The 72089-nt window shown below is 43.8% G+C and overlaps 1 protein-coding gene across 3 annotated transcripts; it reads left to right on the top strand.

Moving 5' to 3' along the window:
* Positions 1 to 30563: 30563 nt before the first annotated feature.
* Positions 30564 to 62499, top strand: LOC147604675 (polyadenylate-binding protein 2-like). Of its 3 annotated transcripts, XM_086794805.1 has the most exons (10): positions 30564 to 30678; positions 30871 to 31013; positions 59974 to 60076; positions 60170 to 60240; positions 60646 to 60749; positions 60861 to 60948; positions 61033 to 61154; positions 61305 to 61864; positions 62048 to 62099; positions 62238 to 62499. In XM_086794805.1, the coding sequence occupies exons 2-8, from the start codon at positions 30894 to 30896 to the stop codon at positions 61351 to 61353; spliced, it is 657 nt and encodes a 218-aa protein (XP_086650931.1). In that variant the 5' UTR covers positions 30564 to 30678; positions 30871 to 30893; the 3' UTR covers positions 61354 to 61864; positions 62048 to 62099; positions 62238 to 62499. The 3 variants fall into 3 exon arrangements, with proteins under 3 accessions (XP_086650931.1, XP_086650930.1, XP_086650932.1); XM_086794804.1 differs by having other exon boundaries at positions 62048 to 62499; XM_086794806.1 differs by lacking the exon at positions 30564 to 30678 and having other exon boundaries at positions 30743 to 31013; positions 62048 to 62499.
* The last annotated feature ends 9590 nt before the right edge of the window (positions 62500 to 72089 follow it).

The following is a 72089-nucleotide window of genomic DNA, read 5'->3' as shown; positions in this document are numbered from 1 at the left end:
ACAACTTTGAGACCTTTGGGATGCAAGGATTGTTAACCTAAACATACTACCTTGCACAAGAGAGGGAGAGAAGAAGAGAAAGGAACCATACAAGGGTTGATTCGGAGAATAGCACTTAGCCAACCCTAATGAGGGTTAACCTCCCTATGTGAGGCTGCTAGGGGCTCACTCCACCACCACTTGTGTCACCCAAGTGGAGATTCACAAGCTAGGTGAAGAGCAAAGAAGAAGGGAGCTCTACCTTCACTCCATGCCAAAATGCATGCAAGAGGGATCTTGATAGAAAGACAAGAGAAGGGAGACGAGACGAGAAGCTAGATTAATACTATCCCTTCCATGCATACACAACAATCAAGCAAGCAAGCATCTATAATAAAAGCATGCAACCATAAGAGAGAGAGAGAGAGAGAGAGAGAGAGAGAGAGAGAGAGAGAGAGCACGACTCAATTGAGATAAATGGGATTGTCCTTTTTAATATTCCATAAAATGTCTTATTTACATGAGCTCATTTTACAATGATCGGCCACCCATTTACAATTGGAGGCCCAAAATTGGCTTTCTAACTCTATGTACATCTAGCTCATTCCTACGACCGGCATTACATAAGCCATAAGCTCGGTCATCCCATATCTCTTTTATCAATAAGCCCTTTGTGCGGTTACAAAAGAATAAGAAGCGTGACCATGCTTGAAAAATGATGTTAATTGGAGTGGTTAACATACCCCCTCCCTAATTCAGGTCCATCAATTGGAGCTAGCAAAGGATCTAACAACAGTAGATCGAGTACAAAGTCACGTTGCAAGAGGTAGGATGTGGGGGGGCTCGATGGAAGATGCGATAACTTGTCCAGAAGATTGTCTCCATCATATCCTCGAAGGTTTGGAGGTGCCAGGTAGGCATCCACTTGATGCACTCATAGAATAGCCAAATAGTTGCTTCATTGTTGGCCCCTTGTTGATGTCGAAGGCCAAGCTTTGAGTGCCACCATAGTAATGGCTCCAATCTAGGAAGGTCTCCAATCTAGGAAGGTCTCCAATAGTATGATGATGATCAGATTGAAGAATCTGATTGTAGTGAGACCATAGCGGGATATGTCACTTGCTCATATCTCTGCTAATGAACTCATGTAGGTGCTTGAGCATGCTAGCTTCGGTGCATGGGTTCTATGGCGTCGGAGGAGCAAACCATAGAAAATTGTAGAGAAGTTTTGGGTTCTTGGCCTGCTCCTCATGGAAAATATTCCATGCTCGGTGGGCGGATTGATAGATACTCGGGGTTGATCCTGAGTTGGTGCGATGCCTTACAGTATTGGTTCTAGGACACCACCAGATTGGTTGTTCACCCATGAGATCGAGTGTGATGGGATGAGAAGCGGCGGGTGGTCTGTGGTAGCTGCTACATTGTCGAGGTGGGTGCTCGCACTTCCGCCGATGATGCTTGGCATTGAGGTAGGGTTGCAGATGTGGAGGTCCATGCAATCCGTGACTTTGGTGATGGGCACTGCTTGGAGTTGTTAACCGAGTAGGATTTGTATGGCCTGCTCAAACTTCGTGTAATCGAGTGGATCACGTTAATTGAGGGGGTTTAGTGGAGGGTCAATCTCCTCCTGCTCTCATGGTAGTGGCGGTAGGATTTCTCCTTCTTCCAAGGGTGGGGGGGAGGGGATTTTGGGGGGTTGGGAACTTGGTGCTCCTTTGCCATCGTCGCTGTTGTCGTTTGTCATCCTCATCATCCTCATCTGACAAGTAATTAGGGCCTTTGGAGTGGAAGAATGCCTGGCCTTCATGACTTCTTCTTCGAGGGTGAACTCCATGGGGAATGCCACATGTGAGTCATCGAATTGCATGATGCCGGTGGCTTGTATAACCTCCATCTGTAGATGGCATCCTTGGTAGAGTATGAGGAGGCCTGCTTGTTGAGTACAGTGGGAGCTCATCGCACCGAAGGGATAGGCAGCACATACAATCTCCCAACCTGTGCGGTGGAGGTAGCGGAGAGTGTCGGCTAGTCGATGGGAGGGCTAGAGGTAAGGGCATATCCCATCCGGGGGGCGGAGAGGTCGATTGTGTCATTTTGATTAGTGGGCTTCCCAAAGCGCAGGAGATGGGACCAGTTGATGAGGTTAGCTTGGAGGGGGTGGGAAGGGAAGTTGAAGAAGTTGGTGGGGTGGGTGAATGAAATTTGGTCTTGAAATAAGAAGGATGCCAGGAGAGTGATGCTATGAAGTGGGAGCTTGGTTAGGATATACAAGTAGGTGGTTCGGGAGGGGGGTTTGTCGAGAAATATATCATGTTGGAGTAAATTGAGGCCAAACAGTTTGGAAATGAAGCTCGAGGAGTTGGTATGGGCTCTGGGGAGGAATGGCAAGGAGAGGGAGCTCCGTGTGGCGGTGTCAGTGCGTTGACCTTTTTCTCGATCGCCATGGAGACAGGGCCAGCAGATGTGTGGGTGGTGGTTGGGTGGCTCATGCTTCATTGACCTCCAGTTGCGCTGCTTTGTGATGGACAACCTCCTCTGCGACCTCATGGTAGCACTAGAAGTCGAGGGTGGTTTGGGTGAGTGCTTCTTCAACTGTTTTGCTGCTCTTTGTTTGGAAGTCATGTGCAGTGGCTTGGGCAAGGGAGAGCTCATGGAGGGCCCGCTACTCTACCTCCTGTGCTACCTGTAGAGCTGGCTTTGGAGCTCAAAAAGGGAGGCCAAGTTGCCAGTAGTTTCTCTTTGTCATCCAGGGCCTATTGGACTTGGATATCATTGAGGGTGGCCATATAAAGATCTTTCGCATTTTGCCTTTCCTGTGCCTTGCAAAGCAACATCTATTGCTGCGCCACTGTAGCTATCTTCCTACTGCCTATAGATGCAGTCCGTCATCTGAGTGATGAGTTCATGGGCCATGTGTTAGAAGCCCTAGGCAAAGTTTGGCACTTCCCCATATGATGCGCAGACACTCTCAGAGTAGGCTTCACGTGATCTGAAACTTCTAATGCATGCCTCTAGGCGGAGGGTTTCCACAATATTTCTGTGTGAAGAGGCAGGAGATGAGGGCCAGCTTCTAAGTGATGAGGAGGGTATCGAGAGGAGCCTGCAAGGGTGGGGTTTCGTAGAGGTTTTGATCATAAAAGTCTTGGCGCTATGCCTCCTCCTCAGCAACCTTGCATTGGGCTTCATCGACTTCTAGCTCCTCTTCTAGCTCCTCTATGGTTGGGGCCCTAGCTAGATTTGGGTGGAAGTTGCTCTTGTTGCTTGGGTTCCGGGTGATGGCACTTTGGGGGTGGAGAGTGGGGAGAATTGGGGCGGAGGGAGAGATATTGGCACGGCATCGGGCCATGTTAGCTATATTTCCCTTGGGAGCTCCTCCCATCCAACCGTGTGGTAGAGTACCTTGGTGAGGAGGGATGCTGCTACGAGCTTTCCTTGGGGTTAGCACATATACTGAGTGCAGCTCCTTATGTAGGTACTCGATCCAGTTTAACGGGCATGCTTTGGTGGACCTTGGCCAATGTTGAGAGGCTGCACTTGCTAAATCAATCTGTCCACTTGGTTGTGAGCAAAAAGGAGAGAGCGCTGACATCACAAGCTCCTCCTATGTGATATTTGCCCACTCCACCCTATCTTTGGTAGTGCTACCTTTGGAAGGTGCTACCTTTGGAAGGTGCCACGAGTCAAACGTGGGGCATTGGTGAGGTGTACGTAAGGTTGTTCCGTTCTTGGGAGGTGGAGGGTTTCTCGAACCAGGTCGACACTCAGATGGACAGTGTGGACCTAGCCGTCATTATCTAGCACCTGACTTCCTTAGAATAGCTAATATTAGTTTAACTTATGTTAGTTAAACTAATTATTAGTTTAACTTATGTTAGCTAAACTAATTAGAGGTCTGAGCCACCCTAAGGTTCCAAGGTTGGCAGCCCGCCAAGCCCAAGCTACTCCAGGCGGGCTACTATGGTTGGATCTGCAACAACAGGTCGGGTAGCAAGGCCCGATGTAGTATAGGAGCTTGTGCTTCACCTTATGATTGTTCTCCATAAGGGAGAGGACAGGGTGTATGCTGACCTACATCATTAGGTTCTCTCTGAGATGTGACAACTGGCTGAGATGGCGGCCATACTCCTCAAAGCGTCCACCTCTGCTGGGTGCTTCTTTCGTTGGGGTGGTGTGCTTGTGGACCTCTAAGGAGGAGTCAGAAGTCTCTGCCATGGGGTGAAGTTGTGGGGGGACAGGAAGTGAGAGCTCAATAAAAGTTTTTGTAAGAGTTTGGGTAGGCTAAAAGCAAAAAGTGAGGAAATGGGATTGGTGGGCCTATATTTATAGCCTTCAGAAGGACACGGCCATGGCAGAAGTTGGTACGGGCATGGTAACTCTAGGGTACGGGTGTACGCTTTGATTGGCATGGGCGTACGCTTTGAATGGTACGATCGTGGTGGCAGTTGAGGTTGAGGTTAGTACAGTCGTGGCTTTGAGTTGGGATGGCCGTGTCTTCTCTAAGGAATGGGTATACCCTTCGGTGGGTACGACCGTGGCAAGTTGGATGAGAATGGTACGATTGTGGCAAAGTTAGATGAGAATGGTATGGCTGTGGCTCTTCCTTTTTTTGGGGGGGGGCACCCTGCAAACATGTTTTGTACCCCTCTGCTATTTAGCCAGCACCCCATTTGCGGGTTTTGTATTGACATCGTGCCCAATTTGCCAAATGGAGGAGGCAGTGCCGATTGGGTGATGGCAAGGTTGGTAAGATGTTAAGGGTTGAGTGGGAGTACTCCGAGGTAGACTGGTAATGATGGTTAGGTTGGTATCATTGTTATTGACCATGGGGTTCTGTTGAGGGGGCAAGGGGTCATTGTGAAGTTTTTGTTTCCATTTCTCCTGTGCAGTATTAGAGCGGTGGTGGCAGAGGCCACTTTGGGCTTCCATATTGGAGGGTTGGTAATTGCGAAATGCCAAGAGAGTAGGGAGTTTGTACCTTGGTGATTTGGGGACCCAAATTTGGCGACTGCCCTCATACTAATGTTGAGCCTAAAGAAGAGGTTTTTGGATCCACTGGTAATTTGTTGTTGTTGGGGGAAAGGCTTAGGGTGTGGGAGAGGATGGTGTGGCCTTGGGGAGCATTTGGGCCATTGATTGTCCTATACTCTGTGGGCTTGGGGTCGTCGAATTGGTTCCCTACAAGAGGGATGAGGAGCTGGTGTTGTAGGTATATGAGTATGGGAAGTGGATCGTCGGGGGATCCACAGAGTGGAAATACCTTGATAATACCCTTGCTGTGTGAGAAGCCTTTTAGGTAACGAGAGTGCTTGCCCTGTGTGCATTTGTTAGAGTTGTTAGTTTTGTTTTTTGGGGGGGGGGGTCAACAGCGGTGGTGGCTTTTGAAAGTTCAGATTGGGGGTTGCGGCCAAGTGGGGTAGTTGGGAGGATACGCGAGGCAGTGGGGTGTCTAGAGTGGGGAGCGGCTTCTTTTTGAGTTGTATGGATTGGTGTTGACTGTAGGCTAGAATGATAGTGGGTGAGGGGAGGAGTATCATCTTGTAGGTTAGAATGGTAGTGTGGTGAGGGCATGAGGGAGCATTGGGCAGCACGGGTTCTTCGTCCGCCATTTCCTAGGACTGTAACTTGGCTTGACGCTAGTTGTAGGATGGTTATCCTTGCATCCCAGTTGTAGGACTGTAACTTGGCTTGATGCTAGTTGTAGGATGGTTATCCTTGCATCCCAGTTGTAGGACTCTAACTTTGCTTGAGGCCAGTTGTAGGATGGTTGTCCTTGCATTCCAGTCGATGTTGCACCGGTGTGTCCTATCCAACCTCTTCTGAGAAGAATCTCTTCGCGCATGGTCCTTGCAAGCATCACATGAAACTTCCCTTCCAAGGGATTATTTCCAATGTGGAGAAAGATTGTGATTGTGCCTAAACAGTGAACTTCTTGAGAGGCCATTGTTGTGACGCTGTGGCAGGAGTCTCTTTCAATGGGGGTTCCTCAAGGGAAAGCCAGGTGCCATAAGACATTAAGTTGTAATCAGCCCCTGTATCTACAAGAGTTAATTTTGGGTGAAGCTCGTCGAGGTGGTCATTCCTAACCAGAACCAAGCAAGCTTCACCTCCCAATCTTCTTCTTCGAGGTCTACAACTTGGGCCATGTTGATGACCACAATGTTTTTCCCACGTGTTATGGGCTACCACACCTCCAAGAGGGAACTCAATGCATTCACCTAAGGGAAGAGCAATAGAACACAGCTGTCATAGGGCACTTACCAATGCTTTGAACTTGAGTCCTTGAGGCCTCAAGTTCACCTAAGGGAAGAGCAATAGAACACAGCTGTCATAGGGCACTTACCAATGCTTTGAACTTGAGTCCTTGAGGCCTCCAAGCTCACTTGTTAAGCTCCAAACCTTCAAGCTCCACCTCCACACTGTCACTGTAGAGTTGCTCGCACCATCGCATGAGGCAATCACTCTCTCTCACTCTCCAATACAAGCATGCAACATACAAGCATAGAAGAGGCACAAGTCCTAGAATACTCTCTCTCAATCTCTCTCAAGACACAAAGAAGAGCTCTCAATATCACAAAGGAGGATTGTGTCTATTCATTATGAGAAAATGCCTTATATACATTTGGCCCTTATTCACACTTGGGCACCCAAAACTTACTTAACTAAGGCCTTGGATGGCCAATATCTGATAATGTATAACTTTTATAGTGCCTTTGCATGACACTTATTAATGTCCTCAATTGGAGGAGCGTACTTGTTAATCCAAAATGGGATTAATATCCTCCCTTACTTGATGTAGGTTATGTCCTTATTAGAATCTATTACTGAGGTCGAAAGACCTGGTTGCCGAAATGGGATGGTAGAAGTTTTGGCATAATTGAAGCTTTTTGTGTGTTCTTTTAAATGCTGAGTGTGATCTCTAGAACCCGGTGTCGACCATGTCCTCGAATGTGACATGCATGTAGGCATGAAGACACCTTAGGCGATGATAGTACAGCATCATCCCTCTGTCATATGGACCTTGATTCATGTCAAATTGTAGTTACTCAACCTCATACCCATCATATTGTTCCTTGGGTTGATCGATCAGGACCATGAGCAATTTTAAGAATCTAACACTAGCCACTATTGCTGGGTCCACGATACGACGCCATGCCTATATCCAATTTAGCATCTATTTTCTTTGTCCCTTATGTTTGTAAATGTAGCTGGCATGAAGATTGGGAAGTTATAACAGACATGCGAATCTTGCTGCTTGGCCTCTTGAAATTCCAGAGGTGTCCATCTCCTCTTTAGTGGCATGTACAAGGGATCAACTTGTTGAGTTGGTGGCGCACACATATACACATGGCTATATTATGGAATTGTTAGGAATTCCTTTCTCTAGCCTGGCTGGATGCCAAAATCTTCCAACTTGGGGTGTGCATCATATGTGATAATTGTTGCATATCCCCCTCTTGTGTGGACTAGGGGGTGAGCTTTCCGCCACCTGCTCTGCGGAAGAAATAACTGATCATAAATGTTACCACTCTGATTTCCAACAGGTCAGCCAATTGTGGATTGGCTAACTTGGTGTGCTGTGCCATGTTAGACCACAAGGTGCCCTCTCCAACCAAAGGCAGCAGTTCTTCTAATTTTGGGCGAGGTGCTCGGAGAGGGTACAGTACATAATGTTGCTTTGTTGGTGTGACATGGGAGTAGGCCTGTGGTAGAATCCTTCGAGTTCGCTCAAATGGTGTTATTTGATTAACACCTTGAACATTAGTTTTGGCTTTAGTAGTGGATTGCCAGCTTGTATGAAGCCTTTATACTCTACACCAGACAAGTACTCCAAAATAGTATCATCAGTAAAAGCTTCAATATTGTCTTGGGGGAGAGTATGTCGTACATCTTGAGTTTGCCGTGGTGGGGGAGATGGGTGAGGTGCCGGTATCTCCTTGGGGGCGAGAGGGTTAGTGGGAAATTCTATATGTTGAGAAGAGAGAGTAGAAAAAATACAGTCTGCTTGAAACTTGTCAGTAGTAGGCAGAGGATTAGGATACAGATTAAGTAATTTGCTGGCTACATTAGGATACACAGGGTAAGTAGGGTTAGATAATGTACTAGATGTCTCTTCTTGTCCATGACTTGAGCTAGGGGGTGGGTGGCTAGGCTTGTGGAGTTTCATAAAATCTTGGAGCTCAGTGATGTCCTCAGAACTTATGTTAGGATATTCGATATGTGTCTTATCAAAAGTGTAGAGGACATTGGTTAACATGGATTCCAAATGTTTGTAGATATTATGGTATAGTTTTAGAATACCAAAAGGGTGATATAAGGAAGATTCACATAAGTTTAAGTGCTGGTGAGTATTGTAGATTTCTAGCCACCCATGGCTTATAATCCATTGATAACTTTGTGCTACGACCTCATAGTTGGCCAGTGTTTCGAGAATATCATCTGGAACAAACAGGTCTAATTTTTCGACACTGTTGTCTAGATTTCAGAGTTTTGGAGCACCCGAGACCAACTATGAAGGTTTAGCACAATAGGGTGCAATGGATAAAAGTAAATATCATGTGGATTAGTTAATACTACATCCCCCCGCAAAATTCCCATAGGGGAAAATTTAAAAGATTTACATTTGAAATGACATTGACCCTAGATTTTTCTTAAATAAAAATCCACAAATTTATCCCCTAAATCATATTTGGTTGTCTAGGGCCCTACCGTAGGGTAATTTTAAATTTTCAATGTTGCAAAACCTTATTTTGGGGCATTTATAAATATAAATTTTATAGATTTATATAAGGTGATCATGGATAAAGTACACTAAAAGTGGACTTATATACTTGTAAAGCCTTAATCAAGTATACATAATCATCTTCAAAGTACTCTAATGTATCCTAAAAGTGTACCTATATACTTGTATACCCCTAATCAAGTATATATAATCATCTTCAAAATTTTCCTCTACATAAATGAAAAAATTTGAGCAAAAATGCTTATTTATGTTTAATATGTGATGTCTTAGTTTTTAAAAAATGCAAGGATCACCTCACTAGTCTATCATGTCTATAAAATGTGATTTGAAAAAAAAGACACTATCTTTTCGACATAGTCTCAAGGAATTTCTAGTATTTTAGTCACTTGGTGATATCTTCAAGTTCATACTCCCCTTATTAGTGGACCTAGGACTAACCATCCTAGGTGTGTAGCCACTAGTGTCAGCAAAATCTCCAAGGATTGATGGGAGACCTGTGGTGGAAGCCCACCACTCGTAGTAATGGGCACAAGACTCATGGGGTTAAGCTTCCCAATGCGAACATAGCTAAACCATCATGCATCCTACAAGATGCGAAGATTAAGACATTGGGACTAAGTTTCCACCACTCGTTTTTGTATGGATTTCCAAAGAAGATCATACACCATGATCCTCGGAAGGCCTTATGTGAGAGACGAGACACAAGACTTGTTCTTTAATCACACTTACATATGTAAAGGCAACTAGTCCTTGAAAATAAATTTGAAAATAGGGAAGACTCATCGCATAGGTCAAGGCATTCTTGCCACTCTAACACAACTATTACTATCACCGTCTGTGCGAAAGGGATTAGTGCATGTCCATGCCGATCACCTTTCCATAATTCCAAGTGGGGAACCCCCTCTAGGAATGGAAGATGATCTATTCCACATTGACCATTTACTAGAATGGAGTGAAGACATCGTGCCCAATGGATTCTCAATTGATTGTCCCATCAAGAAAGATAGAGCTAGACGCCTTAAGGTTGATAGCGAGAATGGTTTACAAAAGAAGGGACAATATGGCATCATGAGGAAATGCATTTATGAGGATGACTTTGTCGCTGTTCTTGAGCAAGCCCATTCTAGCACATGTGAAGGACACTTTGCCAGGAACGCAATAGCCTGCAAGGTTCTCTAAGCCTAAAGCTTGGGAGCTCCTTCATTTTGCTTGCCTTAATCTCTTCTTAATTCTTGCATGGCTTAATCTCTTCTGCTTGCCTTAATCTCTTCTTAATTCTTGCATGGCTTAATCTCTTCTGCTTGCCTTAATCTCTTCTTAATTCTTGCATGGCTTAATCTCTTCTGCTTGCCTTAATCTCTTCTTAATTCTTGCATGGCTTAATCTCTTCTGCTTGCCTTAATCTCTTCTTAATTCTTGCATGCTTTTTTAAGTTGTCATCATCTATGGAGTCTTGATGAGTTGCTTGCCTTAATCTCTTCTTCATTCTTGCATGCTTGTTTAAGTTGTCTCATTAGCAACAATAAAGTCTTGATGAGTTGCTTGCATGTGTGTGTGCACTTGAGGTAAACTTGCTTGTGATTAACTAGGCATGGAGTGTGATTAACTAGGCATGTGTGTGTGCACTTGAGGTAAACTTGCTTAATTCTTGCTTGTGATTAACTAGGCATGGAGTGTGATTAATAGAGAGATGGAGTGAGAAGAGAGGAAGCTTGCTAGCTTCTCCCTCGTGAGTGATTAGGTTTAAAGGTCCAAGCATTAGATTGGTAGAACTTGAGGTCTTGACCACCCTTAGGGTTTCCATTCCCATGTTTAATGTGCTTTCATGCTCTAGACGGGTTGTACTCCATGGTGAAGACAATGCTTGTTGTGCGAAGTTACAACTTTCCTAAATAAGAGGCTGCTCTTGAACTAGAACTAGTGCTAGAGTGGAATAGAATCATTCTATTGATCCATTGTTTAATTTAGGTTTCCCATGAGTTGTTAAACTTGTGGTAGAATGATTAGGTGTTGAGTTATCGTCTTATGTTTTTGTTGTTTTTTCTTAATGATGTAGTTGGATGGTTGAGTTAAGCTGCCTCCTTGCAAGGTTGAGGTTAGCAATCTCACTTATGAGGTTTTGCCATTTACATCTTAAGCATTAGATTAGGTTAAATAAGCTAAACTAGAAACTTTCCCAATATGTTAAAATAGGGTAAATAGGCTAGACTATAAACTTTCCCATTGTGTTAAAAGACCAAAAATTGGCCCAATTTTTCAATTAATTCACATTCATATTGATGTTTGTATGTTAAAATAACCATCTTGAAATCATTACTAAGCTAGATACCAAGCAAAAAACTAGAAAATGACTAGGAAAATACAAGAAAATAACTCACTGTAAAGTTAGATCATTTCCCAGTCGGATCGTTTTTCAAGTAGGATCATTTTGGGTAGAATCATTTGATCCAAGTCCAAGAGTCGAATCGATTGGACTAGGCTGGCACGATCATTGATCTCATGTTTGCAGGCACATTAATGAGAGCAATTAACAGGCTATAAATGATCATGGATGGACATGGGAGTCAGTGCTAGTATACTTGCCAAATCTACAGGGAATATTTACTAATAGTACAGTAATTACATTGTAATCAAGACACTACCTACCAGACACTGTAATCAAGGCACTACCTACCAGACACTAACAGCCGCTAGATAGTTGGATGATGATCCTAAAAGTATAGTCATCGTCGATCCATGTCTTGGATCACTGGTTAATCTAAGAGTCGAATCATTCAAGGTTTGATTATACCAATCCCAAAAGTAGAGCCGTTCAAGTTTTTGAATCATTCTTCAAATGAATCGTTTTTGAATCGTTCTTCAAATGAATCATTTTATTGGAATCGCTTCATTTATAGTAGATTTTTTTTTACATAAATCATTTTCAAGGAGGATCGTCAAGGGTGCATCGCCCAAGTAGGATCGCCAAGACTAAATTCTAGAAACATTAAAATTCAGAAAAAAAAAACATTTTTGGCGCCGCTGTCGGGGAAACACCTTTGTTTCTTCCTTCCTCTTGGAGTTTCATCTCCCATTCCATAAGATTCATGATTGCCCTTGCATTCTGGTAGTGCATTGTATAGAAAATGAATGGATAAGATTTGTGTGGAAGTAAGAAATCATGTGAAATTGGTTGTGTTGTTGTGTATGTGTGTGGTGGAGTGGGCTTAGAATAGTGCTTCACTGTTTTTTCTTGTTAATTTTGACATTTACATCATTGGAGGCATCAACGTGAATGAACATGTTGGTGTTCTATTTTCTTCTTTTCTAAAAATTCACAAAAATCAAAAACATAAGGAGCCATTGACTGTGCCATGAACTTGTATTCCACTCCTTAGGCATGGCACAATCATTTTGGGATCCGTTGGATAAGTATTTTACACCCAAAATCATAACATTCGACGCGGGAAGTTTCCACGTGAAACTACAAAAAAAATGTTCATGCCGTGAATTGCTCCCGACATCAGTGTCGCAAATTAATGCCGCAAATCACAGGATTGCCTTGCCAAAAATAGGTAACCTTATCCTAACACCTCTAACGCCATGAAGTTTGACAAGAATTAGAATCGTGAAAGTTCAAAAAAACGTTCACGCCATGAACTTTTTTAGAACTCTTCACGGCGTAAACCAATTTGTTCACGACGTGAGCCAATTAGAAAACCTTCACGACGTGAACCCTTTTTTGTTCATGACGTGAATTTTTCTTGAAAATTCACGGTTTAGTCCAATCCAACAAACAGTGAGGCTAAGGCCACGAAGGTCGGTAAGGGAGGGACGCCTACAACAAGGACGGGGGGGTCTGACCCTAAAAGCAAAAAGTTTTGAACACGTGAAAGTGCAAAAAAACATTCACAACATGAACCATTTTTTGACACTTCATGCCGTGAACTATTCTCTACAATCTCACGGCCTCAGAAACAGAGCGATAGAATCGGATCAAAATTAAATTGGATCAACAAAGTACCTTATCAAATCATACATACATGCACTTAAGATCTGGAAAGCTCATCGGAGACGATCTTACACCTAGCAATAGTGCATCAAATCACCCACGATCTTCCTATAAAAAACATGTGGGTTTAGGTCATTTAGTAATCACACACCTGAGTTTCTTAAGGAACCTGGCCACCATTGAAACTAGTAGTGAAGAATCCATGGAAGAAGGGCTGAGGTACTCTGGGTTAGGGAAGAGGAGAAACCACCCTCCCCAACCAGGTCCAGTGGTATCATTGATATCACCCGGGGATTTTTTGGTCTCCAAACCAATCATGACAAAGAAGCGCAATCTGCACGCATGGGTGGTCCGTCCCAGCACTGGACTCGGTCCACAACAAGAAGTGCCCATCCAAACGTCAAATTCTAGGCTGTCGAACACCGGCACCCCCCGAATGAGATGGGACATGAAAAGTGTGGCCATGACGGGTCAGTAGAGTTAGATCTCAGAGGGAGCGAGGTAGAATGATAGCTACGAGAGTTAAGCTTAAGGAAACAAGAGCTCGATACTCGAAGGGCAAGAGCTGAGCAAAAGGAAACGGGAAGTTTAAACCTACTCCAATCATGGGGTAAGGAACCGGAATTGGACATGGGAAGAAGTGAGGGAGAAATTCCAAACTTGGAACCCATAAATGAGGAGCCCAGAGAGGAAGGGTTTACAACCATAAAAGAAGAGGATAACCTAGCAAGAGTGGCAAGCGAAGTGGAGGACTGTCTGTACACCAAAAAATATATTGGGCATATGATGAATCATCCTACGTTTCTAGAAGACATGGAACTTCTAATTCTAGAAAGGCGTATGGAGGTGACTAATAATGAGCCACTCCAAAAGGTACAGTGGCAAGACCATCCCATGGACCGGAGATACCTAGAAGAGCCAATACAAGAAGGGGATGAGATCTAGGAAGGGGGGGGGGAATTCCTCAAAGGCCAAGGATGGATCCAACCATTGACCTTAATGTAGCCACAAGAACAGATCTGCTAAATATGGCAGCAAAGATGGGCCGAGGAATGGTCAGAGAACTAGGCGCTGCTCTAGAATCTCGACCCTCCCAGATACTTACAAGTGCCCATTTAATTTTTTTGGGACACTCACACATACAGAGCAACCAAATGACTGATACCATCTCCAACAGACCTCGCTCCGGACAAGCCTGTACTAGCCTACTACCAAACCATCCACTCTATACATCTGCCATGGCATTCAGGGCAAAGCTTTTTTACATGCCATGCGTCCCATATGTACACAAGCCCAAAACACCTTTCAAAATTTTGCCTGACAGCTGTCACCAATCGTAATAGTGCCAAAAAAGAATGAAAAACTTAGGGTATGTGTTGATCTTAAAAAGGTCAACGTAGCTACTAGGAAAGATCGTTATCCACTACCCTATACGGAACATGTTTTGGAAAGAGTGGCTGGGATGGATTCTCTGGTTCTAATCACATGTCCATAGCACTAGAGGACCAGCATAAGATAGCTTTCAATACAATGTGGGGGGCACATTTGCATACAAGGTTACGCCCTTCAGTCTCACCAATGCCCCAACAACATTTCAACAATTGATGTGCATAGCCTTCAAGGACTACTTACAGAAGTGGTTGAAGGTATTCATTGATGATCTGTGTGCACACTCTCAATGGGCGGACCATCTGGCCTGCTTAAGGAAAGTGTTCGAGCGATGTCGATTATATCGTATATCCCTGAACCCTTTAAAGTGTCAGTTTTGGGTCAAACATGGTGTGATATTGGGACACATTGTCTCAAAGAATGGTATATCCACGGATAATAGCAAGGTCAAGTTGATATTGGAGCTGCCACCGCCTACCAATTACAAAGGTGTGCAAAGATTTATGGGCCATGAGGGGTATTACCGCCACTTCATAATTTTCTATGCTAAAATAGCCATACAATTATACAAGCTACTCATTGTCTTTGAATGGACTAAGGAATTCCAAAAAGCATATGATCGACTAAAGCAAGCATTGGCTAGCGCGCCAATTTTGCGACCCCCCAATTGGGATCTCATATTTCACGTGCATATTGATGGATCAAATTTTGCTATTGGTTGTGTACTAGCCCCCAGCTTGGTGAGTTCAAATTGGACTATCCAGTCTGCTTCGCTAGTCGTCTCGTCAGTTAAATGATACAGAGGTGAACTACACCACCACAGAGAGGGAAAGATTGGCCATGGTTTATGCCATCAAGAAGTATCAACATTACCTATTGGCCAACAAATTCGTATTCTTCGTGGACCATCAAGTCTTATTATACCTAGTGAATAAGCCTTGCACCACGGGGAGAATCACACGATGGTTGCTATTATTGTTGGAATTCGACTTTATAGTCACGGTAAGAAAAAGAACACAGCATGTGTTAGCCAATCATATGTCAAGAATTCCAAATGAGGAACCAGCAATTGGTGTTGAACATAATCTCCCTGATGCATGTTTATTCAAATTGGACATGGTACCCGAATGGAGCGAGGAAATCTCAGATTATCTAGCTCATGGTTTTTCGCAAGAAATACCTTTGAACAAAGATAAAATGCGGCGGCTTATCAAGCTTGCTACACCTTATCAACTGATTTTTGCGGGAGAACTATATAAGCTAGGAAAAGATAATGTGCTAAGAAGATATGTGAGAGAAGATGAGTTCGTCTCACAATATTGGATGAAGCTCATTCAGGGATTGCAGGCAGGCATTTTGCTGGAGAGATCACAGCTCGAAAAGTGCTTCAAGCAAGACAATGGTTGCCTACGTTATTTGGAGACGTCATAGAATTTGTCAAAAGATGCGAAGAATGTCAGCGTTTTGCTATCCCACAACAAAAGGACAAGATGCCGCTCACCCCTATTATTGTAAGACAACCATTCGAAAAATAGGGAGTAGATTTTGTTGGACCTATTAATCTAGCGGCACATCCATCCCAAGCCCGATATGTGATCGTGGCCATGGACTATTTCACAAAATGGGCAGAAGCCAAAGCCTCAAAGAGAGCTAATGCACGAACAACAACAAAATTCTTATACAAGCAAATTATCTCGAGGTTCGACTGCCCATTAGAATTAGTTAGTGATCGCGACTCACATTTTATTAATGAGGTGATTGATCATTTACTTCTTGCGGGATTCTTAGTGGTCCATTAGAAATCATCACCTTATTATCCACAGGCTAATGGTCAAGCAGAGAGTACAAACAAAATTTTGTATACTATCTTGACAAAAACCTTAGAAGCAAGTCGAACAGACTGGGAACATAAGCTGATAGCAGCCCTATGGGCATATCGAACATCATACAAGGTAGCGACGGGATACACTCCCTTCCGTCTAGCTTATGGTGTTGAGGCAGTAATGCCTATGGAATACCTAGTGCCGACCTTAAGGATTGCAGTACAAGAACGTCTGATGGAGAATGCATTAGCTAAAAGGTTTAATTGACTTAAAGAAGCTCAATGAGACCAGGCTAATAGCATCACATGGACTCATGGTTGAGAAACTAAGTAGGAAACATTGGTTGGACAAAACTCTAAAATAAAAAGAACGGGAAACGGGGGACCTTGTCCTCATGTATGGTGTAGGAAGCACCAAGAAAAAGAAACTCAAATACCGAGGCCTAGGACCATTCCGAGTGTCTGAGATCACACCTCAGGGGTCAGTTCGAATTGAGACGATCGATGGTATACAGATGGAGGGTTATGTCAATGGAAGTAAACTCAAAAAGTATTTTGGACCACTGACCCAAGAGATTCTCTTGTAAGAACATCTCTTAAAACAGCATAAACAACTCGCAAAGGAAAAAATCCAACAAGCTCAAGAAGAAGCTAAGGCCAGGGAGGCCAAAGCTAAATAATTACTCCAGAAGAGACTGATACATGTCAACATGGAAATCTACAAAGAAATCAAAAGTCTGACTTTGCTTACACAAACAGATTGTCAGGACTCCAAAAATCCCAATAGACCTCAAGGATTCCATAAGCAATGGGTCCGAAAAGACTTACTGTGAGCACATGGATACTACCAAGGCAATACGGCAATATGGGTACCCAAACCCCCCTCATTGGCCAACACCACAAGCAATTCAAGTCACAAAAGAGAGAGTAGTAAAAGCATACAGCATCAACTCCCAAACTCAACAAAATGGGTTGGGAATTGCCAAAACAATGACAATAGCCACTTCGGTCATAGAATTGAACAGTGAACCTAAAGGTAGAAATAAATAAGTTCAACAAAGGGACACAGATAGAAGCCCTCCACCACAGGACACAGATAGAAGCCCTCCACCACAGGACACAGTAACAATATTGTTCAGTTGGGTGGAAGGAAGAATTAAAAACTCCCACATAGAACTAAAACGACTGCATCAACAAATACCCAAAAGTGCCCAAGTGTCACCTTGGTTCTCGTGGTGGCAGTAAAATAGGAAGGTATCCAATGGTTACACAATGGGTACAAGGTAAGTAGGGTATCATTCACTCATTATGTGCATGTTTGACTACTTGAGCATGAAGAAAAAAAGAGAAGGTATCGATTTTGTACATTCATGATCCAACAATGTTCATGCCATGAACCAATTCAAAAATGTTCACACCGTGAACTGGTTCACAAAGGTTCACGCCATAAACCAATTCAAAAACGTTCATGCTGTGAAACAGTCGTTTCTCATGGGCCAATCAAACAACGCCATGTGGTTTTCTTCATTAAGGCAGCCGCCCTGTCTGACAGCTGTGTTATAAAATCAATTTTTTTTCCTTTTTTTATCATTTTGCATTGTGTGACCTTTGCTTTTCGATTGCGCTTCTGCTACTGATCGTTGTGCATCTTCCATCTTGGATTTTGGGCTATAACTGACTATCTTCTATCGAGGTGGGAGCTTAATCCATTTCCTTTTCGTTTTCTTTTTCTTTTTTATTTTTTAATCTTCATGATTGATCAATATCTTGTTGGCAATGCTTATTGTACATAAATTACCGAATCATAATTATTCTAAAATTTCTTCACGGTATCCTCACGTGCATTAAGCACAGTCGGCACCTTAACAAAAGAAAAAATGAAAAACCAATAGCATAACAAATGGCACCTTCACTAAAGATTCACGATATTATCACCCTATGGTTTCACAAAACCTCAAGTTCGTGAACCTGTAGTTTCACAAAACCTAACTGTTTCATGAAACCTAACCGCTTCCTGAAACCTCACCATTTCACGGAACCTCATCGATTCACGAAACCTCAATGCTTCACAAAACCTCCGTGGATAGATATAACAAGGTGCCTTTGAACAGAATTGCTAAGGTACATGAGGAGAAAGAGGAGGACCGGGCCTACTATGTCCATAGAGAGATGGAGAACTACTTAAAGGCCCACCAATCCAAGATTTTTAACCCGTACCTGCTCACCCAAGTTCTTAATCACGTAGCAAAAAGGTCTCTCCCCAGAGCCTAAACCAGCGGAGCACTTGCAACTGGCACTGCTTTCCAGAACAGCCAACACTAACAGCAGAAGATATGCAAAAGGGGCAAGCTGTCTTGATCTCACCCAAGCAATAATGAAGGAAATCAAGAAGGGAGAAAGAAGAAGACAGAGAAGAAAATGAGGGGGGTATTCCTAGATATAGCTGCCAAATCGCAAAGATTAGAGGTGGAAGTGGCATAGGACATCCAGACATACCAAGAAGCATTGCAAGAGACCACCATCAGCCAAGCCACACAGAAGCCCATGCAGCAAGTTACTCCTCGGACAAGCTCGGCTCAACTGATAATCACGGATCTATCCCCACTCAAAGATTCAGCTCTGGCAAACACGCCAATAGAGAGCGCTCGAGTAAGAAGCACCAGTACAGGCTGAGGAAACATAAGGTGTTGAGGCGGTAACGGCTCAAGTACATGAAACAGATGCCCACAATGAAGCAAGCAAAAGATAAAAAAGTGCAGAACCGTCAAGCCCAAGCAAAATAAGGCGTTTAGAAGATGCAATCGGACCTTTAATTTTCTTGAAGGGAATAATCAAAAACTCATAAAATTTATCAAATATCAAAACAACTACTTGAATTAAATTGAACATTAAAGCATAAAACAAAACATAAGACAAGAGAAAGAAAAACATCACCATCAACACCATGCTGGGTGCAATCTTCCTCCCCCTTATGCGTGGCCTTTCCCCACACAAGAGTATTTCTTTATTAGCTTTCTTTCCACCAAAAATAGGCCATAGCCCCAAAAATATACAAAGTGTGCTTTTAGAGAGCACGACACTCTTCCACAATAGAAATAGAGTGTCCCAAAAAGTGGGGCTAGGGTAAAGCCTTTGGGCTTTAATAAATTCAACATTAAGGTTACAAGCTATGCTTGTAAAAATAAATGTGATGCACATAAGAAACATTCTCCTCAACATTATTTATCAATCCTCGTAATCTTCTTGACCTGAAAATATAAGCCCAATTAATAATTAAATTAATCCCATAAATATTAAACCGGCACAAACCATAACCAACTCATGACTACCAGGCGTAAGTACTTCCAGGGATCACCCTGCCAATACAAACCTAACTGAAATAATCATAGACGGCCCCAAGCATACATCATATACCGCACGTATTAATATTTTTAGTGGTGTCACCCACGATATTAACCTAGTCGGCATGACGCAAGAGTAACCTAGGCATCCCCAAATTACTCAAGAGGGAAAAAAATAATATTCTTAAAGAGGACTTAAAATATATTCTCATAACATCCCTCTTGCTTGAGTTTGCAATTGTCCTCAATTGTAGGTTTGCTGGGTTTGAAAAGAACGAAGGATCTCAGGATAAGCTCAAAAAAATTTCTCGACATCCATTTTGCATCTTCTTGAGGATGGTTTTTTGAATGTCAAAAGGTATTTAATTAACATGGATCATAACAGTCCCCCCTATTGGGAATCAACTGTCCTCAGTTGCGCATTCAATGAGTATCAAACAATTTTTGAAATTAAAACCAAACAAGTGAACGCATGTAAAAGGGATCTAAGTGTCCCATACCACAGAGGTACCTTCCACATACAAACACTTGCTGGTGAAAGATAGAAGACATAGATACGTCTGGGGTAGGCATGTAAAACCAATCTAATGTCCCATACCATAGATTGATTCCACATGACACTACCGTAAGAACAGAAGTTTGAGACAAAGTAGCTAATTCCCTCTGAAACTTTCATTCTGACATAACTTTTCTCTATCCTCAAAATTAGATTTTAAGTCTTATTCCAAAAATGAATTAGGTCGAAATGGAAATTCTTATCAACTTAAGATGTCAACTTAAGATTGAAAAATAATCACTTACATTACTGTCAATAACTTGATGAATTCTGGGGATTTGTTCTTGATCTTGATCTTGTAATTGTCTAACTAAATTCTCGGGATTTGTTTTTGATCTTAATCTTGATGAATTCTCGAGATTTGTTTTTGATCTTAATCTTAATCTTGTAATTGTCTAACTAAATTCAAAAATTATAGTCTTTGAATAGGTTTATAATTCTTGAATTTGTGAATGTTACTTGTAAACAATGAAATCTAAAGGGGATCTTGATCTTAAGCTTAATCTTAAACTTGAAATCAGAACTTCAATAATGAGACATTTTGCATCCTAGTTGATAGCAAGAACTTGATATACTAGTAATGAATCTTGACTTAGATTAAAAATACTTGAATGGACGAAAATTGAGAGATTAGTCTTTAATTAATCATAATTGTAATTCTTGAATAAATCTTGTTCTTAAGGGGTTTAAATCTTGTGGTTGAATAGTGGTTGAATAGTGGTTGAATATATCTTTGACTTAGAGCAATTCTTGGTGTAGAAAGAATCTTGTACTTGGATAGATCTTAAATTAGAACACTTGAAATTTAGACAAAACTTTACTTGAATTGGTATAAACTTTGTAATTGTGATTGGTATACAACTTAAGCTTGGTTTCTAGTCACTTGAGAGCTATTTCTTTACTTTTCTGGTCATCACTAAATTCGATGGTGAAGCAATTGATAACTTGAATAAAAAACTAGAGAAACTTGCTTGGTTCTTGAATCTTCAAATTGGTCTCAATCTTCTATGAAATGTCTAGCAATCATTTTTACTTGAATTTGGGCAACTAGATCTTGAAGATAACTTTTGCTAATCTTGTCTCGATCTTTCTAGTTAGGTCCCTGTATCTAAAATTCTTTTCAGGAGCTAAAGTCTTCTAACTAGGTCTAGAAGAAAAGAATATTCAGAAAACAAATACAAAAGCAAACAAGAAATTGTATACAATAAATAATTTTTAACACATACCTCCACCTTTGGTTAATGTGTCGAGTGCGTTAACTTCTTCGGTGTCAAGCTGTTCCTGAATAGTACGATGGTGCGGATATTCACCCATTTCTTGACAATTAAAAGAATAGGAAAAATTTAAAACAAGAGAAAAGATAGGGTTTCTTATCTCATATGGAACGTCGAACTAGATGTGAGTCCTACCAAGTTAGCTCAATACACAAATGCATAATTTTTCAAGAAATAATCCATGTACTCTTTTAAAATTAGAACACTAGCCATAGGTTAAAGCAACATTTGAATGATATCTTCACTAACAAGCTGTTTATATTATTCGTACTTTATGAGGATTTAGAAAACAACATTATTCACAAGAATTTAACAACTCTTAAAATTTCTCTTGAGGTAAGTTCTAAAAATCTGTAGAAGAAATCCAAACTAACTATATGTATATGAGATTTTTTTCGATAAAATATGATGAGAATAGTAAAAGAAAATATTTTCTTTTGTAAAACTTTTGATTGGTCTCATTTGTAAAGCTTTATGCTTATTAGGAAAGCTTATTTGAAAGCTTTTAAAGCTTAGTCAAAAGCCCTAAATATATATATATATATATATATATATATATATATATATATATATATATATATATATAAGTCTATGAAGCTTTTATGCTAACTATTAAGCTTAATAAAGCTTTTAGCTAATATAGGCTTTGTAATAACAAAGCTTTTAAGCGTTAATAAGAGCAAATAAGAGCAGATAATTAATTCCGGGTCTGAAAATTACTTCACCCCTCTGAATTTCGCACCGCTCGGCGTCGCCGGCAGAATGGAGGTAGAAGTGGGCTGCCGCCCGGGTATGAGGGAGAGAAAAATTACAGCAACAAAAAAATATATATATTATGCTAGTTTTATAAAGCTTTATTAAAGCTTAATCAAAGCCTTATAAATTTAAACTAGCAAGCCTCTCCTCTTGACACTACCCGCAGCGCGCAAGAGGAAAAAAAGAAAAACATCAAGCGCCTCCTAGATTTCGCACAGCATGCGCACGCCGTAGGCGCCGGATGGAGAGAGGTCCGTTGGGGAGAGAAGGAGCCGCTAGCAGCTGCCGCCCGGGTACGAAGGAGGGAGGGAGAGAGATTGGAAATTTTATATATATATATATATATATATATATATATATATATATATATATATATATATATATATATATATATATAGCTTTTAGTCATTTCACAGAGAAGACTGTGCTTTTTCTAATTGAGAGAAAAATTAATAAAAATCCATCACCTCCCACCATTGATTATAGAAACTGAGCAGAGGGTAGGTTTAGCAATTCTGATTATGGCTCTCCATGCTCCTCTGCTTGCTCTTTCAATCCATACGGACAGATTAGGAAGAGGATTAGTGAAGAGGAAGGTGGTTTTATGGTTTTGGGAAACCCACTAATGGTTTTCCACCTAGTTTTACCCTTTGGGCAATAGATTGATGGAGATTGATTACCCAATGGTTAAAAACAAGCTTTATTTCATCCATACATAAACAAAAACCCCTAAACATGTTCTTCTTCAATTTAAATTCAAGAAAATTACCAAAATCACTTCTGTTTTTGTCTCTTTCACTTCTTTTCACCGCCTTCAAGAAAATTAAATTACACCCAAGCTCTGATACCACTACAATCGGACCTTTAATTTTCTTGAAGGGAATAATCAAAAACTCATAAAATTTATCAAATATCAAAACAACTACTTGAATTAAATTGAACATTAAAGCATAAAATAAAACATAAGACAAGAGAAAGAAAAACATCACCATCAACACGGGTGCAATCTTCCCCCCCTTGTGCGTGGCCTTTCCCCACACAAAAGTATTTCTTTATTAGCTTTCTTTTCACCAAAAATAGGCCATAGCCCCAAAAATATACAAAGTGTGCTTTTAGAGAGCACGACACTCTTCCACAATAAAAATAGAGTGTCCCAAAAATTGGGGCTAGGGTAAAGCCTTTGGGCTTTAATAAATTCAACACTAAGGTTACAAGCTATGCTTGTAAAAATAAATGTGATGCACATAAGAAACATTCTCCTCAACATTATTTATCAATCGTCGTAATCTTCTTGACCTGAAAATATAAGCCCAATTAATAATTAAATTAATCCCACAAATATTAAACCGGCACAAACCATAACCAACTCATGACTACCAGGTGTAAGTACTTCCAGGGATCACCCTGCCAATACAAACCTAACTGAAATAATCATAGACGGCCCCAAGCATACGTCATATACCGCACGTAATAATATTTTTAGTGGTGTCACCCACGATATTAACCTAGCCGGCATGACACAAGAGTAACCTCGGCGTCCCCAAATTACTCAAGAGGGAAAAAAAATAATATTCTTAAAGAGGACTTAAAATATATTCTCATAACAGAAGATGAGGAAATAATACCCCAGCTGGCCTCCCTACAGAAAATGGACTATCAACAATTCATGCAAGAGACCATGGAAGAGCTAGATGAGCTGCTAAACCAACCACCACAGACTGGGCTCGAAGAAGGCGCAAGCACAAGTGCAATCTGGTAGCAGGAAAAAAAGGTCTGGCATACAATAATAATGGGAATTTTACGGGGGGACATAGTATTAACTAATCCACAAGACATCTTCTTTTACCCTTTACATCCTATAGTGTTAAACCTTTGTAGTTGGTGTCAAGTCCTCCAAAATTCTAAAATTTTGGATAACAGTGTCGAAAAATTAGACCTGTTTGTCCCATAATACATTCCCAAGACACCGGCCAACTATGAGGCAGTAGCACATAGTTACCAGTGGATTATAAGTCATGGGTGGCTCGAAGTATATAATACTCACCAGCATCTAAACTTATGCGAGTCTACTTTGTATCATCCTTTTGGGATTCTAAAGCTATACTCTAATATCTACAAGCACTTAGAAGCCATGTTAACAAATGTGCAATACAATTTTGATGATACCCACATTAAATATCCTACTATCAATCCCAAGGAAATCCCTGACTTACAAGAATTTATAAAGTCTCACAACCCTAGCCACCCACCCCCTAGCACAAATCAGAGGGTCAAGACGAATACTCTTCCTCATCTTCAAAGTCAACTTACCCTATCTATTCTAATGTTGCTAGTAAGCTACTTAACCCCTATCCTAATACGCCACCTACTAACACATCTCAAGCTGACTGCATTTTCTAAATCTTCATTCCTCAACAAATAGATTTTCCCACTAACCCTCTTGCCCACTAACCCTCTTGCCCTCGAGGAGATACTGGCACCTCACCCGTCTCCACAATGGCACCCTCAAGAGTACGAGGGTTTCATTTGCGGGCAACCCTCTTTTAATGCGAAAATTGATGTTCAAGGTCCTCATGCAAATCATTCCATTTGAGCTAGCTCGATGGATCATGCCAGAAGCCTACTCCGAGATCACACCAACAAAACAACACAATGTGCCATACTCTCTACGAGCTCCACGCCTTGATTTAGAAGAATTAATTCCTTTAGCTAGAGAGGGCACATTATGGGCAAATGTGGCAAAGCACACAAAGTTGGCAAACCCCCAGTTAGCTGACCTGCTGGAAATAAGGATCGTCACCTTCATGATCAGCTAACTACTGCTTCTGCAGGTGGAGGAAGGCACACCCTATATACACAAGAGGCGGCTATGCCACCATTGTCACCGATGAGGTGCAACCCAAATTGGAAGATTTTGGAATACAACCAAACTGGCAGAAGGAGTACTTGACAATTCTAGAGCACAGCCAAGTCTATATGTGTGCGCCACCAACAGAGCAGGTTGACCCATTATACATGCTAGTTAAGAGAAGATGGACGCCACTGAAGTTCCAGGAAGCCAAAAGGTGCGACTCCCATGTTTGCTACAACTTTCCAATCTTCATGCCAGCGACATTTGTAGACATATGGGAGCAAAGACAGCAAATGCTTACATGGGTACAAGCATGGCGAAGAATTCCAGACCCAGCAATTGTGGAGCGTCACATTTTTGAAATTGCTAGTGATGTCGATTGATGAACCTAAGGAGCCTATGATGGCTATGAAGCTAAACAATTGAAGTTCGAGGGCCATCCGACAGGGACATAATGCTCTACTACCACAATCTAAGATGTCTAAGGAGCCTATGATGGCTATGAAGCTAAACAATTGAAGTTCGACTTGAATCAAGGGCCATCCGACAGGGACATAATGCTCTACTACCACAATCTAAGATGTCTTTCGGGCTACATGCATATAACGTTCGATGACATGGTGGACACAGGATTTTGGAGTTCCCACTCAACGTTTAAACGCACACTCAGAAAGCTCCAATCAAGAAGAAATTTCTACCAACATGAGTTCGGTGACCAGGTCTTTAGACCTCGGTAACAGGTTATGCGAACATAACCTACATTAGGAAGGAGGGGATGTTAATTTGGATTAACAAACATGATCCTCCAATTGAGGACATTAATAAGTGTCATGAAACGGCACTATAAAAGTTGTACATTATGAGATATTGGCCACCCGTCCTAGTTAAGTAAGTTTTGCACACCCAAGTGTGAATAAGGGCCGAATGTATATAAGGCATTTTCTCACAATGAAAAGAGACAATCCTCTTTTGTGCTATAGAGAGCTCTTCCTTGTGTCTTGAGAGAGATTGAGAGAGAGAGAATTCTAGCATTGTTCCTCTTCTATGCTTGTATGATTCATTCTTGTGTGTGGGAGAGTGAGAGAGAGTGATTGCCTTATATGCGACGGTACGAGCGACTCTACGGTGACAACGTGGAGGTGGAGGTTTAGAGCTTAACAAGTGAGCTACCTATCTCGAAGAAGACTCGGCATTTATTGACCTAGGTTGTTAAATATCATTATTGTTTGATTGTGAAGCTCTTTGTCTTTGGAAATCTAAAGTTCTTATGGATTAACTAGGTGCATGACAGCGTGGAGGTGGAGCTTGGAGGTTTGGAGCTTAACAAGTGAGCTTGGAGGCCTCAAGGGGCTCAAGTTCGAAGCATTGATAAGTGCCCTACGACAGTTGTGATCTATTGCTCATCCTTTAGGTGAATTCATTGAGTTCCCTCTCTTGGAGTGATGGTAGTCCATAACACTATGGGACATGGTTGTAAATCATGACTATTTGTATAGCTTTTTTGAGGTCAATCCATACACCTATCTCGAAGAAGACTTGGCATTTATTGACCTAGGTTGTTAAATATCATTATTGTTTGATTGTGAAGCTCTTTATCTTTGGAAATCTAAAGTTCTTATGGATTAACTAGGTGCATGACAAATCCAGAGTATATGCAGTCTATTTTGTTAACTATTTGTGTGATATAAATTGATTTTGAGAAATCTTAATGGGGTTAGGATGATGAGATCTTTTATGTTTGTCATCGACTCTACTACTCAAGTTGAAGGTACACAACGGTGTAAGTGCTAAGCATGTTTTTTCAATAATAATAATTCTAAATTTATTTACTTAAGAAAATATATAGATCCCTTCTTTCAATGGAGAGCTTCTATCTCTGCTCAATTTGACCTCCTTGAGATGGTAAGTTTGTGAAGGTACATATTCTAATATTTTATTGCTAATTATTAATATGTTTGAAGCCTAAATAAATGGATTTAATCAAATCTATTGCTTTTGGTATGAAATTTAAGGGACCACATATGTATGCTCTAGAAAAGGAGCAACATGCATGCCAAATGACAAGGAAGGCGCTCAATTTTCATTGCTGTTAAGTTATTGAATGTAGGCTCTGGAATGATTAGGATGCATCCTCAAAGTGGGGTGCTAGTAGTTCAATGACAAGAGATGTGGTTGTGGAGTACTAGGGGCTTAGCTACCATGAGGCTAAGAGCCAAGTGCTAGTGGGGGTTGGAAGATTGGGAGCTGTGGTGTCATACCTTAGGCCGATAAAGAGGACGCAGTGGTGGGTAGAAGGTGTGAGCGCAAATACATGTAGGTCAAGGGCACTAGAGGTGCATAGCAAAGAGGGCATGGTCAAGGTAGGGGTAGGGTGGACGACCTGCACAAGAGAATTCTACAAGGGGCTGTTGTAGTTGGGCAGCAAGAGGGAGAGGCATGGATGGGATAGGTATGTGGGGGACACTATACAAGAGGATGATGTAAAGAGATTGGAGGGGTAGACCATCAAAAGCCAAGGCTTTAACTTTAGCATAATATCTAATAGCAACCTGGTGAGGTTAGTGGGAGAGGATATCAGGTCACAATAATCAATTAAGTAAGTATGAAACAAATAAAGATACAACATTAAAATATGAAACTTTTTTTTAATCAATTTGGGGTGATAGCCTCATATTGTGCAATCATAAAAGGAGAGAGTCCACATTAGTAAAAGAGAGTATGCTAGACATGGTGCTAGTAAAAGTTGAAGTAGAATTAGAGAACAATCAATACTCTTAACTTATATATAAATTGTTTTAGTGTTGTTTGCTTGAAAAAATTCTAACCAGTGCAATCGGATCCTCCTACGTGTCGCACATGCGAAAAGTGAGTGGGTTAGTGGAGAGTTTAATCCTCTCGTGTGGTTGTATGCCCATCGTATGTCGGCGGCGGCGGGTGGTCAACGTATTGAGTCTTGCATGGCGGTGGCCTCTAGCGGGTGGCTTCTTCGTGAGGATGAGGGGGCGATTGGATGGGGAGACTGGGATCCGGAGGCAGAGGAGGAGATGAAGCAACAGACTGCTTGTAGTGGGTTTGGGCATTGGAGGCCTATTACTTTATTGACTGTGATGTATAAAATTTTAGCTAAGGTGATTGCCCTCAGAATTACTCCTGTGTTGTAAGAGGTTATATCCAAAAAAACAACATGGCTTTATCAAAGACAGGCGTATTTATGATATCTTTGCTGCTCTACTGGGTAGAGATGTGGCCATTAAAACTCAGCAAAAATCTATTACGATGCAATTCGACCTTGAGAAAGCTTATGATAGGATTCAATAGTCATTCATTGCTAGGGTGATGGAAAAAATGGGGTTTAGAGCTAAAATGGCTACATGCATTTATACTCTCTCTTTGGGTGGATATTCTAAAGTGTTTCTTAACGGAAGAGTAGTAGGGGGATTTGAAATCAACAGGTCAGTCAGACAAATTTGCCCATTAGCCCCCCTACTGTTTGCTATTGCTTCTCACCCTCTAGTTTGGTCATTAGAGCTAGCTTGCAGCAGTGAAGGTAAGATTACAGGTCTAAAACTCAAGCACAGTGAGCAACTGGTAATTTAATGCTTTGCTGATGATTCTCTGTTATTCTTAAAGGCTGAGAACAACAATGTGAGATGGGCCCTAGAACTTGTATAGGAGTTTGCCAATGCATCAGGTTCTAAATGTAACATTCTGAAGTCTAGGATCATAAGTTTGACTAAGGGCAATGACTTTGATCTTCAGAGGTGGGGATGTGAGGTGGTTCAAAAGGGTCATATTGTTAGACTACTTGGGGTTCCTTTTGGGGTTGGACTTACTAATAAACAGTTGGTAATGTGGGCCATTAATAGGTTTGTGGAGAAATTGAAGAAGTGGAAAGGTTTGAAAGTTCCCTTCCTCCATAACAGAATTGATATTTGCAACTCAGTGTTGAATGCTTATATCATGTTTCTAAGCCCTGTATTAAAATTTGGGAAGTGTCATTGGAAGGAAATCATAGGACATATTAGAGATTTTATGTGGAGAAATGGTAATGGTAAGAAAAGAGTTCCTGCTTGGTTGGCCTAGGAGAAGGTGTCAGTGCCCAAAAGGGAAGGGGGTATTGGTATCATTCACTTGCCCACTCATTGTGCTACCAGAAGGACTTTGATGTTGCCTAAGGTGCTATCTCAAAATGCTACTTGGGCCTTAATGATAAGGGAATTAGTGGAAATGGCTGATGTGTTGGCCAAGGGTAGATGGGGGAACTTAAACTGGAAAGACAAATTATTTTCACATGCTCCTGTGAAAATCACATGCTTAGATTTTTGCAAAATGCTTTGTAATTGCTGGAAAGATAATCTGGGCTTTATGGCTTGGGATGGTGCTCGGATGGTGGGGGGAGGGTAACTGGGAATTCCATGCTGTCCTTGGGGTTATGGTGGACTCATAAGTTTAATCCCCCCTTAGCTGCACTTGATACTGAAGTGGCAAAGAATCTTAATAACAAAAGTGTTAGATATCTGGCTGACTGTTGGGACATGGATGTGGCTGGGTGGAAAGAGGTGAACCTCTTATTTGAGGAGTTTTAGTTAACCAGGACAGAGAGAGACTTGATGACTCAGGTGATGGAGTTGTTGCATAGTGAATTATGCTCCACAACCACTGATATTTCAGTTTGGATCAAGGACCGGTCTTGGATAAATGGTGTCAAATTAAAGGGTGGCAAAACTAGGGATATTTATGCATTAATGAGAAGAGGGGATGCCAATGTTATGTATTGTAACAAAGTTTGGAATGTAAAGTGGAGTGCTTCTAGTTTGAAAAAGAGATGGCACTTGATGTGGAACTGTCAGGTCCCTAGGAAATTTCAAGTTTTTTTGTGGAAGGTTTGCATGTGGTCAGTTAGAAGGTGCAAAAAAGAAACATGGCTAGTGGCATTTGCCCTAGATGCAGGTCTTCAATAGAAAGTGGCAAGCATGTGTTTTGGGAATGCCCAGCATTGAGGAGCACCTAGTGCAAAATGACTAAGTGGATAGAGAGGGGTCTGAATATGCAAATCTTTTGGGAGGACTGGCTACTTGGGAAGTGGGCAGTTAATGATGAGCACAGTGGGTTGGTGTTTAACATTGTCAGAACTTGCACTCTTTGGGAAATCTGGACTAGCAAAAATGAAATTATATTTTTGAGGGCTACATGTACAGGATTGCAGGATACTGAGCTGATGTATAAATGTATATGCATGTGTTGGTCTATATGTAATGTAAACAAAATTAGATCTCTGGAGCTGGATTTGCTAATTTAGAATTTGTAGAGAAATATGCCTTGATTATTTCCTTGATTTTGGCTGAGCTTTATGCATACTAGGGTTTCTCTTCCTAATGCTGGTTTGATAGATGCAGGTGAGGTGTTGGATTGAGAAGATAAGGCCTCCAAGATTTGGTCCTAAAGCTCAGAGATGGTACCGCAAGGAAAAACAGATGGATTACACCTTTGTGGCCTTTATTGAGAACCCAGTTGGCACTAGACCTACTATCAAGGTGTGGTCAAAGCATGGGGGAATGTTAGAAAAACAGTCTCCCCGGGGTTGCACTACTGAGGCTATTATGGAAGCTTGCTTATTACTGGGGTATCAGATCTCACGGGATCAGTCTAGCTTCTTCTGTGAGGATGAAAGATGGGAATTTCTTTGTAAAATGCTGAATGAGGTTAAAAAGGAGTAGAGGCTGTTTTTGAATAGTTAATATAAATATATATTATTGGTCCAAAAAAAATTCTAACCAGTAAACGCAATCACTTGATTTTGAGCTTAGCAACGTGTCACCCTACGTAGTGTCCGGTGTGTACAGTTCGACGGACAAAGTTGCAGTGATTCAGTGTCTAGTATGTAACCAGCCTTTAAACGTCCAGGGAGTTGGATGGACAAACTTGCGAAAGAATTTTGCAAGATTTAGAGGAAACATTTCTCCAGAGGCGGCGGCATAAGTATGTCTCTGTTTGTATGCCGATTAGGATTTCTTAATGCGGATTAGTGCTTTTTTGATGCGCCTTAGGGTTTCTGTGTTGCGGATGAAGATTTTTGGATGTAGATTAGGGGTTTTTGAGATGCGGCTTAGGGTTGACTAGGGGGACTATGATTTTCTGAGGTCACTGACAGTTTTCTTGGCTCTGCAACAGACTGTTTTTAAGGTTTAAGAAGAATGGATGATGAGCACGAAGTTTATGGGGGAGAGATTCCTGATGATGTAGAGGACGCAGACATGGACGCACACCACGAGGAAGGGATGGACAAAAGGAACTCTGATGATTTTGCTGCCCAGGTCAGTTTCTTTTCTGTGCCTAGGCAAAGAGTATATTAGGCCTCCATAACTTTTTCTTTTGGGGCCTTCTGAGGGTGGCCACCCTCGTCCCCCGCCGGACACGGGCCAGTGTGCCATCGCAGTGTTTCAGGGTCACTTGTGCACGTCCTGCACTTGCACACCCCTCTTGAACGATGTATTGGTGTCCCAGGCCCTTACTAGGCTAGTTGGCCAGGTGAACGGGTACCTGTCTCTGTTAGGTGTCGGTGTCTAGGGAGCACTGGTGTGTGTGAACCTATCTTAAGCATGAAAACTAGCAACAGCAGGTGTGGTTCATGGAGGCTGAGGGACAATGAACTGTTTCAAGGCCATTTGGGTAGGCAGAGGGCCAAATGAGGCGCCCAAGTTTGGCCGTGTGAAAATGCAGCATAATTGATTTTTATGCTTGTACACAAGCATCCAGGGTGTTCTCTAGTGGCACAGGAGTGGGCAATCAATTTTTATCTTCTGCCAAGTGTCCTACACAATTCGTTGGTCAGATGTTGTCTAGAATGCTCTAATCCTTGACAAAACCCTTATGCGTGCCATGAATCAAATTGGGGAGGACAAGCTGTAGTCTTTGGTTGATGGTTTTGGCTAAGATTTTGTATGCGGTTCCTAGGAGGGTGATGAATCTCTAGTGCCGAATCTCCAATCTATCACTGATTTTGATGATCTTCGGCTTGGGTGACTTGGAAGATGACGAGGAATGTAGTTGAGAAATCCATCATTTGAGAGTTGCAAAAGAGAGCTATGGTGGGTGGAAAATGAGAGAACGCATTGTTAGAGCATGAAATCAACCCTAATAGAGATAATTAAGATACGAATCAAGGGTAATCACAAAAAACGACTTGTATTATCAGAATGAGCTTGTACATCCATATGTAGCTCACATCCATATGTTTTACGCACACTTGTGCTATCCATGTATTTATAAATGCTCACATTCCTTGTGTACCCTTGCACTTTCCATGTGCCTACTTTTTGACTATTGACTACCTTTTACATTCATTCATTCACATGTCCAAATAACCTTAGCTTGCATCCATTCTAATTTCATAACATCCTCGGTTCTATCCCACATACATGTGTCTCATACATGACATGATGGGCATCACATTTCAATACCTTCCCTAGGTGTCCAAATGGTCTCATCCCAAGAGTAGAACGTACATACATGACATCACATGACATTCTTTGATCCCCATTGATGGAGACACATATACATTTACTTAGCTTATATCATAGGTGACTAGAGGTGATTACATCAACATGACATGAGACATAATATGATCATAGACATCATTATATCTAGAAAAGATGTTCTTTTGGAGCATCATCAAGAGTTGCTTCCACCATTGCATTGGATTGTTGCTTTTCCTTTGACCAATAATTCTTCTCAAGGTGACCTACCTTGCCACATGCATCACATACAAGCTTGGGCTTGTTTCGATGACGACATTGGGCCATTACTAAAAGAAAGTGAAGCAAATAGAAAACAGATGTAGGTCCTGGTACAAGACCTGTAGATGTTGGAAATTGATGTTTATTGCTGAAAACTAGCACGAGGGAAGACCGTAGGTGTTGTACGATGGTAAGAAGTAACAACAGCTGCTAATGACCTCAAGTGAATGCTGAAAAATGAGATGAACCGGGGGAAAGGGGGGTCAGTCCTTACATACTTCCTCATATGTTGGTCGACCAGCTGGAGCAGTCCAACAACAGCACAGTAGCATAAAATGCTATATAAATGTTGAAAAAGACCTAAAAAATAGTCGAAAAATGTGGAATAATATCTGCAAAGATATGCCAATGCAGGGCCTCATAAATGGCCAATACAAGCATGAAAATGGTGATGTAGACCATTTGGCGATGATATAATCCAACACCTCCTCTTCAGCGCCAAAGGGGCGGTCCAATACCAGCACGCTGAAGTAACCCCTCCATAGTAGCTCTCGGAAGTGATTGGGGAAGAGATCAGCCACATTGTTCTCGGTAGAACAATAGGCCAGTCGAAGAAGTCCCAACTCGATCCAGTCGCGTACAAAATGATAATCTTCAATATGGTTGGATTGTCCCTATATCACTGGATTCTGTGCTAGAGCAATAGCACTTTGAGAATCTGAGAAAATAGTAACTAGAGAAGTGTTGGCACAACACAAGTGCTCCAGAATCTGATGAATCTAAAGTGCCTCAATGGAGGAGAGAAGGTAGGATTTATACTTAGTCTCGGTGGAAGAAGCAGAAACAATCCTCTGCTTTTGAGACTTCCAAGAAACCAATCCAGAACCAAGCATGAAGCAATATCGAGATGTAGACCTCCGAGTATCAATAAGCCTCCAATCAAAATCTGTGAAGCCAACCAAATTTGCACCACAAGAGTAGGTGATGCCATAATTTGAAGTACCTCGAAGATAACGAAGAACTCTCAAAGTTGCTTGCGAATGAGACCTTCGAGCGGTTGATGAGAACCGGCTGAGGACACTCATAGCATAGGAGATGTCTGGACGGGTGTTGGCAAGGTAAAGCAATGAGCCAACAATCTGCCGGTACTCTCTGGAATCCACCAAGGGTGTATCCTCCTCCTTGGATAACTTGGCATTGGGATCCATGGAACAAGAGAGAGGTGTACAATTTGACAGTCCATAAAGTGAGAGCAGCTTCCTCGTATACTTCTGTTGAGAAATGAAGATACAGTCATCTTTTTGCCAAATCTCCAGCCTAAGAAAATAATGTAGAAGGCCAAGATCAGTCATCTCAAATGTCTCTGAAAGCTTGGATTGAACCTGTGTGACCAACCCAAGATCGGAGCCAGAAAGAATGAGGTCATCAACATACAAAACAATGACACAAATATCTCCATAAGAAAGAAGCACATAGAGATTGCTGTCAGCATATGTCCTCTCAAAGCCAAGAGATAACAAGAAGGCATCAATCTTCTGATACCAGGCATGGGATGCCTGTTTGAGACTATAAAGAGCCTTTTGCAGAAGATACACATGGGTGTCCTGTCCTTGAATCACAAAACAAGGAGGCTGCTCAACATAAACTTTCTCCTCTAAATCTCCATTCAGAAAAGCGGATTTGACAGCCATCTAGAACATGGGCCATCTGAAGTGTGCAGCCAGAGCCAAAACAATCCTGGTGGTGGTATACTTGGCTGTAGGAGCAAATGTCTCATCAAAGTCTTCACCTGCCTTCTGAGCATATCCTCGAGCAACAAGGCGGGCTTTGTACTTGTCTAAAGTACCATTTGCATGAAACTTGACTTTGAAAATCCATTTCACCGAATAACACAACGATGTAAAGGCCGTGGCACCAAAGACCAAGTGTTATTGCTCTCAATAGAGGCCATCTCTACATCCATGGCTTGTCGCCACTGCGGCTGTGAAAGAGCCTCCTCTGGATTCTCAGGCTCATCGATCTCTTGGAGAGAACTCATGAGAGCATAATTCACTGTGTGATGAGATGTGGAAGCCCGAGATGAACGGCGAGGTCCAAGAGTGATGGTAGAGATCTGGTTATGGAGCTGTGCATCAGTGAGACTAGAATCTCTAAAGAGTTGCTGAGCCCACCGAGGCAGGCCAATCTTCCTCTCAAAGCGTGAAGAAGAAGATCCGGCTGTAGTAGAGGACTTATCTGATGCTGCTGGAAGTGGTGATGAAGTAAGCACTGGTGAGGGTAATCTGGGAGTCAAAGTAGGACTTATAGAGGGACTGGGAGTCGTAGAATCTAATGCAACGGGAACGGGTGACTGTGGAGGAGTAGCTAGCATCGAGGTTGCAGCAGGGGGAGGAGGAGGAGCTGAACGTGGAAGAGGTAAAAGATCACTAGCATCTGTCGGGAATGGATCATCCAAAAAGTCGAAAGATGCATCAGGTGGAGAGAAATCAATGCCAAACAAGCTCTCATCAAACCGAGCATCATGGGAAATGATGATGTCATCAACCTTCGGATCCCAAAAGCGGTACCCTTTGGATCTAGAAACAGATGGCTTGTGGCTTGTAAAAGCCTCCTCCAGAGTCATCCCCTCAACCGCTTTTGTGAGAGAGCGGTTAATTAGATAAACTGAGGTAGCCACAGCTTCACCCCAGGAAGCAAGAGGGAGACCTGCATGATGCAACAAAGCAAGAGTGAGTCATGTCTTTGATGGTTTGGTTCTTTTGTTCCATAACTCCATTCTGCTGAGGAGTGTAAGGAACTGCAGTCTGTTGGTGAATGCCCTTTGAAGCAAGGAAGTCATCAAATGGTACAAACGTGCCATCATTATCAGGCCGGAGGAATGAAACTCTACCCCCAGACTGATTTTCCACCTTCGCGATCCAAGTCCTGAAACTGGCAAAAGCATCTGACTTGTGAGCCAGAAAACATACCCAGACTTTGTGAGTGAAATCATCCACAAGAAGAAGAAAATATCGAGCCCCGCCAAGAGACTCAACCTCCATAGGTCTTGCAAGATCTGCATGTATAAGCACTAGTCTTTGGGTTGCTCGATGAGTGGCCTCCTCTGGAAATGCATCTTGATGATGCTTGCCCATCATGTAGGATGAGTAGATGTGAGAGAGACTTGAGCTGAGGTAGTCCGTTGACAACCTGCTTAGAATGGAACTTTTGTAAGGCAGCAATGGATACATGACCGAAGCGAGAATGCCACAGAGAAGTATCTACCTCAGAATTTGGGAAGAAAAATTGGTGATCTTGTAGAGACCCCCATCATGGGCTCCATTGGCAACAACCGAGAGAGTCTTCCTGTCAATTACTTCGATGACCTCATCATCAAAGTACACACCAAGTCCCTTTTGAGAAGCTTTGTATACTAAAAACAGATTTTTCACGCCGACAAGTAAAATCCATACTCTTTTGCCATCTTTAGGCAAAAGTATGCTAGTGAATGCTTTAGTTTTCTTTTGTGGAAAATCCCCGCTCACACCTTGGCTGCATTCAGTGTGTGAAACATCGATCAAGACTGGTGAAGGGACCAAATGGTGACATCCCCTTCATCTTATAAGACAAGTTGTCCGCAACTGTATAAGCCTAATACTAGTCGAATACTCTTCAAATACAGGAGATCCATTGTCATTTAGTAAAATCCGAGCATTAAAATCATAAGTTCAGATCCATTGTAACCATAGATACTCGGTAGAGTTGCCGCTTTTCTGAATGTTTAGTGATCCAGAATGCTACCAAAAACTTCCCAGAACATAAGTACGAAGTGAGCACTAGGGTTGCTAGTCCTGAGAAAACACACCATGTTAGGTTGCATTTGCCATACATGTACTGTCATGTCAGGCTCCATACGCCACACATGTACAATAGGAAAAATACACCATGTCAGCTCCATAGGTCACACATGCATTGTTATGTCAGGCTACTCATGCCATACATATATTGTCATGTGAGGTTCCATATGTCACACATGCAATCTTGCCATGTCAGGCTCCGTATGCCATACATGTATTGTCATGTCAGGATCCACAAACCATACATGTTTTATTATGTCAGGCTCCATAAGCCACACATATTATCTTGCCATGTCAGTGGGCTCACACCAGAGTCCTTGCTGGGGATCCATCCGCCAAGTATTGGTAGAAACTCTTGTTGGCATATGCACGTTCTTGGATTTGGGCATGTTCTTGGATTCTTCTAGGTATATAATTCAGTCGTATTAGCGGACATGCAGATTTCACATTGTGAAGTTTTCGTCCGAGTTGTGGCCAGTTGATATTGTGCTAATTCTTTCTATCTTTAGCGGTGCATTTGCCCTATCAACGACTTATTTGCTATACTCATTCTTTCTATTTGCTACTTCCCTTAGTGCTAGTCTTCATTATGGCTGAGTCTGCCTTGCATCTCCGGAGGTTTGACAGAAACTCAGTACGAAGGCCTATGTGTGAATATATGCTCTTATGTGTGTGTGTGTGTGTGTGTATCTGTGGAGTGCGTGTGTGAGAGCATATCTTGATACAGAGTTCTACACCCACTATTGGGCACTGATGACGTTAGTGGAGATGTCATGGTATTTAGTCCATACTACGCATTATGGAGTTGATAGTTATATAGTCTTGTGGGTTGACTACCATGAGTATATAACATGCACGTTCCTAAAAGGTGATTTTGGGCATGTTCTTGGATTCATATAGGTATATAATTCAGCCGTATTAGCGGACATGCAGATTTCACATTGTGAAGTTTTCGTCCGAGTTGAGGCCAGTTGATATTGTGCTTATTCTTTCTATCTTTAGTGGTGCATTTTCCCTATCAACTACTGATTTGATGTGCTAATTCTTTCTATTTGCTACTTCCCTTAGTGCTAGGTTTCATTATGGGTGACAAACTCAGTACGAAGGGTTGTGTGTGAATATATGCTCTTATGTGTGTGTGTGTGTGGAGTGTGTGTGTGAGAGCATATCTTGATACAGAGTTCTACACCCAATATCGGGCATTGATGACGTTAGTGGGGATGTCATAGTATCTGGTCTATACTGTGCATAATGGAGTTGATAGTTATATAGTCTTGTGGGTTGACTACCATGAGTATATAACATGCACGTTCCTAAAAGGTGAATTTGGGCATGTTCTTGGATTCATCTAGGTATATATATATCACTGGGCTCCACACCAAAGTCCTTCCTTGGGATCCATCCACATATGTGCAAACGGCATAAACTCCTGTTGGCACGTCAGTGGGCTCACATCAGAGTCCTTGGGGATCCCTCCACATACATGCAAAAGGCATGTGCTGTGAAGAAAACAATATTTTTCCCAGCCAATAAGGGATTTTTTTTTGGGTATTTTATATTTTATTTGGGGTTTTTGTCTTGGCTGCTGGCCTGCACCTTTTAGGGTGACCGACCAGCACCCCTCCTCAGTATATATAGCCTTGCCTATCTTTATCATTGGTGTACCACTTCATTGTTATATCCGGTACCATCTGGCCACTACCCGGGACAGCAGCCCACCCTTTGCTACAGGCCACCGTGGCCCTCTCTGTTATCATCTGCTGGGCGCCTACATCAGGGCTGACCTCAGCGTTTCATCATCAGATGTACATCAGTGTTTACTTCAGCACACCATCAGGGTTACCTCAGCATTTATCATCTAAGCTTTACATCCTTTTCATCAGCGTTTTTCTTCTGCTATCTTCAGCGTTTATCATCTAAGCTTTACATCCTTTTCATCAGCGTTTTTCTTCTGCTATCTTCAGCGTTTACCTCAGGCTGACATCAGCATTTTACAGCAGCCTCACATCAGGCTCACACCAGCCTTACATCAGGCTTTTATCGGTGCTTACATCAGGCTTACTTCAGCACTCTTATCTGCGTTTTACATCAGCATAGATCAGTGCCTACATCAGCACTTCATCTGCGTTTTACATTAGCAGACATCAGCGTTTTCATTAGGGCTTATATCAGCGTTTATATCGGCCTTACATCAGCGCATACATCAGGGCTCACATCAGTGCTTACATCAGCATATCTCCTACGTTTTGCCACAGCCAATGGGACAGCAGCCCCTTTTGCTATACATAGAGCATATCAGCGTTTTTGCCTCAGCTCTCACCATCGGGACAGCAGCCCACTCTCTGCTACATCGGGATGGCAGCCCACTCTCTGCTTCAGGTACGCAGCACCCATGTCACCATAGCTTGCACCACTCGGGACGGCAGCCCTCTCTGCTTCAGGTACGCAGCACCCGTGTCACTAGAGCTAGCACCACTTGGGACGGCAGCCCTCTCTGCTCCTCACCACTTCAGGTACGCAGCACCCTTGTCATCAGAGCTTGCACCCTTCAGGTCTTGCAGCACCCTTGTCATCAGAGCTTGCTCGGAGCTCCACCACCACCACTCGGGAGGGCAACCCTCTCTGCTCTTCATTGACCACCTCAGGTACAGCAGCACCCTTGTCATCAAGGCTTGCATCACCTCATCTTCTGCTGCCTACCACCTCGGAGTGCCTTTGCTTCCCCCGACGCGAGCCTTCGACACCGATCACCACTCGGAGTGCTTGGCCTCACATCGACGCAAGCCTTCATCATCGATCGTGCTTCAGCTCCGACATCATCTCCGCTTCTGCACTGGTCTTTCTTCTCAATGTGAGCTCACATCAAAGGGCTCTTGTACATATTTGCACTCACCATTATATATATATTCACTCACATATTTCATGCTGTGTGGTTTTGCTCTGATCTCTCGTATATCTGGTCCTTTTGTCTTTTTGCCCTCACATGTGCCCTGCCATGATCGGTGTGAGAGTCCTTCCCCACAAAGCCACCAAAACAAGCACATGTTCACTGTTGTCCAAGGAAGCCATGTATGTCTTTGACCAGCCATACAAGCGCAGAATACCTGCCATATTAGGCTTCGAAACAACTCATAGTCTAGAATGAGCTACTTCATGTTACTGATGAATAATTCATAGTTTTGTAACCGCATATGTTGTCGGCATTCATCTCCTGTCTGTACACTATGTCAGGGCCTCTGTCGTGGGTGTGCCCGCTTGTATTTGGTGTCTTCTCATTTTTCCTCACTCTCCGTATTTTTTTCCATTTATTTGGAGCTGTGTATGGGCTGTCGATTGCCCCCCCCCCCCCCCCCCCAGGTGCTGGCCGATTGTGTTTGCTGGTTGCTCGACTGCTCTATTGATACCCGACCACCCTTCAGTGTTGGCCGACTGGGTTTGATCTGGCCGACTGACTTTTTCTGCTGGTTGTGAGCATACCAGTAGCTAGGGGCCATATAAAATGGCCCCTGCCCACACACTCCTTCATTGTGTACTCCGGGATTTTATTGGTGTATATAGCAGAGTTACGCTAGCTTCTCTCTCTCTTTCATTTGTGTATTGCTCTCTACAGCAGTCAGGCTGATGTCGGCCTGTTTTGAGCTGGCCGACCAGCAGCTAGGGGCCATATAAAATGGCCCCTGCCCTCACACTCCTTCATTGTGTACTCCGGGATTTTATTGGTGTATATAGCAGAGTTACGCTAGCTTCTCTCTCTCTTTCATTTGTGTATTGCTCTCTACAGCAGTTGGCTTCATTTCTGCTGTGCATTTTGACATGGTATCAGATCCCCAAGTGGCTTGAAGCTTGGAGATAGTGGGACGTCGAGGGTTTGCTGATTGGAGATTGTTTGGGTTGTACGGGACTTGGGAGATCGGGTAGAAGGCGGCCATCACCGTTGGACAGCCACCTTGCATTCAATTTGCAGCCTCTTCTTCTTTTTTTTTCCCCACCCACCCTCCCTTCACAAGACCTTGTGAACCCTTGAGATGGCAGATTTGCTTGAGATGGCTGAAAAGCACGTGAAGATCCCGACACTCCCCACGTTCTCGGTGGACCGCCAGTTGGACGGGAACAACTACGGCATATGGAAGGTAATGATGGAATCTGTTTTGGGGTCGTATGACTTGGTTGATTTCATTGTTGTTGCGGTTCCACGGCTGGAGTTGGAAGAAGGGGAGTTACCCTCTATTCGGAAGGAATGGGGGAGACAGGCACAGTTATGGGATCGTGTTAACGCCCGAGTCCGTTCTTTCATCTTCCACAATTGCACACCACAGGTGATCAATCACATAAAGCATATAATGCTGGTCAGAGGGATTTGGCGGCATTTGGCTTCTCTCTACAACAGGGTATCACCCATGAAGAGAATCTCCTTGGAAGTTTAGATGCGGGTGATGAATGAAGTTTAGATGCGGGTGATGAATCCTGCAAAGTCGTCGACGAGCACATCAACAAGTTGCAGGCTCTTCAACAGGAAGTTCTCCAAGCAGGGAAAGAGATATCGACAGAGGATATGGCCATAACGTTGTTGTCACATTTGCCCTCTCAGTACTCAGCCTTTTACTCCTCTTTGATCACCAGTGGGGGGCAGGCTCAACACCATCACATGGGAGAAGCTTGTGCCCATGGTCTTGGACCAGGAAGAGCGATTTTTTGAACCCTCCATAGGGCGGAGGTTCTGAGGGCTTGACTGGCCAACGGTCGAAAGGCCGTAACAACAACAACAACAAGGGCAAAGGGAAGTCTTCATCGGAGAAGTCTTCTGAGAAGAAGCTCGATTCAGACCGAGAGAAACTGAAGGCCGAGAGGACTTGTAATGATTGTGGCGAGAAAGGCCACTATTGGAGGAAGTGTCCCAAGCGGACTGGGAAGAGTGCTGATTCTTCAGCTTCAGTTGCAAAGACTCCAGTCTTTGTGCACTTGGAGATGTTGGACACCGATGCTTCATCTTCTTTGAGCGAGGAGGCAGTTGGCTTCACCGCCAGGGATACTCGGGAATGGATTTTTCATAGTGGTGCTTCCAAGCACATGACTCCTTCCTGTGACTTTTTTCAGGGTCTGAAACGGCAGTCAGGTCGCATTTTCATTGGTGACAATTCCACCATACCGATTCACAGCGAGGGCTGGATGGAGATTATTCTCAATAGCAGAGGGGGGAAACATTCCTCTCGTGTTCTTTATGTCCCTGCACTTGGTTTTCATCTGTTGTTAGTGCATGAGGTGTGCAAGATTGGCTTCCGGGTGGAGTTTGAGGAGCATTCTGTTGCTCTACGGGACCGTGAGGGACTGGCCAGGTTGTTTGGGAAGGTGGCGTGGAGAATGGTATATACAAACTCCACACTCTCCTCTTTGACAGGTTCTCAGATTTGTGATTTGTGGCACTTTCGGTTTGGCCACTTGAATGTGGATGCGTTGCGGCGAGCTTCCCGGGACCAAATGGTGGTTGGCTTGCCAGATGTTGGTAGCAGGCAAGGATGCTGTAGTTCTTGCATTTGTGGTAAGCAGCACAGGGAATCTTTTCCAAAGCAGGCTTCCAGGCGGGCTTCGAAACCTTTGGAGTAGGTATACACCGACTTGTGTGGACCTATGTAGACAGCATCCTTGGGAGGTTCTTTGTACTTTATGCTGCTTGTCGATGATTGTAGCAGAGTCACATGGGTTTATTTTCTTTCACAGAAGGACCAAGCTTTTGCTTGGTTCAAGGAGTGGCATGTGTAGGGCGTACAACTGACAGGGCTGCAGGGCTGCGCCTTTCTCACGCTTGCTTATTGGAAGGGACTGTATGTGGGCTGGACTGGACAGAGTTACGCAAGCTAGTTGGGCAAGTTGCAGGTGATGCATAGGGGTTGAACCTCTATGCTAAGAGGTCCTGAGGATTGGCAGATTGGACTTGCAGACATACGAGCCATGGATGGCCATGTTGTAATCATCTAATCTTTCCATTGAAATTGAATAAAGAAATACCGAAAGGGGCGCCGAGCTTTGGGGCCAACAGGTGTCGATCTCCTTTTTGTTTTGGAGCACTCTAGCTCCTGTTTATTTGATTAATTGTCTGGACTACAATTGGATTGGGTGACTGCTAGTCTACCGCACTTTGGTTTCTACTAGAGGCCGGTTTCATGGTTCACCTTACGTGGCCCCCATCTAGCCTAATGGCAAATATATGACTTTCTTCAAATGGGTTTTGGGCACCCACATTTATTATTGCGCATGCCAATAATTTTAATGAATGTGAGCACATAGCCTTATAAATACAAAGGGTAGAATAACAATATTAAAATAAATGAATACACCATACTTACCACTTGTTCACATGCAACAAAACATGTCAGAAGACAGGGCAACCTTCACGGCTCATTGGCAAGCATCCCCGCTTTGTAAGTGGCACATCATAGCAGGCAAATACACAAATACAAGTCACGCAAGAACAATTTCAAACATGCAAAGATCGATGCACGTGCACATGTAATGGACGAAATCTTCCTTTCATGAAACTTGTACAAGACATTCTTGTCAGTCACGAATCTGGCGCGACGTAAAAAAGCCCTATCAGTATCGAAAGTAGAAAACGGTACTAAAAGTGGATGTGATAAGATGTGATGTGGATCTGAATGAAGAATGTGGAAACCCTGGCCTTTCGATGGAGTGATAGTCCCATAGGGAAGACAGTACAAACACGGGTCCTTCCATGGAGTGACAGTCCCATGGACAAGGCACTGTCTTGGCCATACACGAGTGGCACGATATAGGCTCCCGTCCATATGACACAGTCCTGGTCACACACGGGTGGCACAAGATTGACTCCTGTCCATGTGACACAAAGTAATTGGCCCTTTCACATGAGACACCAACATGGCTTCATGTGAACATGGCACAATCTGACCGCTCTATGGAGTGACAATCCCACAGGAGTGGCACTAGAAATGGAGATGGATCAAATGGGCGACCAAATGGTGACATCCTCCCCGGCTTCTAAACAGTTTACCTCAACTGAAAAGCCTCAAGATATGCTGCAAAAGTTGCGGGTAATCAACAAAGTAATCCTCATCTACCCACTTTGCAGCAATGGGTAAATAATTCTTAAACTTCACAAGGTATCTCCTGGAAAGCTTTCCAGCGGATAGACCTCTCTCCTTGTGAAACACAATCTACTCTGGCTAGAGGATCTCCTCAAGCTCATCAACCTTTGGCGGATCTTCTGTGAGACAGGCTCCTCAGGATTTGGCCCCACATACTCCACAAAAAACTCACATGAAAGGCATTGTGAATCTTCCAATGACTGGGTAAAGCAAGCCTGTAAGCCACTTCATTGATCTTCTCAATCACCTTGAAGGGTCCATAATACCGAGTAGAAAGCGTAGGGTATGATCCTTCTCGTCCTGGCCTCTTCCTAAGCCTAGCTTTCTTAAATTTCAGCAATATCCAATCACCTTCTTTGACTTGCATGTCCCTTCTATGCTTGTCGGCAGCCCTCTTATGCTTATCTTTAGACCTTGCAATGGCTGCCCGTACTTGAGTAAAGGCTACATCCAAATCACGCACATACTCATCAGCTGCAAAAAATCTCATCCTTTGTGCGAAGGATGGGTGGCAAGATCACACTGCCATAAATAATCTCAGACGGGGCCTTTCCCGTGGAGGCATGCACCGTGTTACTGTAGGCAAACACTACAAGCGGAAGATACTTCTCCCATGTACTCTTTTGATCTGCCACTTATTAACAACCAATCCAACACAGTTGAATTTGCAGCCTCACTTTGACCATCCGTTTGCGGGTGATAGGCGGATGAGAACTCAAGCTTATTAGTGCCCCTGTTGTCAAATAGAGCCCTCTAAAAGAGGCTCGTAGTCTTGAGTCTTGTGGGTTGACTACCATGAGTATATAACATGCACGTTCCTAAAAGGTGAATTTGGGCATGTTCTTGGATTCATCTAGGTATATATATATATATATATGTATGTATGTATGTATGTATGTATGTATGTATGTATGTATAATCTAACAGACGCCTCTAACACGCCTCTAACGTCTCTAAAAAGTACGCGTCTTTCGAGGCGTGTACCATACCCGCTTCTTACCAAATGCCTTTGATGCCTCTAACAACCCTGATTCACATTACTTTGTTGAATCTTATCACGAACAAAAACCAAGTACGCAGAAAGACTTTTATTCATTGCCTTATTAATCTAGATGTGTGATACAATTGGGATGGAATCCCCCTCGTTCCCAGCATCAATGACATGCATGTGATCCTGTTTGTTTTATAGTCTTTGCAGGGCTCAAGCCTATGATGCCAAGGCTTACCAAGCAATACATCACAACCATTAAGAGGAGCAATCAAGAAGTGGTCATGATCGAGATAACCCTGTATGTGTATGCGCAACTTCCCAATAAGGAGAGTAACTTGCACCTCTTTGGCAACAAAAGTGGTCTCTGCCTCAATCTGGGGTCCCATGTCCCCAATCTCTATGCCCAAGCTGGCTGCCATATGTGTAGAGATGAAGTTATCCGTTGCACAATCATCAAACATAAAGAAGGCAGCCCCCAAGCGTTACATACCACCCTCTCTTTGCCATCATGCTCAGTGGTACCTTGCACATCGGGAACGGCATGCACATAAACCTTATGTTGCTTGTCCTCTTGCTTTTGCTTGCAGTTTGGGCATTGCCTAAACATGTGCTCTTTGCTACCACAAGAAAAGCATTTCTATTTTTTTTTGCATATTGCTCCCTTTGCTTGGGAGTCAAGCCAAACTTGTTTTTCTTTGGCCCATTGTCCTTAGATGAGGTATTTTCTGCTTTACCTCCCTTTTGGGCTTCTCGAAAGTTCTTTTTAGGTGGCTGTCCACCTTGTCCTTGAAACCCCCCATTATCTTGCTTAATTTTAAGCACCAATTGCTCCGTAGCAAGAGCAGATGCTATGAGCTGATGAAGGGTGTGTTTAGGGTGTGTTTAGGGTGTAATTTGATGCCCGAATGGTAGGCTGGTTGCAACCCACAATGAAACTTCCTTTTCTTCTCATCTTTGGAAAGATGCATAAAGGGAGTAACCTCAAGCAAGACGTTCCAAAACTTGTTCACATGTTGCACTCTCTCATTGTCTTTCTGCTCAAGTCTATCCCACTTCTGTGTGAGAGTTTGCTCCACATTCGGAGGCAAAAACTGGGCATAAAATCTGTCCTTGAACTCTTTCCAAGTGCAAATGGGGTCTATCCTTGGTGGTCTTTTCGGTGATCCATCAATGTGCAGTTGTCTCCTTCAAGAACATGCTTGCATGGCGGACTTTAGACTTCTCGGTGAAGTCCTCATCACTGAAAGCAATATCAAATTGTGCCACAAATGCTAGCACCTTAGATGCATCATATTCCCCATGAAAGGCATCAAACTTGACAGATTTATCACCTGCCTTAAACTCCTTGAGCTTTTTGGTATGTGACTCATGTTCTTCTCTCTTCCCCTTTTCCTTAACCGATAGGATAGCCCTCTTTGCTTGGGCTTCATGAGCAACCAAAGGTGTTTCACGAGGCACAGTGGCATGTGCTCTGTGAACCCTGTGACCTCTCTGAATGATGCAATGTCTCACCACGAGACAACTCAACGGGCAAAGTTTTTCGGCTTGCATGCCGACCACTCTCACCATGATATACATGCTTTGAATCCACTAGGCCACCATGCTTTCCATTGGCTTTATCATGCACACACCTGTTTCCTTTTGTCCCATGTGGAGTAGATGCATGGCGAGAAGTGACTGACACCTCTTTCTTGTGCACATAACATCTCAACCGTTGTGATGTTGGGTCGCCATGCTTCAAATGAGGTGGATTCTTGAACATTAACTCCCCATCCTCTCTCTCTTTGAGATCACCCTTTCGGATGAGATAGGAGAGTGCCAATTCCCTTGGCTTCTTGCCCACTTCACAAGCCATAGACTCAAATTTATATCCACCATAGCATCAGCTTTCTTTGCTTCAATGACACTTTGTACATGAGGATCTTCATGCAAAAATTTCAGCTCTTGTTCCTTTGCCTCCAAAAGTTTCATGTGTTCCAAGTCAGCCCTCAATGCATTGGGCTCATCCTCATGCATAGGCTTTTTTCCACGGGATGGCTGTCCCATCAAAGCAGTGTCATAAACCCTCTCAAGGGGCTTGTGCCTTCCTTGCAATGCATCAGAATCTCAAGAGGCACTTGATTGACCCCTTGAATTTGGCACTTCCAAAGGATGGCCTTGGCTGTCCATTGAGTCAAGTGTCTATGTGATTGCTTCCGATTTCAAAACACCGTGTCTCCTCTTGAGAAAGCGAGACGACCGGGCTCTGATACCAATGCAGCTGCTCCCCATGGGAGACCAACCACAATCGAAAAACAAGTGCACAAGCTCAGATCACTTAACCTGGACAATTAAGTATAGAACAGTCATCCACAAACCGGAAAATAACAAAACACAACTTGACACCACCACTGGGACCGGAAAGGGCTGACTCCCCTCTCAATACAAATTGTATTTCTTGGAGTATTTGATGATTACAAGTTTCACGGGCTTATGAGCTAGATTCCTCCATACATGGAGTGAATACAAATAAATCAAATACCATAGATGTTGTTAGTGAAGAAACGATTTGTTGATGAAGACCGTATCACAGGCAGTCTCCCACCTTCACTGGGCTAAGCACCCACACTACACTGCTCTTCCGGGACCGTGCACCAACAGGCACGCTTGCACTAACACCTGGTGGGGTGATTCCCCGCGGAGGGAGGAAAACTTAGTACTCCAAATGGCAGCTTTGCTCTCAAATTCCTAGGCCCATTGACCTTCACTGGCTCTCAAAACTTGAGAGCATGATCAAGGCAAGCACAAGGAAAATATGATCTCACAGAATCCTAGAGGAAGAGAGAAAAAGAAAAGGAACATTTGCAAAAACAATTCTGCAAAACAGAGTAGATAGATTTGATTTGCACAAAAATCTTGCTAAACAAGAGCAAAAAAACGTGTTTCTACAGTGTGAACTATTGCCATCCCATGTGGAGTAGTATGGTGCAGCCTACAAGCTGGTACATTCATGTACAATTAGGTTCGGGCAGGTACAAGTTGTACGTAGCAGTAACCTTGAAACCGATCCCGTCAAGTGGGAAAGACTCCTTTGGACATCCACACGCTTAATAGCACAACTGTAAAACCACAAATTTGAAATGGACAACTTAAAACAACTTGAAATTTAAATGAACAGAAATGGAAAGATGGACACCAGCATTGGGGCCGGAACGGGCCGACCCCCCCTCAATATATGATATATTTATTGGGAGTATTTAAAGAATACAATGCTCCATGGGTTCTGAGAACCAGATAATGTCCATGTACATATGAAAACAGTACCAAACAAGTAGGCTCGAATTTCGATGTAGAGACTCGAAGCAGAACGACCACTAGTGTGGTCCAATCTCTGCGGTCCTGTGCTTTCACTGGACTCCGCGGAGAGCGCCTCACTGGTGTTCCGAGACCACGCACAAACAGGCGCTCTCGTACTAACGCTTGGCTCTCCCGATCTCAGCACCTTTGGACCGAGGTTCGCCAATACAGCTTGGACAACCCGGCACCGAACGGGTGTTGCCGTAGAAGGATGAATCCCTTCTCAGATTTAAACATAAAATGCTTTACTCAAATCTGAAAATCACTTACTTGTAGTTGGTTGATAAAAGACCAAAACTTGCGGAATGATGAAGCCACTCAGGTGATGCGAAGTCTTCCTTGTAGAACACCCGTGGAGATGATGTACCGCCACAAAGGACACAGCCGCCTCTTGCCTGGTTGCTTCAAGTGGGGGCAGCCGCCAGTAATCACAGCCGCCTACTGTAGCACCAACTTGTAAAAGGGAAAGACGACTGGTTGCAGTAGTGAACACAGCCGTCAGCATGAGAAGGTAGCGCAGCAGTCTGGAGGTAACAGCCGCTTGCAGAAGGAAAGGCAGCGTAGCCTTGCTAGAGATAGAACACACAGCCGCCTGTAGAGTGGGCAGCCGTCAGCCTATGGTGCAGTCGCCTGTAGAGATAGACAGCCGCCTGTGAAGAGCAGCAGCATGCGTGGAGTTAACAACCGCTTGGAACAGCACTCGACCACCTGTAGAGAGGCAGGCGCAGCCAGCAGCAGAGGGTCGCCTTCAGGAAAAGCATGCGCAGCAGTGCCTTGTGAGGATGGCCCACGCCTGAGAGCAGTAGCTGCCGCCTGAAGGAGTTGATGGACAACAAGCCGCCTTAGGGGAACATGTGCAGAGATGGTGGTCGCCTGGTTCTCTACGTAAGAGAGAAGCGATGGGTGATGGACAAACGCAAGAAGCGATGATTCTTTTTTTTGATGGAGGGAGTCCTTTTTTTTAAATAAATTAATGTGGAGTTAACTATTGATGATACCCACGCATGCATGTGGGGGATTAGTGGGGGTTGGTGACCATGCCCACCCCCACACTCACTTAAAAGTGGGGCTCCCCACCTTGGCCCCAAAGTGGGTGCCCACTTTTAAATAAGTGTGAACACCTTAACTTTATAAAATAAAGGTTTAGAGATAAAATATTAAAACAACATGTGTAACATACTTACCACCTGTTCACATGCACTAAAACTCGTCAGAATAGAGAGCAGACTTCACGACTCACTGGCAGGCGTCCCCGCTCAGTAAGTAACACGTCAGGCAGGCAAACACACAAATACATGTCATGCGAAAACAGTTTCAAACATGCAAAATATGTGTGCATGTGCAAAAAGTAACATGGACATATCTCCCGTTCATGGAACATGTACAAAATATCTGTCGGCACAAAACTGGGACGACATAAAAACATAAAAACCTGGTCTTCCTATGGAGTGACAGTCCCATAGGTAAGACACAGTTCCAGGCACGAGTTTCCCTATGGTGTGACAGTCCCATAGGTAAAACACGGCACGAATACTGGCTCTTCCATGGCGTGACAGTCCCATGGATCGAACACAGTCCAGGTCATACACGGGTGGCACTGGTCTGGCTCCCGTCCATACGACACCATCCTGCTAACACACGGGTGGCACCAGTCTGGCTCCCGTCCATGTCAGCAAAATACTGGCCTCTTCACATGAGACACCGGCCTGGCCTCAAGTGAACGAGACGCAAAAACTAGGAATGGACCAAATGGTCGGCCAATTGGTGACAAACCTTGTCGCACAAGGGTTGATACGGGCAGGTACTTGCTGTATTAGTCCAAAGAGGAGAGAAGACAACAAAGCCCTGTCGCAGTCCACTGGGTAAGAGAGAGTTGGGTTTTGCTGCAGTCCACCTGAGAGAAAGAGAGCAAGTTGGGTTTGTTTTCACACGCCGGCAGAGAGCGAGAGTCGGGTTTTGCTTCAGTACGTTGGCGCGCAGAGAGAGAGAGAGAGAGAGAGAGAGAGAGAGAGAGAGAGAGAGAGAGAGAGAGAGAGAGAGAGAGAGAGAGAGAGAGAGAGAGAGAGAGAGAGATTTTATTAACGTCTTCCAAAAGACCGAACTCGGCCTATGAGACAAATTGGAGTACCTGTATGGGGTATCCTCTGTCATCCCAACAAAATGAAAAAGTACTGAATAAAAAAGCTGAATCTGGGTGTGCAGGGGATGGAGCTCTATTACTAGGAGAATGCAAAGCTATATGCATGGAGTATACAATCATGATATGCAACCTAGCTAGCTCCATCCTGTACCATACTGGGGGTATAAAATGGTATACATCAGTGAAGGGGGTGTCCACAGCTCCCTGAAGAACATGCCTGGGTGTGCTCTGAAGCGAGCCAGTCGCTCCGCACCCTCTCTGTGAAACTGAGCTCTGATCTCTGTCATCTCTCTCTGGTATAGGCGTGGTGTCCGAAAGCCAGGTGTCCTCTGTCTCCTACGGGCTCTAAGTGTCTCTGCTCTCTGAAGAGTGATTCCCTGCCGTGTAGGGGCTGGGAGGGGTATGGATCTATGAAAAAATGTAGTAATCTGTGTCTGTCGCCCCCCCTCTGGAGCTGTCTGAGCCTGTAATAATGTCTCTCTGTGGCGCTGTATGTCTAGAATGTATCTCCCCAGTATGCGCTGGTCTGCTGTCTCAAAGATCTGGCGTAGGGAATGTGGCTCTCTGAATAAAATGGGATATCTCTCTCTGATGGCTGTATATGCTCTGCATCTGCATACATAATGCTCCTCACTCTCCACCTCCTCTCTGCACAATCTGCATACCCTCTCCTCTCGCAGGATCCGTGCTGCTCTGCCAGTCTCAATCTCCAATCGGTGTGATGAAACTCTGAGCTGACCAATAGCCACTCGGGAGCTGTGTGGTAAAAAGCCCTCCATGTATCTCGGCCTCTCTATAAATCCATCATCAGTGATACTCATGAGAGAGAAAGAGAGAGAGAGAGAGTTGTGCTGGCGAAGGCTCTTATCTCCACGCCTTCACCTTACGTGGCCCCCATCCAGCCTAATTTGTGTGTTCTTTATGGCAAATACACGACTTTCTTCAAATGGGTTTTGGGCATCCACATTTATTATCGTCCATGGCCAATAATTTTAATGAATGTGAACACATAGCCTTACAAATACAAAGGCATCCACATTTATTATCGTCCATGGCTAATAATTTTAATGAATGTGAACACATAGCCTTATAAATACAAAGGGTAGAATAACAATATAAAAATAAATGAATAAACCATACTTACACCACCCGTTCACATGTAACAAAACATCTCAGAAGACAGGGCAAGCTTCACGGCTCTCTGGCAGGCGTCCCCGCTCAGTAAGTGGCACATCATAGCAGGCAGGCAAATACATAAATACAAGTCACACGAAAATAGGTTCAGACATGCAAAGATCGATGCATGTGCACATGTGGACAAAATCTCCCTTTCATGAAACTTGTACAAGGCATTCTCGTCAAGCACGAATTTGGCGCGACAGAATGTGAAAGCCCCTGCCTTCCTATGGAGTGATAGTACCATAGGGAAGACGCGGTACAAACACGGGTCCTTCCATGGAGTGAGAGTCCCATGGACAAGACACCGTCATGGCCATACACAGGTGGCACGATACAGGCTCCCGTCCACTATCTTGGTCACACACAGGTGGCACGAGATTAGCATCTTCCATGTGACACAAAGTAATTGGCCCTTTCACATGAGACACCGACCTGGCCTCATGTGAACATGGCACGAATCTGACCGCTCTATGGAGTGACAATCCCATAGGAGTGGCACTAGAAATGGATATGGACCAAATGGTGACAATGGCCAATCCTTCCCATTTGGTGGTTGTGTAGTTTACTATATAAGTGAGAGCTTGGGTTATTATGAGACATAGTTGTTGAAAGAATGCACAGCAGCGGAAGATGGGAAAGTGGAAACACGAGATTCGTTGGCAAGCCCAACCTAATTCTGATCCAAGTCCAAAAAACTCTAGAAGTACCAGTGTGCCCTAGATACGGCTAGCAACCACAGATCCAGAGCATCCCACTTGGTCCGAAAGTCCATCCTCCAAAACAACCCTGCACGCCGCATCAAACCAAATGCAGAACTAGTAGGGGGAGGGGCAGCCTCAGAAGCATCACAAAGAGAGGCAGAGGTAAGACTCCTCACAATGAGGAAGGGAAGCATGAATATTAACTGCAATGGTAACAAGGTCCTCAAAAGCATCACTGATAGTAGAAGACTTGCATAAGTAGAATCACATCCCAATAATCAACAACAAACAAGTGATCCCTGTGAAAGGATCACACCTCACAGGCAAAACACTTTCCTTTCTCTGCAAACACTGCAAATAACACAAGCTCCGACAAAATAAAACTCTGCGAACTACTCTCCTCCAAAATCTGCAAACTCTAGTCGCAGAAGAAAGTCTCCAAAGATACAAAACAGCTCCAAAAACTGATCCTCAAGTGAAGTAGCTGGAGATGGGCCCCCTCTGAGTGTAAAAAACTCCTTTGGGAAGCAAAACGCAGCCAAAACACTGCTGTCCAGCAAAAAACTGCACTCCACTGGCAAGAAATGGGAGAAAATGTGTAGGCGAGGAAAAAAAACGCAAGTATAGATGCTCCAAAAATCAGCAAAACACTGATTGAAATTAGAAAATTCAGTGTCCTCCTCAGGTACCAAAGCCACAATCCACACAAGACCCCCTGTGCAAGTGATGTGTGTCCACTGGAGAAGAAAACACAGGCAACAAAGGGGCTGCAATCCTGAAAAGACAGGCCGACCAGCTTCCACACCTCAGACGAGGAGAAAACACTTAAGAGAAGGTACCTTCGGCTGAAAACGACGAAGCCCAGGTGAAGGTAGAGCTACCACCAGTTTACAGTCCAGAAAACGCAGCAACCAGGGGCTGCAGTGTCCTCCTCAGGTACCAAGATGTCACCAAAGCCACAATCCACACAAGATCCCCTGTGCAAGTGATGTGTGTCCACTGGAGAAGAAAACACAGGCAACAAAGGGTCTGCAATCCTGAAAAGACAGGCCGACCAGCTTCCACACCTCAGACGAGGAGAAAACACTGAAGAGAAGGTACCTTCGGCTGAAAACGACGAAGCCCAGGTGAAGGTAGAGCTACCATCAGTTTACAGTCCAGAAAACGCAGCAACGAGGGGCTGCAGATCTGAAAAACGCAGAGGTGAAGGGGCTGTAGACAGGGCAGAATATGGGGCAGCAAGAAAAAAAAACAGATCCTAGGTGATACCTTGAAGGAAGAAGTGTTAGAAGTCATCTCCTGTCTATATATATACACCAGGGCCTTTGTTGTGGGTGTGCCCGCCCTTATTAGGTGTTTCCGCATTTTTCCCCCCTCCGCATTTTTCCCCCATTTTTTCCTATTTTTCTGTGGCTTGGGTGGATGCCCAGGGTTGGCAGGAGGGCCCATGAGCTGGCCGACTGATGGTACTGGTCCATGACTCCACATCTGTGCTGGCCGACTGGCTATGTTGGCTGGTCGTGGAGGACCAGGGCCTGTCGGCTACCCTTCTGCAGGCTGACTGCATCATTGGGGCCATATAAAATGGCCCCATAGCCCCTTGTCAATTGTGTAGTATTTCGGGATTCTTTTGTGTATATAGAGCAGAGTTACACGCCTCTATCTCTCTCTCTCTTGTGCTGTGATTTATTGCATTGCATTTTGCTCTTGTGTTCCTAGATCTGGTCATCATCTCCGTTGCGTATTCTGACATGGTATCAGAACCCTACGCTCTAGATAGTTCTTGGGATTTGTGTGAGCAAGAGGGGGACTGTTGTGTTGCTGATTGGTGGACCGTTCGGGACTATTTGGGAAGAGGAGAAGCAAGAGGAGGGCGGGCTGATTGCTGGACAGCCACTTGTAGGTGTTAGTTCTTCTTTGTTCCCACCCACCCACCCTTTTTCAGTGTACATCCCTGCAATGGCAGATCTGTTTGAGATGGCCGAGAGGCATGTGAAGATCCCGACACTCCCCACGTTTCCGGTGGACCGTCAGTTGGACGGGAACAACTACGGCATATGGAAGGTTATGATGGAATCTATTCTGGAGTCTTACGACCTCGTTGATTTTGTCGTTGTTGGGGTTCCACGGCCGGAAGTAAAAGAAGGGGAGTTACCGTTGATCCGAAAGGACCGAGAGGCACAGGCACAGGCACAGATGTGGGATCGTATCAACGCCAAGGTCCGTTTGTTTATCTTTCTCAACTGCACACTGCAGGTAATCAATCATGTAAAGCATATGACGCTGGCTAGAGGTATATGGCAGCATTTGGCTTCTCTTTACAACTGGGTATCGCCCATGATGAGGATTTCCTTGGAAGTACAGATGCGGATTATGAGCCCTGCAAAGTTGTTGACGATGCGGGAGCATATTAACAAGCTGCAGGCTCTTCAGTAGGAAGTTCTCCAGGCTGCGAAGGAGATATCATCAGAAGACATGGCCATAACGTTGCTGTCACACTTGCCCTCTCAGTACTCAGCATTTTACTCGTCTCTGATTACCCCCAGTGGTGGCAGGCTCATCACCATCACGTGGGAGGAGCTTGTGCCCATGGTCTTGGACCAAGAGGAACGATTCACGAACCCTCCTCAGGGTGGAGGTTCGGAGGCCTTAACTGGCCAATGGTCGGAAGGCCGTAACACGGGCAAAGGGAAGGCTTCATCGGAGTAGTCTTATGAGAAGAAGTCCGTTACTGACTGCGAGAAACTAAAGGCAGAGAGGACCTGTAATGATTGTGGCGAGAAAGGGCACTATTGGAGACAGTGTCCCAAGCGGAAGACCGAGAAGGGTGAAGATTCCTCAGTAGCAATCATGAAGACTCCGGCTTTTGTGCACCTGGAGGTGATGGACACCGATGTTTCGTTTTCTTTAGGTAGGGAGGAGATTGGAGGATTCTTTGCAGCGGATACTCGGGAGTGGATTCTAGATAGTGGTGCTTCCAGGCACATGACTCCTTCCCGGTCAGATTTACAGGATCTCTGCAAGTATTCTGGTCACATTCTTACTGGGGATACATCCACTATCCCTGTTCACAGTGAGGGTAGGATGGAGATAGTTCCCGATGGCAGAGGGGGGAAGCATTTCTCCCAGGTGTTGTATGTTCTGTCACTTGGTTTTCATCTGTTGTCAGTGCACCAGGTTTGCAAGACTGACGTACGGGTGGAGTTTGATGAGCATTTTGTTGCTCTCCGAGACAAAGCAACAGGCCAGGTAGTTTGGGAAGGCAGAGTGGAGAACGGAGTTTACAAGCTTTCAGCACTCTCTCTCCCAGGTCCTCAGGCTTGTGATGAGTGGTAGTCTGGTAATGGCCACTTAAGTGTGGATACGCTGCAGGTGCAGGCTTTCTGGGACCAGACGGTGGATAGCTAGCCAGTTGATGGTAGTAGTTGGCAGGAACTTTCTAGTACTAATGTTGGTAGTTCTTGTGTTCGTTAGTCAGAGGAAATTGAACAGGTAACTTATGCTCTGATGTCTCGTAGTATTGGGGACAAAGAAACTCCTGTAGATGAGGATGTTCTTTCCACGGGGACCTTTCGGAAAGCCAAGCAGGTGGCAGTTGATTACTTGCAGAAGGAGGTGGTTTCTCCCGGCTTTGTGGTTCCGGACTCAGAGGGGGTGGTTGACAGGTTTCAGAAGGCCTTGCGTGGTCCTCAATAGGTTTCCAGGACTAGGCTTTGGACCGTAACTTCGTGTAGTGTAGAGCATATTTGAAATGCTCAAATGAACATGAATTTGAAAGCATACTTAGAAGCAATGCTAGACTAACATCCGCAATTGATGAGCTTGAAGCTTGTTCTTTATGTTTGATGGGGATTCAAAAGTACCTCGCAAATTAGAAAATTACAAATTCATTACCACATTTAAAAATGTGTGTTGTATCATGAATCAATACGCAGGGCTAATGGCCGCCTTCAACACTAAAGGTGTTTTGGTCCACTTCCGATATCGATAGTGCTATTTGGGAAACGGGGAAAGCGCACGCTCTCCTATGTTAATTAAATTTCGGGGAGGACTGTGCCAACTCCCCGCCATTTTTTATGTATGGTTTTTTTTTAAAAACTTCACTCACACAAACGAGCACGAACATCCTATGACTTGATGAATGACGTGTAACTCAGATTCAAATGTGGTAATGAATTTGGAATTATCTACCTTGCGATGTACTCTGAGATCTTTGTTGATGTGTCCATCGATTTCTCACTTCGAATATAATCATAGGCTTGATATTCATGCTCGTTCGAGCTCTATAAGCTGTTCATATCAACTTGAGAAAGACACGCATGCGATGAAGACGTATTGCAAAAATGATATGGATTGCAGTGTCCATCTTCATTCAAGCGCTTCAAGATGTTTATACGTGAATGGAAGGACACATGTTCTTTCAAAGTACGTTGACAATGCATAGGTTCAAGCAATCGAGAGGATAAGGGTACCCAAGCATTCTAGTTTGGTTTATGACTAAGCTTGGTTTTCAGGGAAGAGTTCTTGCAAGTCGAGGATGAGTATGACATTGTCTCCAAGTTGAAAAATTTGGAAATGAAGAATATGCCTTTCGACACATATTTGCAGAAGTTTGGAGAGTTGCATGCTTGAGTAACTCACATGAATCCTATCACTATTTTGGGATGGATATTAGCTCCAGATCAGAAATAATTGTAGTAAAACATTGGATGATGCCATCCGATATGCAAAGTTTTTTTATGAGACTATGGCGAAGAAGGAGTCAAAGAAACCCCAGTAATAGAACATATGCAAGATCCTAGCGTAAATGAATGTTTGAGCATGGGAAGACTTCTCTTGTTGCAAAGACCCAAAGTCAGTCATAGACTATGGGTCACCCCAATTTGAAGAAATTGAAGCAAGCGGAGAAAACTCTTTAGTTCACTAAGGGTTCACTAAGTTGGTGCTTCGCTTGTGGTCGGCAAGGGCACATGAGGATGAAGTTACTGTGCAAGTGAAGGGCAAGTCTGAGTCGAAGGGAACCCATGCGACCAAGGCTAAAGGTAAGATTACTTCCAGACATACTATTTTTTCCGATTAGAGTTCTTGCAAGGGTTGTAGCTTTAATATGAAAGTTTTCAGTCCCATGGATCTGAATGGGTCAATTGTGGGAAAACTATACACATTCTTTTTGACCTTGGGAGTACTCAAAACTTTATGAATGCCAAGCTTGTGTAGAAGTTGGGAGTGGAGGTGGAGCCAAGTGATCACCAATATTGTGTCGACATGCCGTCAGGCACGCAGTTTTGGGATCGATGACTGTCTCAGTTGTCAATTATTATACAGAGCTACTACTTGGAGCCTCTAGATTTCATGATTATGAATCTGGATAGAGTAGATGTTATTATAGGTAAAGAGTGGTTCATACTCATGATGTACATATAGATTAGAAGGGTCATAAGTTAACTTTCGTCAGGGACAGTGTCCAGTTTGGTCCACAGGGTGGTTTTGATTAAAAGGCATTTTTAAACCCCTTTGTTGCATGAAAGATTTAAAAAATATATGAAAATATGTAGTGTTCCAAAAACGTGTTAACATATGAGGCATTTTAGAAACACTTGGCACCACCATCTGCACACAGGCGCAGGCCAATGACGGGCCTAGAGAAGGAGTACTCGGGTAGCATGTGCATATCAAACAACAGCAGAGCACACAAGCATAAAAACAACAGTACTACAAACAAAGAAAGGTGCAGGCAAGCTCACCGCCCAACCATAGGTTCACGTCCGCAAACCTCCCCCGAGCCAAAAGCTAAGGTTCCACTCCCACAAGTCCATGCAAGTCAACCATGACATCTTAGCCACTTGGATCCGCCTGCTTTTCCTAACCCCAGGGCTCCCCTAACCTTGCTAGATTAGTCCCTAATCCCAAGGGTTAGGGCTAGGCACGTAACATTCCTCCCCCCTTAGGACATTTCCACTCTTGGAAATAAATGAAGGCAAATCTAGCTACCTGACAGCTGTCTCCGAAATCACGAGTCAAGGTGATCAATCCTTTCCCAACTCAGTCTCGATGCACTACACTTCCACCCCATGTCATGGTCTACCCTATAGGTAAACCATTAGAAGAAACACTAAAATAATTCACACAAGTCCACACATCCAACAAGGAAATATACCGTGATATCTGCCCCAATTTTGAGATATTCCGACAATGTCAAACAATCTCGTCCTCCCCCAGATGTAATACTCACAAGTTGAGACCTTGGGATCCAAACAATCATGTGATTAACCAACCGTCCATCTAGAAGACCACAAAAACTAACTTAGCAGAGAAAACATATGTGAAACCGCGCACTGATGCTTTCTAATCCACTATCACTGAACATCTACCTTAACTGTTATCAACCACAATCAAACGTCACATGGGTACAAACACAGTGAAACACTTCATAACAAATACACATTATATCCTAAAGTCCTCCTGAATTTACAAAATAGATGGTGGGACGGCGAAATCACCCTTCAAACATATTGGGGAATCTTCCATTATAAAGGACAAAATATGACCCTTCCAATCTACATGGACGTCATGGCTATAAAACCATTCTTTTCCTAGTATAACATCGATCCTATCTAAATTCATAATCAAGAAATCTGGGGACTCTCTATAACTCTAAATAGATATCGATAATTGAGACACACGCATGTCCATGTCCCGTCGCCATGTTGACACAATGCATGTGATCACTTGGCTGCGTCTTCACTCCCAGAGCGTCTGTATAAGTTTAGCATTAACGAAGTTGTGAGTGCTGCCAGGGTCAAAAAGAATGTGCACAATCTCCCCTAACACCCACCCATACATATGTATTAAGTCATTAGTGTTGCCAAATGCATGGGTAGTGATAAGTAAACACCAGTAGGACTAGCCGGGACACTTTTAACCCTCCATAAGAGGGGGTTTTTCCCCCAAGCTCTTATGCATGTGAGGATTCGACAAGGGCAATACAAGTGCTTTCTTAACCTTAAGCTTGAGAGCTTAGAAAGCCGCATCAAGCTTCTTGTTCCAAGAAATCAAGCTATGGGATTTACATCCTCTACCCCCACCCCCAAGGCGGTCCATGAAAGCTATGGTCAACTGTGAATAATTCCTCACTGACTTCTTAAGAAAGACGGTGAATCCCAAAAACACTCGAAGTTGCCTCTCAGTCTGAGGAAACGGCCAATCTAAAACCTTATGTATCCACTCAAGATCTATGCTCATCCCCACTCGAGAAATTTGATGTCCTAGATATATGAGCTCTCTTTTGAAGAGCTCACACTTCGTATACTTGGCATACAACTTCTCCTGTCTCAAAATCCACAAGAAGGTCTGAAGATGTTCGATGTGCTCCTTCAGAGTACGGCTGTATATCAAGATATCATCTAGAAACACAACCATGAATTTCCCTAAATAATCTGTAAAGAGATCATTCATCATCCGTTGGAAGGTAGCAGGAGCTTTCATGAGCCCACAAGGTAACATGAGAAACTCGTAATGGCTATGTCGCATGCAGGATTCAGTCTTAAGAAATCTTCCTCAGCTATCCGTATCTGGTGATAACTAGTATGAAGGTTAGTCTTCAAAAATAGGAAGCTCCTTGCAATCTATCAATCAAATCATTTGCTTTGGGAAGGGGATACCTATTCTTGATCGTAACTTTTATAGTTGACACACATTCCCCACCTTCCGTCCGTCTTGTGCTTCAGAAGTAGGTGCCCCCAATGAGATTTACTCTTACGAATCTATCCCATCTTGAGATATTCCGACAATTGTTGAGCAATCTCATCCTCTGTAAGGCACAATGCTCACACGCTGAGAGCCTGGAACTAAATCAATCTTATGATCAATTGACTAACTGGGCGGAAGACCATGACGTAACTAAGCTGGGAAAACATCGGCAAACTCTGCCCTAATGTTCTCTAAAGCCTATGTCTCCCATACATCAAGAGTAATTGAATTAAACTCACAAGTAGCATCAGATAACATGGTATCTTGAACACATTGGAACACTTCATAATTAGAATCCTTTACTATATTATGAAGCTGAACTAAGTTTACAAGTGTAGAGGTGCATGCTTCTGTGTGGGTGGGTGTGGGCTCAGGGCTGTTCATTATTTGTGGCAGAAATTGCTTTATTACAATGTATGTATCTTATCAAACTTAGAACAAAGCTTATTTGCTGACTTGACAATGCATGAGTACTGCCTTGGCATTAGGAACTGGAGGAAATGAAGAGGCGGCTCAAAGAAATGGAGGAGGAAGCAGCAGCTTTACGGGACATGCAAGCTAAAGTTGAGAAGGAGATGGGCACTGCTCAAGGTTTACGGAATGCATCGATTACTGCTCTCATGTGTAGGTTTTTGCAGATGCTATTTGGCTCACAATTTTCAGGGCTTTGTTGTCTGCATTCAGATCCTGCCGGTGCTGCAGCTAGCCAAGCTAGTAAAGAAGAAGCTGATTCACGCTCTGTATATGTGGGAAATGTACAATTCTGACATTTTGTCTCCTTTTTGTCACATCAGCTGTATTTATGGAGTGCCCTTAAGGAGGGGTATTTAATATGTAGTCTAGAGGGCTAGGCCAATAAATGAGGTGGCCAATTTGAGGAGAAATGCCCAAGGGAGAGGCCCTACCTAGGCAATAATATGTGCATCTCCAGGTGAGGCCCTAAAAAAGGCAAAATTAATTGCTAGGGTCTTTCCCTTGGGCATTTCTCCTCAATTTGGTCACCACATCCTCTGGCCTAGTCCTCTATATTCCCTATTGTGTACCCGTCCTTAGAGGAATCCTGTAATTGTGTATGACATAACACTTATGCCACATTGACTCTTAGTCTTTACATGCTGATATAAATGATTCTAATGGGTTTTTGTGTTTGAGGGCTTCAGGTTGATTATTCTTGTACACCCGAGGAAGTGCAGCAACATTTCCAGTCATGTGGTACTGTGAACCGTGTCACTATTCTGACGGATAAATTTGGGCAGCCGAAAGGGTATCATCAGGCTAATCATTAAGATAAAGTGGTGGTTTTTTTTAATGTTCAGGGCCATAATTGAACTACAAGGGAGGGTATCATCAGGCTCTGATGATGCATTATTTACAGGTATGCCTATGTGGAGTTTGTGGAGATGGAAGCGGTTCCAAATGCGCTTCAATTGAATGAATCAGAGCTTCATGGTCGCCCATTGAAGGTATACCCAGCTTTTGTGCAAGAGTTAACTCCATTTTTTGCTTTCACGTAAATACCAATGTAGACCGTGTGTATGAATGTGCAGGTGACCGCTAAAAGGACTAATATACCAGGGATGAAAATTTTTAGAGGTCGGCGGCCAAATCCGTACTACGGATATCTGCCGCGCCGGCCATATATGCCCTCATATGGCTATTCTCCTTATGGGTATGCTTCATTTTTGGCACCTATCCTCCTCTTTTTCCTCCCTGCCTCCTGTCTCCTCTTCTTCTCCTTGTAATTCAAAGCAAATCCTGTAAATGAGTAAAGAGGGGTTTGAATACCAGGAATCTGACTTTTCCTTAACATGTTTTGCAGGAAATATCCACGGTTTCGGAGACCTTTTCGATATAGGCCTTATTATTGACTTTCCAAGCTTACCTTGTGATTCTCTGCGAGTATAATAGGGGACACTACATCTTGGGGGGTTAGATTAAACTTTAAAGAGGCATACTCAAAACTATGAAATGCTAAAAGCAATACTTTTTTGTCTCTAGCGATAGATCATAGCCTCATTTTGAGTTTGTCCACAAGGCTGGAATTTCATGTGGGATTGTTTCATGATAGTCAGATGTAGAGAACTTCTTGCAGGTTTGGGTTTAATCGCTTTCATTTTGGCTTACTCTTAGTTAGTCGTCTTCACAATAAATTAGAAGCGTATAACTGTGTAATCCCCAACCTCTTCTAGATCCTTAGTGCACTTGAGCAATAATCACATATAGTTTCTAACTCCTAGGGCACTTACCTCAGTTGTTTAATGCTTCCTCTTTTTGCTTTTAGCTCTGTGCAGGGAGTTGATAGTGTTGGTTTTTTGGGCAGTGGGAATGCCATTCTGTAGCCCTAAACAACAATGTTCAAACAACGATATGTTGCCGAAGGTAGGCCATTGTGTGCATTTTTAGCTCTCAAAGGAATGGGTCTATTAACTATAAACTATATCAGCATTTTAGTATCATCTCCTGTGCTCATCTATGAGAGCAACCCGTGTATGTGTTGTTTAAGCTTCACAATAGTTTGTTCCTTTTTTCTAAAAAGAATTGTGGCCAAAACTTCTGTTGCAGTGATGTGCATACCAGCTTTGAAGTGACATGTCTTGAAGGGGCTTATGTATGGGTACGTAAATGAACCCTTTATCCTTGTGTACAAAATAGCATGTTTTGGTGAGGAAAATACAACCAAGTGGAACAAGGAACATGTGCTCATTTACAAATTGTTTGTGGCCACGGCGGTGGCCCTGCTGATGGGCATTAGCCTGGCTGAGGTGACGGAGGTTGTGAAGCTTTGCAAAGGCATGGGGATCTATGGGTTCATTGGGCGCCTCCTACCCCGGGTGCTTTTCATGCATTCTTCAACACAGGCTGCTATTTCCCCACTTCTACCTCTTCTTCTTCTGCTACTCCACATTATTGTGACAGTTTTGTGAAAGAGCGTGAAGCAACTAGATGTCACGTTCAAAGGGCTGCTGTCCTTTAACCTCCCTCATAAGAAGTTCTGCCAAGGTGCCTCGTTGAAATGACATTGCATGTTTTGTTATTGTAGGTTTGTGCGCTGCAGTATTGGAGACTTAGTACTGTTCACACTGATGCATGGGTGAGACAAGCAGTTAGGTTTGTGTGATGGGTGAAAAAAAGAGGGAGTAAAGAAGAGTTCGTGAAAGAAAAGAGTGTGGTTTGAATCTAGAAAAAAAGGTCAGAAAATGCAAAAAGCAGAAAAAAGTGGGAGAGAAAAAGGAGAGATTAGAACAAAGAAAAAAATAAAAATAGAAAAAAAAGCCAATGAAAAAAGCAGAAGGAAGAAAGGAGAAAAAGCTGACCAAATGAAAAAACAGAATCAGTGTGGGAAAAAAAGAAAAAAGAAAGGAAGAAAAAAAGGAAAGAGGAATAAAAAAGGGAAAAAAATGAGAATGCCAGGAGTTGGAGATGGCATGGAAAAGAAAAAGGAAAAAAGGAAGCTGTTTCCCCCACCCCCCACAAGGAGGGATTTTAACTCACAATCAGGTAGGCTGGGTTGTGAGATTTAAAAATAATAATAAAAGAAAGCTGATTTTTGGATGGTGAAAGGCTGGGGATGCCAAAAACGTTCACGAGGATGATGCCATGAATAGAATTGGCATCCAATTCATGATGGTCCCTGTTGTATATGGATTTTGAACTTTTACCAAGCTGAGTTATCAATAAAGGCATTGATGTGATTTGGGCTTGCAGTGCCAGTTTTTGGGTGCAGTCATATTTGCGTCTTTTCTGATCACCCAAGGAATTAAACATGCTGTTTTTCAATGACAGAGAGGCTCACTTGACAGAAATGCTGATGAAGGAATTGCTCACAATTCTAAAAAATTTTCAGCAGGAAGATTAGATGACAGTAGAGGGACTGCGTTGGTTAACGTAGATATTCCGCCTCTTTTATGTTTTACCTACTCACACGCTAGGGTTGTTATGTCCCCATAAGACATAACTGATTTGGCTGTAATGATGAGGCTAGGCTATACGAGTTAATGGGACTAAATATGGATCAATAATGCTGATTGTGCTAGTAAATTATAAGTTAATGACCCTAGGGACTTTAAGTTAAGAGCAAAACACTTAAAGAGAAATAAGTTAGTAGAGGGCTTATTAATGGTCACTTCCTTCCGTGGAGTGTCCATTCTAGAGCCACCCTGGAGCCTGAGGTCGAATTGCCGATGAGTCAACCAAGCCTCGATAGCCACCAATGTACTTGTGCATCTGTAGCTATTGGTCTGTCCCACACCACCAGTGTGCCTACCCATCTATGGATACTTTGGCCTAGAGGTCTTGCTTATCGAGGCGGAGCTCCCCCACCGCGAGGGATCCTCACTATAATGACAAGTGATCCCTAAGTCACTTATATAGTTAATAAACCCTGCTATAGTTGGCCCTCTACATTATTAATCTCTTAGCCGGATATAACCTTCAAACTCTAGTATCACTATATCGCTGTACAAACTAGTATATCAGTTCGAACTTTATGTGCCTTGTCAGCAATCACAAGCCGACTAAGTACTAAAAGCTCTAATAAAGAGAAAAACACAACCCCGTTAACAAGAGGTTTACTTTCACCCCATATCGGATTTCCCTTGGACTACTAGAATCAAGGGTATGGGTGCCTCCATGGATTTCCATCCACCTATGGGTACTAGATGCATCCATGGAACTACACCTTTCTTGGAGCATCACTGAACTTTGTGGGATCCTCATGCAAAAAGCATTACAACATTACTAAATCGTTGCTATCCCAAAACCTAGGGCACAATCAAATGGTCTTTGACCCAAGGTCTCCGACCCAAAAGTTCTCAAACTTCTCATCTCACTCATGTACAACTGAGGATGCCTCTTTGTACACAAAGTACAAAGTTCTACAATGGTTTGGCCATCTCGAGAGAGGGTATATGATGAATCAAGTGCTTCCAAAGCACTAACTAGCATCTTGACTAGAATTTACAACGGTTCACACAACCCTGATGAATTGCCATGCTTAGAACACCCAAGAAGATCCATTATCTTGTTGTCCCATAGATTGGCACCGCACTCGGTAGGGGTCGTCTAAGATTAGCTATCCATAAGGTATAGGGCATCCCAATCTAGAGACTTAGAAGCACCAGGAGACATTACATGCAATAGGTTCTGGCGTCCCATGCCACCATAACATATCTCATGTGACACCTCCCTTAAGTACACAAATCTAAGGTGGAAGGGCCAATTTCCCCCAAAGACTGAACCTTGATGCAACCAAACCTCTCTTTGGATGTCATGGTGAAACCTCTAGATCAATTAGCGCCAGGCGTGTTCAATCCTATAATGAGAGATGAAAGATACCGCCATGTCCACGACACAATTTTCCATTCGGGCCATAATCTAGCCATTTGTAAACTGTCAAGGTATAAGGTCTCTCACAACCTCAGCTTTTGTGCTCTATCCTGAGTACTCATGATAGAATCTCTAGCTTTGGCTAGCATGTGTTGCATATTTGCCAAGAAATCTCTTGCCGTATCATTCTGAATATCGTCATGCCCATAGCTACACCGGAGATATCCATACATTAGCATAAACGGATTGTCACATGCTTAGCACTATTATGGGAAAACTCAACTATCGGGATGCACGTCTCTCAGTCTAATGGTCTCTTGGAGACGTATGCATGAAGCATATCCTCCAAAACCTAATTCACCCTCTCCATCTTCTTGTTGCACTAGGGACGATCAGAGGAACTCAAACTTAGCTTGGTCTCCAATTTCTGGAAGAGTAGCTGCCAGAATTGTCGTGTAAACTTTGAGATCACTCACTATGTCACAAGGTATACCATTTAACTTGAAAAGCTGTTCAACAAACTGTTGTGCCAATTCATGAGCCATTTTCGTAGTGGGTAAATTTTTTGCCATTTGTCACTACCACATCATGACAGCTGCGAGTGCGTGGTAAATGGGTGATCAAATCCATGGAAATCCATACTATGCATGATGGAGTTGATGGTCTATTGTCATGTGGATGACTTGTAAGAATATGCAGCGGAGATGATGACAAAATCTGGAAACACAAGAGCAATTGCAGAAAAAGACAGCAATGGAGAGAGAGGCGTGTAACTCTACCATATATATACAAGAAGAATCCCGAATACAAGACGAATGTGACAAGGGACTGGGGGGCCATTTTATATGGTCCCCATAGTGCAGTCGGCTTGTTCCAGAGGCAGCCGACAGGCACTATACCTCCACGACCAGCCAAAAAACTAGTCGGCCAGTTTCAGGGGTGTTGGCCAGCACATGTGGGAGGTCGTGGACCTGAAGCAAAACAATCAGCCAGCACCAGCATGAACAAATGCAGTGGGCCAGCATCAGAGGTCCTCCTGCCACCACAGGGATGAATAGGGAAAAATGGGGGAAAAATACGGGGAGTGAGGAAAAATGAGAAAACACCTACAAAGGGTGGGCACACCCACAACAGAGGCCCTGGTGTTTGGTAAAGACAGGAGATGACTTCTAACACCCCCTCTCAGCTCCTGGCTGTGAAACCAACCACAGGGAACTAGGGTGCTGCCTGAGCAAAGCCTGAGATAGTGACTTCGTGAAGAGGTCCACCGTACTATCCTTCGTCGAACAGAACTCTAGCAAGATGTCATCAGCAACAATCTTTTCACGAACAAAGTGCGTCTGGATGACCGTGGGTTCCTCCAGTGGAAGCCCAATCATGCCATGCAACCTTTGCAACCTCACCACCTCACAAGTAGCACCACAAGCAGCCCGGTACTCTGCCTTTGTCCACGACAAGGCAAAAGATGACTGCCTCTTACTGCTCCTGGGCCAGAAGTAGATCTCCTCGTGTCTGGATCTCCTCCCCAATTTGAGTCACTCCAACCGTGGAGTCGGACTCCATCCATCAATCCCCCTCCTATGTAAAAGAGTCCATGATCCTTCGCATGGTGCAGAAACCACAAGATACGCAATCCTACCTCCCAAAGAGTCATCTGCAAACACGAGCTCAACAGCCTCATCAGGAAGCTCCCGTCCAATCTAGTATCCATCAACCAAATCAATGAACCATTCTGCTTGCGAGTCAAAGAGGCATCACACTGCTCACAAGGATCAACACCTGTTATTATGGTGGAAAGCCAACCCTGGAAACCTGCTGAAGACCACGCAAGGCCTTCTGATACCTGTCAACCACCCCCTCTAAGTCTGGAACCACTAAGCCCGGAGAATCCACCTCCTTCTACAAGTAATCAACTGCCACTTGCTTGGCTTTCCAAGAGGTCCTCGTGGAAAGAGCATCCGCATCTACAGGAGTTTTTGTCCCGAATACTACGAGACATCAGAGCATAGGTCACCTGTAAAGTTTCCTCTGACTAACGAACACAAGAACCACCAGCATCAGTACTGGAAAGTTCTTGCCAATTGTTGCCATCAACTGGCAAGCTAATCACCATCTGGTTCGGGAAAGCCTGCACCTGTAGCGTATCCACACTTAAGTGGCCACTACCAGACTGCCACTCATCCCAAAACTGAGGACCCGGAAGAGAGAGTGCTGAAAGCTTGTAAACTCCATTCTCTACCCTGCCTTCCCACACTACTTGGCTTGTTGCTTTGTCTCGGAGAGCAACAAAATGCTCATCAAACTCCACATGTACACCAGTCTTGCAAACCTGATGCACTGACAACAGATGAAAACCAAGTGACGGAACATACAACACCTGGGAGGAATGCTTCTCCCCTCTGCCACCATCGGGAACTATCTCCAACCTGCCCTCACTGTGAACTGGGATAGTGGATGTATCCCCAGTAAGAATGTGACCAGATGTAAACCGGCCTTCAGAAATCTGACAAGCGGTGAAACAAACACTCGTATATAAAACACTTCAACACCATTGAGAACCTAGAAAAGGAGAACAAACAAGGGGAGCTAGAGTGCTCCTGCAAACAGCACACGAACACCGATTGGCCCCAAAACGCAGTGGCGTCCCTTGCGGTATTTCTTTAATTGATTATAAGAGCTTTGATTACAATAAGGCTGGGAACTCAGCTGTCACAGTAGAACTCCTGAAGCCTGCAAATACCCTGCATCATGGCTTCATATCCACTCGGCATCCACAAACAAATCTAGCCATTGTTCACATCAAAAGACTCTCACACATTGAGTCCTGCATACAGAAGCTTTCTATCATGATCACGGCTGCCACAACCATCCATGGCCTCTCACCCTATGAACAACATCACACCCTGACACATCCAGTGCTTCTGCATCACAACACAGACTCCCAAACTCTCTCTCAAAAGAGAACTCGCATCACAGCACAACATACCATACAGTCGACACACCTGTACCAACCCCCTCTACCTTCCAAGGGTACTATCCATCTCTGTCATGGATTCCCTGTCCCCTGCCCAATCAGTAGCAAGGCTGTACCAAACATGTGTCCATTCCTGTACCTTCTGCCTGCATGTGACCTATCTCCTGGAGAAACCCAAAAACATGTTTCCTCGAGAAACCTACGACCTGTTTCCACATGAAACCCTTAGGGCTGTTTCCCTTTGAAACTTTTGTCCTGTTTCCATATAGAACCATTCATGGCACCATTCAACAACAGTGCCTACAACGACATTAATCTAGTTACCTGTTCCCTCATGAAACATCTGGAAACATGGAGATGCCCATAACTGTAGGTCCCTCTGTTCCTTTCTAACAGGAAGAAAACAATCTACTCCATGAGCACGCAGCCATGCGAGCTTGCATCACTCCCATGCCAAGAAACATAACCAGGTAACCTTGTACTTGCAGCCAACAAAAACAGCCCATAAAAAGAAAAGTCCTATACGTGCCTGTATACTCAGCCACACAGCAGCCAACCAATCCTGCATCGGCCAAAGAAAGAGAGAGAAGTAGGCCTGTGTCTCTGCCCTGTAGTGCAGCACAGCAGCCGATTTTAATCTCCTAAAAGCATGTGTAAACAAGTACTAGGTTGCACCTCTGCACTCTGTAGCACAGCCCGCCGACTGTAGCTCTTCCAAGAAGCAACCTGTGACCAGCAGCGCAGATCTCCTTCCAAGTGTTTACCCGGGGCTGAATCCAGCGCTACCCGCCTACAATTCTTCCAAAAGCCTGTATCAGCCCTCAGCATACAGCCGTCAGTCTCTGCACCAGCTCTGTCCGCCTCCTGCAGCCCTGTATGTGCCTTCGCACAAAAGGACCCTGCAGCCTGCCACTTGCGAAGAGAAAAGCATTGCTGATTCTGCAGCCTGACTCTGCGCCTTTGGAGAGAACCAGTCGAGCAGCCTGTATGCCTCTGTCTCCTGCCCTGCCCTTCATAGAAACGTGGGAGAGAGAGAGAGAGAGATAAGTGTGCCCTCCTGTGTACCCAGCCGAGCAGCCCTCCCAAGCGAAAAAGCATCTTTTTATCAAAAGGGATGCGCCTCCTTTTCTGCCTGCCAGTCCCTCTTTTTTCCAAAAAGCACACACGTGGCCCCGATAATAGCATATGGGCCACGTTTTCTTTCATATATGCCATTATAATGTTTTTAAAGGTTTTTAAAACCTTTTGAGTTAAAATCTCTTCGCCCCCTTCACACTTGGGGTTGTCCACACATGGGTTTCATTTTCAACTCCAAACTGATGCCATTCACACTGTCCACCATGTCCCCGTGCACACCTGCATACTGTCCAGAGAAAAACATAGGGTCGTGACATACCCCCCCTCTTGAAAAATAGCAAGCGTCCTCGATTGCACTCAATGGCACAGTAAGGCATCTTATGAGCAAAGACTCCCCATACGACAAAACGTGTTACGGCCTTTCGACTGTTGGCGAGTTAAGGCCTCCGAACCTCCGCCTTGTGGAGGGTTTGTGAATCGTTCCTCTTGGTCCAAGACCATGGGTACAAGCTCCTCGCACGTGATGGTGTTGAGCTTGCTACTGGTAATCAAAGACGAGTAAAATGCTGAGTATTGAGAGGGCAAATGCGACAGCAATGTTATGGCCATGTCCTTTGACGATATCTTCTTCCCAGGTTGGAGAACTTTCTGCTGAAGAGCTTGCAGCTTGTTAATATGCTCCCGCATCGTCGATGACTTTGCGGGGCTCATAACCCGCATCTGTACTTCCAAGGAAATCCTGTTCATGGGCGATACCCAGTTGTAAAGAGAAGCCAAATGCTGCCATATACCTCTGGCCAGCGTCATATGCTTGATATGATTGATTACTTGCGGTGTGCAGTTGAGGAAGATAAATGAACGGACCCTGGCGTTGACATGACATGATCCCACAACTGTGCCTGTGCCTCCCGGTCCTTACGAATCAACGGTAACTCCCCTTCCTCTACTTCCGGCCATGGAACCCCAACAATGATGAAATCAACAAGGTCGTAAGACACCAGAACAGATTCCATCATAACCTTTCGGATGTCGTAGTTGTTCCCGTCCAACTGACAGTCCACCGGGAATGTGGGGAGTGTAGGGATCTTCACATGCCTCTCAGCCATCTCTAACAAATCTGCCATTGCGGGGATGTAATCTGAAAAAGGGTGCGTGGGTGGGAACAAAGAAGAACTTACACTACAAGTGGCTGTCCAGCAAATCAGCCCGCTGTCCTCTTGCTTCTCCTCTTCCCGACCAGACCCGAAGAGTCCACCAATCAACAACACAACAGTCCCCCTCTTGCTCACACAAATTCCAAGAACTATCAAGAGCCTAGGGCTTTGATACCATGTCAGAATATGTAGTGGAGATGCTGACAAAATCTGGAAACACAAGAGCAAGTGCAGAAAAAGACAGCAATGGAGAGAGAGGTGTGTAACTCTACTATATATACACAAGAAGAATCCCGAATACAAGACGAATGTGACAAGGGACTGGGGGGCCATTTTATATGGCCCCCCATAGTGCAGTCGGCCTGTTCCAAAGGCAGCCGACAAGCACTATACCTCCACGACCAGCCAAAAAACCAGTCGGCCAGCTGCAGGGGTGTCGGCCAGCACATGTGGGAGGTCGTGGACCTGAAGCAAAACAATCAGCCAGCACACCAGCATGAACAAATGAAGTGGGCCAGCATCAGAGGTCCTCCTGCCACCACATGGATGCCACCCAAGCCACAGAAAAATAGGGAAAAATGGGGGAAAAATACGGGGAGTGAGGAAAAATGAGAAAACACCTACAAAGGGCGGGCACACCCACAACAGAGGCCCTGGTGTCTGGTAAAGACAAGAGATGACTTCTAACACGACTACCATGAGGTTATAACTTGCACAGTCCTATAAGGTGAATTTGGGCATGTTCTTGGATTCATCTAGGTGAGTCCTAAGGCGCTCATGAGCACCTTATTCACTGGACACTTTATCTCATAGTCATGGACTTCATCCCTCATCTTGGGCCAATAAAACATACGTTTTACCAAATCATAGGTTCAATGTATCCCTAGATGGCTTGCCGTAGGAGCATCGTGACAGTCGTAAAGGATCCTCCTCCTAGCCTTAGCGCTATCCGCTGGCACACTAACCCTATCATTTCAGAACAACAATCCATTGCGCTATCCACTGGCACACCAACCCTATCATTTCGGAACAGCAATCCATATGTAACCCTATTCAAGCTACCCTTCCAAATACCAAATCTTCATGTCAAAATCTTGCATCAACTCTGCCCACTGCGTCTTCTTCCCCCTCAACTCAAGTCTATCACAAAAATACTTGATCAACTCATGGTTGGTCAAAACAACAAATTTGGATCCATACAAGTAGTGTCTCCAAATTTCCAATGCGGGAATAATCGCATATAACTCTTTCTGGTCAGTATGCCATTTGACGTGGGTATCATCAAGCTTCTTGCTTTCAAAAGACACAAATTAGTCCTCCCGGAAGAAGGCAGTCCATATCGCTTAATCACTGGCATTAGTCGCAACTACGAATGGTTTGCAAGGTTTCGGTAGTACCATAAGCTTCATCCTGATTCCTATCAAAACCTAGATCAAGCCTCTCATTACAAGGAATAAGAGTGTTGGACTTGTGTCCATGTCCTTTGAGGAGGTTAGAAAGGATAACAATTGTGTCACAAGACTCCCTTACTTACTGCTTAAGAAAGACAGTGAATCCTAAAAACGAATGAACTTGTTTGGGAGTCCGACGTATTGGCCAATCTAAAAACTTTTGGAACTGCCCAAGATCTATGCTCATCCCATCTCTGAAAATCCGATGACCTAGGTATGTGATTTCTTTATAAAAGAATTCATACTAAGAGATTTTTGCATAAAGTCAATCGTTCATGCCTTAGATTCTTCTAGACGAATTCGAGGTGCCCTATGTGCTCCTGCAAAGAATGGCTATATATCAAAATATCTTCTAAGAACACCACAATGAATTTTCCCCAACCATCTTGAAAGAGATTGTTAATCATCTGCCGAAAAGTGGCAGGAGCATTTGTGAGCCCAAAAGGTAATACGAGAAACTCGTAATGACTATTTATGGTTCGAAAACCTGTCTTCGGCATTTGGTGATAATCAGTACATGAAGTTCTGCAGAGTTTACAAGAGTAGAGAGAGGGACTCCAAAATCACTCTTGAGACAAAGTGGACCATCTTCCACTAAAAAAAGAGAATGTATGATCCTTCCA

The sequence above is a fragment of the Cibotium barometz genome, chromosome 61 (assembly GCF_041138505.1).
Source record: "Cibotium barometz isolate CiBa-2024 chromosome 61, ASM4113850v1, whole genome shotgun sequence".
Taxonomy (NCBI): Eukaryota; Viridiplantae; Streptophyta; class Polypodiopsida; order Cyatheales; family Cibotiaceae; genus Cibotium; species Cibotium barometz.
The sequence above is the reverse complement of the archived record's forward strand: the minus strand, read 5'-3'. Positions and strand labels throughout refer to the sequence as shown.

Coding starts and splice junctions, on each gene's coding strand:
- LOC147604675 (XM_086794805.1), top strand. CDS start 30,894: ATGGATGATGAGCACGAAGTTTATGGGGGAGAGATTCCTGATGATGTA. Junction 31,014..59,973: donor CTGATGATTTTGCTGCCCAG/GTCAGTTTCTTT, acceptor CCTTGGCATTAG/GAACTGGAGGAAATGAAGAG. Junction 60,077..60,169: donor GGAGATGGGCACTGCTCAAG/GTTTACGGAATG, acceptor GTCTGCATTCAG/ATCCTGCCGGTGCTGCAGCT.